This window comes from Lactuca saligna, chromosome 8, assembly GCF_052625555.1.
Source record: "Lactuca saligna cultivar CGN05327 chromosome 8, ASM5262555v1, whole genome shotgun sequence".
In the NCBI taxonomy this organism is placed as follows: domain Eukaryota; kingdom Viridiplantae; phylum Streptophyta; class Magnoliopsida; order Asterales; family Asteraceae; genus Lactuca; species Lactuca saligna.
In genome coordinates this window covers 176,611,509-176,683,597 of record NC_136424.1, presented here as the reverse complement: position 1 = coordinate 176,683,597, position 72,089 = coordinate 176,611,509, and the positions used below count along the sequence as shown (strand labels likewise).

The following is a 72,089-nucleotide window of genomic DNA, read 5'->3' as shown; positions in this document are numbered from 1 at the left end:
TATCAATTTCTGTAGAACAGCATGCTAGAATAGGACTAAGGGTCTAGGAGTGATGCCTTATGTGCCTGCTTTATGTGCTTCAGTATATGAAAGAGTTGCATGCTAGAGCTGAGTAGATAGCAATAGGGTAGCCTATTTAGGTTATTCCTAATAGTACGAGTTTAACATTGTATGCTAGTTTAGTTCTCTCTTCGAGGATAGAGTTGCTTGAGATTGTTTTTCTTACGTCCAAATGTTGTTTGCTTTGTGCTATATGGGCCTTGAAGTGATGGGAGTTAACCGTTAGGTGAATACGTTTAAGTCACATGTGATCAGGGTTGAATAATCTCAGAGTGTTGGATTTGACTCTATTGCGTAGCTCTTGTTTGAGTCTTAACCGTTGTAGAGATGAGTCCCTTACTCGAAGGATTATCCGAGCCTCAGCACATGTGATTGTATTCAGGTAATAGTTAATTGGCATCACCAAGAGGACTTCAGCAGCTGAGGATTGGGTTGGGTGGAGTTAGAGGTTTCCTAGGGTAAGCCTAGGATAATGAGTAGCAGTGATCAGCAGTAGGGGAAAGGAACCTGGTTGAGTCAAGGTAGTCCTTGGGAAAGGTACGGATAGATGTGGAAGGTAGTATGGGCCCGTACTACTGAAATCAGAGGATCCGTACTCGAACCGAGGAAGGCTAAGATAAGACTAGGGAACTAGTAGTGGGTGGGATCCCTCCAGGGGTATCAGTATCGCTAACAGTTGCTATTTCTTTGTATTTCAGAATGGTGGTACTACGCCCGAGACCAGCAGTTGGCAGTTCAGGAGAGGGGTCGGGTTCGAGATCAGGTTCCGAGCCAGTATATGAGAGGCTACGCGAGTTCATCGCGTCAGAGATCACCATAGGTATCCTTGAGTCGACCCCCATCATCTTCGGGTCGATCAAGGAAGGGATCATCGAGCTGATGGAGGATCGCCTCAGGGCGTTCAGGAGCGACATGGCATCTGGCCAGTTGGGACCTCACACGCTGTCCTTTAAGGACTTCAGGGGTAGCGGTGCGTCGGACTTCCACGGGGTGAAAGACCCCATTGTTGTCAGGCGGTGGATTGCAGACATGGAGTCTGCACAGTTGACTAGCTTCTGCCCTGAGGGGTCGAAGGTAAGGTATGCAGCAGGGTGTTTATGAGACCGAGCTCAAGATTGCTCAGAGTCAGTGGGTGATTCTTTGGGAGCCTCAGCTATCGAGGCTATGACCTGGTCGAACTTTGTGACCAGGTTCAGGGCAGAGTTTGCGCCGGCTGTCGAGCTTCAGCAGCTGGCCAGGGAGTTTTTGGATATGAGGCAGATGACTAAGACTGTGGCGGAGATCACCGCCAAGTTCCGGGAGAGGGCACTGTTAGTGCCCCAATATGCGGGTGATGAGGACATGAGGAGGACCCGCTATCATGACATGCTCCGGGCTGATATCCGGGAGCACGTTAGTTTTTCGGCTTGCCCCACCGTGCACTCCATGATTGCCAGGGCAAGGGAGAGGGAGATAGATTTGGAGCACATCCGGAAACGGAAAGCGGAGGAGGGGCAGCCAGGAGGGGCTTCAGGGAAGAAGCCCAAGGGATCAGATGTGGGGCCAAAAGGCCAATAGGGATGGGGCCGCTGCAGGAAATGCGGCAAGACGCACGAGGGGCCGTGCAGGTTGAGATCATCAGGCTGCTACAAGTGCGGCAAGTTTGGGCACTTTAGTAGGGATTGCACTGCTCCGGCAGCAGTTGTTCCGACATCGGAGTTGTTGTGTTTCCACTGCAACCAGAGGGGCCACAAGAAGGCCAATTGCCCCCAGTTGATAGGTTCAGCACCGGTAAAGGCGCCAGATCCAGCAACCCTGCGGATCACAGATGGCCGACAGGGCAAGGCAGAGGCTCTAGTGGTGAGGAGACGAGCATTCCATCTGACCACCAAGGAGGCACGCGTAGCACCCGATGTGGTGACGGGTATGATTCTTTTCCCTCTCGTTTATTTATATGATGTTATGATATTGATATGTGCCCGGTATATATATATATATATATATATATATATATATATATATATATATATATATATATATATATATGTGTGTGTGTGTGTGTGTGTGTGTGTGTGTGTTAGGATCGTTCCATGTGAACGGTATCCCAGTCCAGGTGTTGTTCGACTCGGGTGCATCCTGATCGTTTGTGTCCCTTGCGCTTAGCAAGAAGTTTCCTGAGTCTTCGGGCATGCTGGATTGCCCATTGGAAGTAGAGATTGCTGATGATCGATCGGTGCGAGCATTAACAGTATTTCGTGACTGTGTATTATGTTTGTTCGAGGAGCGCTACTTGGTGGATTTGGTTCCCATTCCGTTGCGTGGGAACAAGGTGATTATAGGCATGGACTGGTTGAGCCCTAATGGGGCGGTGATAGATTGCGCGCAGCAACTAGTGCGAGTCAGGACTCCAGGTGGGGGAGAGTTAGTGATCCATGGCGAGAGGCCACAGCGCGGACCTGCTGTATGTTCAACAGCGAGGGCTAGACGTTACCTTCAGTAGGGATGCGCAGGATATGTTGCGTACGTGATGGATACCCGGGAGGCGGGTAATGCGACCGTGAGCAAGGTTCGCAGATGTTTTCCCAGAGGAGATTCCTGGGATACCTCCGGAGTGACAGGTGGAGTTCAGGATTGACCTCGTTCCTGGTGCGGCACCGATAGCCAAGGCACCATATCGGCTGGCTCCTCCCGAGATACAGGAGTTGTCTGCGCAGCTGCAGGAGCTGCTAGACAAGGGATTCATTAGACCGAGCAGTTCACCCTGGGGAGCCCCGATTCTGTTTATGAAGAAGAAGGACGGGTCGCACTGGATGTGTATAGATTATCAGGAGTTGAATAAGGTAACGGTGAAGAACCGTTACCAACTCCGGAGGATTGATGATCTCTTTGATCAGCTTTAGGGAGCATCTTGGTTCTCCAAGATTGATTTGCGTTCCGGTTATCATCAGATGAGGGTCAGGGAGGAGGATACGCAGAAGACCGTGTTCCGGACGCGCTGTGGAGACTATGAGTTCGTGGTGATGCCGTTTGGGCTCACCAATGCTCCTGCCGCATTCATGGACCTCATGAACCGCGTATGCAGACCGATGTTGGATCGGTCTGTGATAGTCTTTATCGATGACATCTTGGTTTATTCCAAGATGCAGGAGGAGCATGAGGAGCATCTGAGAGAGGTTTTGGAGACCCTGAGGAGGGAGAGATTGTATGCCAAGTTCTCCAAGTGTGAGTTTTGGTTGCGCGAGGTGAAATTTCTCGGACACCTTGTCAACCAGAACGGGATTCTGGTCGATCCGGCCAAGGTCGAGGCCATGATGAGATGGGAGGTTCCGAAGTCTCCATCTGAGATTCGGAATTTCCTAGGATTGGCAGACTATTATCGGAGGTTCATTCAGGATTTCTCCAAGATAGATGTACCCCTAACACGTTTGACGAAGAAAGTCGTGGTCTTTCGGTGGGGACCCGAGCAGCAGGCATCATTTGAGACACTGAGACAGAGATTGTGCGAGGCGCCGATCTTAGCCCTGCCTGAGGGCGTAGAGGATTTTGTGGTTTATTGTGATGCATCTATTTCAGGGTTGGGCGCGGTATTGATGCAGAGGGGGCATGTCATTGCCTATGCTTTGAGGCAGCTCAAGCCTCACGAGGCGAACTACCCGACGCATGATTTGGAGTTGGAGGCGGTGGCTTTCGCCCTCAAGATTTGGCGGCATTACCTCTACGGGGTTCGGTGTACCATTTACACGGACCACAAGAGTTTGAGGTACCTCATGGATCAGCCGAATCTGAACATGAGGCAGCGTCGGTCGTTGGATGTGGTGAAGGATTATGATTGTGAGATCCTTTACCACCCGGGAAAGGCCAACGTGGTAGCCGATGCGCTTAGCCACAAGGCGGCGCCGATCAGGGATATTTGCATGAGGATAACTGTGGTGACTCTCCTGTTGGAGCAGATTCGGGAGGCTCAACAGGAGGCTATCAAGGAGGAACATCGGAAGAGCGAGTGTGTGGTGGGTCAGGTTTCCTCCTTCGATTATGATAGTCGAGGACCATTGACAGTACACCGCAGGGTGTGGGTGCCGTATCACGAAGGCGTGCACCAGATCTTGATGGAGGAGGCGCACAAGTCCCAATTCTCTATTCATCCCGGGGCGACGAAGATGTACAGGGATCTTCGTCTAAATTATCGGTGGTCCTGCATGAAGCAGGATGTGGCATGGTACGTCGAGCGGTACTTGACCTGCAGGAAGGTCAAGGCCGAACATCAGAGACCGCATGGGAAGATGCAGCCGTTGGACATCCCGTTGTGGAAATGGGAAGACATCACGATGGATTTTATCACAAAGCTTCCCAGGACTGCACGCGAAGTAGATTCGATTTGGGTCATCGTGGATCGATTGACCAAGAGCACCCATTTTATTCCGATCCCGGAGAGCATATCGGCCGAAAAGTTGGCAGATATCTACATCAGGGAGATAGTAACGCAGCACGGGGCTCTAGTGTCAGTGATATCAGACCGAGATGTGCGATTCACTTCCAGATTTTGGAAGAAGTTTCATGACGAGTTGGGCACTCGTTTGCATTTTAGCACCGCCTTTCACCCGCAGACGGATGGTCAGAGCGAGCGGACCATCCAGACTTTGGAGGATATGTTGCGGGCATGCATGTTAGATTTTGGTGGTAGCTGGGATACCTACCTTCCCTTGGCTGAGTTCTCATACAACAATAGCTACCACGCGAGTATTGACTGTCCCCCATTCGAGATGTTGTACGGACGGAGGTGCAGGACCCCGATATGCTGGGGTGAAGTTGGCCAGAGGGTCATGGGGAGCACCGAGGTGGTGCTAGAGATGACCGATAGGATCCAGCAGGTTCGGAGCAGGCTTCAGACTGCTCAGAGTCAGCAGAAAAGTTACGCTGACAAGCGTCGATCCGACTTGGACTTCCAAGTCGGGGATATGGTTCTCCTGAAGGTGTCGCCTTGGAAAGGCGTCATTCGATTCAAGAAGCGGGGCAAATTAGGCCCGAGATTTATCGGACTGTTCACGGTTGTAGCCCGGGTTCGCAAGGTGGTGTATAGATTGGATCTGCCAGACGAGCTCAGTAAGATCCACAGCACTTTCCATGTCTCTCAGTTGCGGAAGTGCTTAGTGGATGATTCAGCAGTAGTGCCGTTGGAGGATATTCAGGTTGACGACAGCCTGAATTACATTGAGCGCCCAGTTGCAATCCTCAACAGGAAGTCGAAGGATTTGAGAAACTGAAGGGTGGAGTTAGTGAAGGTGCAATGGCAGCACCACAAGGGTTCGGAGTGGACTTGCGAGCCGGTGGATGAAATGATGGACCATTACCCCGAGCTGTTCCAGGATTGAGCAGCAGACTTCAAGGACGAAGTCTAAAATAAGTCGGGGAGATTTGTAGCACCTGGTTCCTGGTATGAAAATCTTAATTGAGTATTTTTTTTCCTTTTTAAGCCTTGGACTCGGCGAGTCATAGGTCCGACTCGCCGAGTAGGGACGGGACCCAGGACACGTTTAAGTTGGCAACTCGGCGAGTCCATATCCTGGACTCGGCGAGTCACCGCTGTTGGATGAAACCCTAAATTTCAGGGGTTTGCACCCTATTTAATCCCCCTTTCCGCCCCCAAGCCAGTCCCCATTCACCCTCAAAGCCATACACCTCGTTCTAAGCCTTGTTTTGTGGATTTGAAGCCATTTGGTGTGTCCTCTTGAAGATTGGAGTGAGTAGGAAAGGAGATCAAGAAGAAGAAGAGGAGGTCAAGCACTTGTGAGCTATTTCAGAGTGTTGACTAAGGTATGGCTCGTTTTCCCCCTTGTTTTCATGCTTATGGCCCCATTAAAGTCCTTCATGACTCATTTTCCAAGCTTGTATGTGCATCATATTTCGAAATACGTTTATTGGCCTCTAGATCTAAGCATGGTTGAGCTCCAGGAGCTCAGATCTACTACCTTTATGAACCCATATTGCATGAAAACCTTAGATCTACTCTTTTGGTGCATTTTGAACCCTAAAAACCCCATAGATGGATATTTACACGTAAAGTTGGAAACTTTACGTGTTATTCATGCTCTAGGAACCCAGATCTACGAATGACATGTACTGGATTCGAGCAAAATCGCATTTTTAGCTCTTGCATGGAGTGGACTCGGCGAGTCCAATCGCGAGTCTCCGGGTTTGTCCCCTTTTTGTTATGTCGAGTCGTGTGGTGAGTCCAGGGGGGACTCGGTGAGTTGGAAGCCAAAACTCACCCATAGTAGAACTCGGCGAGTCGATGCCCAGACTCGGCGAGTTCAAGGCAATCTCCTTAGATCAAGATCAGACTCGGCGAGTTGTTCATACAACTCGGCGAGTCACAGTATAACTTGTTCATCGGATGAAGATGAACTCGGCGAGTTGTTCATACAACTCGGCGAGTAGGATGAAGGACTTGAACATTAGTTTGGAAGGAGAACTCGTCGAGTCAACGCCTAACTCGGCGAGTAGAACCAGAATTGAGGGCAGTCGTTGGGACATGGACTCGGCGAGTTGGCGGTCCAACTCGGCGAGTCGGGTCAACTAGAAGTTGACTCTGACTTTGACTTAGGGCATGATAAGGGGTAAAATGGTCATTTTACCCAAAGAACGGTTAGCAGTTTTGACTAAGTGTTTGGTGGGAATTACAGCCGGAGGATTTCCGGAGCAACAGCAGCAGTTAGACTATTCCCACACAGATCAACAGCTACGAGGTGAGTTACCTTCCAGTAGCGGTGGGTCTAAGGCCACAATGTCGGCCCACCAGTAGGAGATGTATGATTAGATGATTGTCTCTGTGATATTCATCTAGGGCTGCTACTACCTGTGTTATGTTTATGTGTTCGTATGATATGATGCTATGTGCTAGTGATAGCAAGGGAGATAGTCCCCAGGTTACCGGTCGATAGGGCCGAAGGGGCAGTCATACCCAGCCATGTTAGATAGACTATGTGATATATGTGTTATGTGGTAGTAGTACGGGGTGAAATAGTCCCCGGTACCCGGTCGAGAGGACCAAAGGGGGGGCCAGCACCCAGATATGCTAGGCAGTATCCGGTCGAGAGGACCGAAGGGTAGGCCAGCACCCAGATATGCTAGGCAGTATCCGGTCGAGAGGATCGAAGGGGTAGGTCGGGCACCCAGATATGTCTGACAATTTACGTATGTTATGTGATTGTACGGCTTGTGGTACAATGGGGGAACTCACTAAGCTTTGTGCTTACAATTTATAGTTTTGGTTTCAGGTACCTCTTCATCGAAGGGGAAGGAGCTGGCTCGGTAGCGGCACATCATGCACACACATTGGTTTCCGCATTTACTAGGTTTCCCTGGGGTTTATACTCTGATGTTTCGATTGGTTGTATGACTTGAATTTTGAACATGGTTTATGTTGTGATGTAGTTTGGTCAAACAATGTTTTTATTTATTAACATTTTCTAAAGTAATGTTTTAAAAACGAAATTTTTGGACGTGAAAATTGGGTCGTTACAGGTACTCTGTAGATGTACCACATATATAACCTGGTATTTTGTATATGTACCCGATATACCCTTATACCTTGTATATTATCATATTTGTTTTAAACAATGAGTTAATGATACGTTCCGTTCCTACGTTACTGGTAGTGTAAAGCATAAGTTCTTGAATCATGATTTTTTGCTCTGTTCAAGAATATAGTATGTTCCTTCCTGTTCTTGTTATTGTATGTTTCTTCCTATTCAAGTTATAGTATGAACTGAACCCTAAACTATAACTATTATAGTTTACTAGTATGTTTTTTGAACTATCTCAAATTTGTAGAAAATACTTGATTATCTACTGAGTTATGCATGTACGTTAAAAACGGAATTTTATAAACAACAAAGTAACATAACTTAATAGAGTTTTTGAATTGATTTGATCACTTACAAAAGCATAAGAAATCATTTAATGTGATGGTTATCACAGGTAAATATTAACACAATACCATTGTGTTCAACTTGCATCCCCCCTTTAAAAGCATTTAAAACATTTAAAAGATTGATTATAGGGGTATGAACACACCTTATATGGGTGATTCAATTGATGATTCGAGTAAGGCTAGTAAGTTCCATGAATGAAGTCTTCAATCACAAACGAGTCCTAAATGACTTATATTGATACATATAAGCATGTAATTAGTGAATGTAATTACAAAGGAGATTGGGAAACAACCTAGGATACATGAATAACTCACCAAATGAGTGTTAGAAGCAAGATAAGAGGTTGATAGGCTGTTCACGGCCCAATGGAAGGATGGTTAATGGCCGAATGGAGTTCACGGCCCACTTGATGACTGGTTCACGGCCCAATGATGAACACATGAAGGGTTCACGGCCCAAACTTGAAGGTTCACGACCCAAATGTGAAGAACACTTAAAGATCTAGGTGTTTTGGCAAGTGTTTGAAGATCCTAAGTTGTATTCTACATACATACAAAGGAAAGAGGTTGAAAAGAGTGAAAATAGTGTTCTTGATATATGATACTTGAGAGAGAATGGGTTTTTTTGCGGCGAAGAGAAGAAGTGAAGGAAAATGGCAAAATCCCGTATATATATATATATATGCTAAGGGTTCACGACCTAAGAGGGGTTCACGGTCGTGAACGCTCTTTGATGGGTTTTCCGGTTCGATTGCATTCCTCTAATCCTAAGTTAACACTTCTCAACATCCAATCCTTAAGTGTACTTGGCTTAGAAGTCATTAAAATGACCCTTAACAAGGCTAAAAGGTAATAGAAACAAGTATGACTTTTGATTGATTATTTTGACTTTACGAGATAGAAATTTACGAGTTGTCAGAGATTCAAAGGGAACATGTGGTCCTAGTAAAATCAGGATCAACATACAAAACAAAACAAAGCACATTACAAGTTAAATAAAAAGTGGTCCAATAATTTGCTTGTTTATAATTTGTTCATACAAAACACAACAAAGTATATTATAAGTTAAACATACAAACCAAAACAAAGTACATTACAAGTTAAACCCAAATTACATTCATTACAACTTGTACATGATTAAACACAAAAAATACCCAACTACATATTAGGTAAACCTTCAACTTAAAGACCTCCGTTTGTAGTTTTTTGTTCGACCTAAACAACCCAGTTATGATCACACCTTCATTGTTGCACTGCATTTGATCAACCCAAGCTATAAAACCTAAACAAGCATCCTTATTCCAACTATTTTCTTGAATTAATACATCTTAAAAAAACTAGGGTTAACATCTAAAATTGAACAAAGGGTAAATTACCTTTTTGGGACATGTATAAAAGGGCCTTTCTGGGTTATTAGTAGTACGTGATGTTCTTATTATAGTCTAAGCTCTACATCCACATTCCATGTTCTTCATTATATAGCTTCACAATGGAGAGAATTTGAAGAAGAAAACAATGTGCTAGAATGAAACAAGTTGGTATATAAGAAAGGGTAACATTCCGTTTAAAAGACTATATTACCCCCACTGTGCAAGGCATGTGGGGTCACTAACATCACCACTTTTTCCTTCTTCCCATTACTATTGCAATTTCATGGATTTTTTTTAATGAAAAATAACAAGTAAATAAGATCATAAACAATGAACAAAGAAGATCACACAAGCTTACAAAATGCCTATCATTTAGACTTGTCTTTCATTAATCATCGGATTTCACTTACAAAATGCCTATCATTTAGAGAGGTCTTTTACATATTTCGCCAAAACAACACAAATATATATAAAAAAATAGAAAATCTACATACTAATAAGCTTCTTAACCATGAATCGCCATTGCTTTAAGTCCACCCATCACCGAAGCTTAAGAACAAAATGGAGCACAACCACCAGCAACAAGAGCATCCCCACGATCATGCTACCCATGACAACACCAACAACTTTAAACTTCTAATCATGGTCATCCAGCTTGTGTTAGAGATTAATGTGGTCGATCCTGCATACGATATACTCTTATCCGAGCTACTCCTTCAACCGTTTCATTTCAGTTTGGTTTTTTGTAATCTTATGACCACAATCACAGAAGACTGAGTGGAGCACATTATAGTTGATGTCTTCACCAGAATTTAAAAAGTCGGGTGAAGGTGGTGGAGCCAACATTGTTGTTTGTTAAGGGTTCTTCCAGATGATTGTTTTCCCGAATATGGTAAACAAGTTTGAGAGTTGTTTTACTTCAAACCCCACATGGGTGTGTCCCCTTATAATTCGAGACATGTGCTTGAGACTCAATCGAATCGGCAGTGTAAGGTTGTTGGGGTGTTGGTGAAAACTAAAGATGATAATTACTCTTTGCATGTGTTAGCTTCTATGTCATCGAGTCAACTCGGTATTGACTCAACAAGTTAACTCACATGTATACATGGCAAGTGATGAGGCAGGTTAACCTACTAAAATGGGTAAGATGACTTTCGCAATCGGTAATATACAAGTTTATGCCCTTAAAATGCAAAAAAAGTATCACGAGGGACCATTTAAACAATTATACGTAGCTTTGTTGGGCTATAGTGACAATAACATTAGAAAAAAGATAAATGGTTTGGATGTACAAGTTTATGTGAACGATGTGTATTTATATAGGTAAATAGTTGTTCTTAAATTATTATTTTTTTTAAATTTTTTAGAAAAGTTGTCGTTAAATGGATAGTCAAATGGAGTCAAAGGGAAAAATTAAATCGTCGACGCTTGATTGGTTCATTCTCAATCATCAATGGGAACACGAAACACAACAACCATGAGCTACCACCATGGTTCAGGCTAGTGTGCATGAACCATGCGGGTGGCCACCTAGACTACGAAACCCTTCATGGTATGCATTTCGGACGACCTAAGCTATCATTTAATTGATAAGCTAGCTGACGAATTAATAGTATTTTGTAAAAAAAAATAATTATTAAGTTAGATTACGAATATAAGATGACATAAATAGATATTTAGAAAAAGAAACAAGACTTATAAAACTTAAAAGAACTAGTCCCCAATTGTTATATATATATATATATATATATATATATATATATATATATATATATATATATATATATATATATATATATATATATATATATCAAATTCTATTTATAAACATTTTTATTCGAACTCAGGAAAAAAAATTGTATTCAACATAATATAGAGGGTGTTTTCTTATGTTTTTTTAAGTATTTATGATTTTATCTTGTGTTAAAAAGAATTTAAAAATATATATGGACTAGTTTATTTGATAAGTTAATAAGTTGTATTTTAATATTTATGAAAATTTTATTATATTTGTTAAATAAGCGAAAATGATATGAGTTTCTAATATATTAAAAGATGTGCATGTATCATATCGAATAAACCTTTCTTTTCTTTTCTTCTTTTTTATTTATTATGTATTATTATTATTATTATTTGCAATCTAAACGCTAAAACGTGACTATTACCATTGTCAAAAGTTAATTTAAATAAACTATCCCAAAAGTCCCCTCAATATTTTTAAGCTTTGGAGTCGAGCCTCCTCTATTGACCATTATCGTTTAATTGATTCCCAGCTGATCTCTATCCCATTCGGCCACAAAAACATAATCTAGAACAACTACTCCCCACAAATCCACAAATAAATCATTAACTATCCAAATCCCGCTTTTTCTTTTTAACAGGGAATAATATTCAACAATGGTATCCTGCTTAGTGTCGACAGAAATGTGAATGCTACCCTCCACTTGCTTCCACCAAAGAAAACGAGTTTCTTTCACGGAAACCAGAGTTGACTAGTTGACTTCCCCATTTTCTTTTCAATTTCAATCTTTTCGCTTATAACACGTTTGTTTGCAAGAACAAGGTTAAAGATTCAAATCCTCCTGTTCAAGTTTCCATCGTTTATCTTTCAAAAACGCATTTTCAACTAGAAATCAAGTTCTTAAAATCCAAATTTCTTTGTCCAGAAACAAAGAATCAAGTCCCATTTTGAATCTTTTTGTTTAGGGTTCTTCAGATTTCTGATATAAATGAAGAAAGAGCATTTGATCTTGACGCTATGCACACTTTTCGTCATAGCAATACCATTAGTTCAAAGCATTTCTGAAGGACCAAAAGGAGTGGAAAAATGGTTCAAAGAACTCCCACACAAGAAACAAAGGGTCACAAAGCTACATTTCTACTTTCACGACACCACAACTGGACCGGGTCAAACTGCATATCAAGTATTCGAGTCAAACATCAGCTCGACCACTATCACCCAATTTGGTCGAACCTTCATGTTTGACAACCCACTAACGGTTGAACCAGATGCAAGGTCTATGAGGATTGGTAAGGGTCAAGGGTTCTTTGGTGCAGCATCTTTTGAAGAACCACGGTTTCTTATGAACTTGAACTTTGTGTTTACACAAGGGAAGTTCAATGGTAGCACCCTACAGTTTCTTGGCACAAACCCTATACTGAATCGGGTTCGTGAAATGTCTATAGTTGGTGGGACAGGTGCTTTCAGGTTAGCACGTGGGATCGCCATGGCTCAGACGTATTTTCTTAATGATACGTCGTCTATTGTTGAGTATAATCTTGTAGTGCTTCGTTATTAAGCTTGCCGACTCGTTATTTTTGTCTTTTTTGTTTGGTAATTTGTTGTATCCGACGATGTGTTAGTAAGAATATGTATGCGGGTGTATTCCATGCTTGTGTCCAATTCAAGTCCATGAATATATTATATATAATAATAATAATATATTGAATGGGGTAACAACCGGTTTAAAATATAGTAGACTTTATTTATTTAACTTTTACAAAACAGGTTACTTCATGTTAACCCTAAATTATCGTTTTTTACTATGACAATTCCTCCGAGCTCTTTCCTTAATTTATCGGTATACTTGCAATCACCAAAACATGAACAAACGGTAAGTTTGAAAGCATAGTGATGATCAAAGTTTATCTCAAATCAGCATACATATTTATACTCATGTAGATATATGAGTTATACTCATTTATTCAATCTGTCAAATCATGATACAGTCATAACGCTCATTTCAAGAAAAATCTCTTAAAATTCAATTTCTTTATCTCAAGCTACTTGTTATCTTTCACTCCATTGAAGTCTTCTACATGAATAAACTCAATGACCTGAGAAGTCCTCTACATGAATAAAGCCAATCATCTCTTATGGGTTTAGACATGTAAGTCTCATATCTTTGTTTTCGACATTCTTGTCGAATCAATTGTTTACGTAATATGATCTAATCGGCGCCTCTCATAGATCTATCATGTAGGTCTTTATGATCTCAACTAGAAATCCTCTTTTTATTGATCTTCTACATAAAGAGATCCAACTACCTCTCATGGATTCATCATATGAATCCAATAAACTCAATCAAAAGTTTTCATTCATATATAATTTCTTATATAGGCAATAACCTTCTTATCTAACACATCTTAACAATCTATAATAATAATATCATTAACAATCATATGTATTATAAGAGTAATCAAAAGGTAATCACCTTGTTTATGGTCTATGTGGATGGTACTTCAAGCTTTTGACCTCCTTGTTTACACCTTTTTCTTGATTTCTTAATCACATTCTATTAATGCTCATCATTAATTACGTCATTTGTATGAGTTAACTCTTATGTATAATCACTTCTATGCAATAAGGTCATTTTCTCAAATCACATAAAGCTTACTTTTACAAAGTTTTCAATATTCATAAAAGTTCACTCTATCAAGTGTATAATGTTAATAACATGATAATTTACTACCTAATGACTTAACCCAAAAAGTCATATTTTATAATGCTCATATTTCTCGCTAGACATGATTAACAAAATATGTATTTACGTTGGTCAACAATGGTAAACTTCTATGAATAAATGAAAGAGAATAATTTGAGAATATGTGATTTATGTGTATATAACGTTTATATAATAACTTAATAAATAGGCTAAAAAAACTTTAAGAACAAAAGATTCTTTTGGACAAATAAACTAAACGAAACTTGTAGTAGTCATGTGGTCATACATATAAAGAACGTCCAAATCCGATTTCATATGAGGAAGTTATGATTTGGCAAAGCTTCGGTGCAACGGTGTGGACAGAGAAATCAAAATTAAAATTAGTTGATTTTTAGTAGAGGTGGCAAAAATTAACACGACACGAAACCCGACACGAACCCGACACGAAATAAACGGGTTTGGGTAAGATATTTCAACCCGTTTAAATAAACGGGTTGATACGACACGACACGAAAATTAAATGGGTAAGGTTAGGGTTGAGAATTTCAACTCGAATATTACTCGAAAATGACCCGTTTATTTATATGAAAGTATTTTGAATTATTTAAATAAACGAGAGATACAAAATCAAAACCATAAGTAAAAGAAAGCCTTCGAATTAAATTGTTTTGTAATGTTGAAACGACTTAGCCATCTAGATCAAAACTTCAATTCAATTTTCCATTCTCTCCTAAACTACCCAGTCTCTTTCACCACTCTCCTATCCTCATGACATTTGTCATCCGCCTCCCCAACTCCCACTCTTTTAATTTTGTCATCTGAACTTGCTATGACTTCATCTATTCTGCCTCCAAAGTGTTAGCTTTTCCTTTCTGACGACGGAAGTCCTACTCTTTCAACATGCTCAATCTTTTAACCTCACATGACATGACATATTTCGAGCTATACCCCTAACCCGAAACCCGACAAGAAAATAAACGGGTTGACATGACACGACACGTTAATTAAATGGGTCGGGTTAGGGTCAAGCACTTTCAACCCGTTTAGTATTTCGACACGACACGAACCCGACACGACACGACACGATTGCCACCTCTAATTTTTAGCCAAAACAATGTAAATGATAATTGAAGATCACGTGAATAGGAATCTGTCGATATAAAGACAGTTAAGAACAGAGTTTGTATAAAGAAATTATGAAATTTTACACGGTCTTTTTGTAATGTAATCTTCGTAGAGTCTTAAATTTAAAATCAGATGAGAATTAGCCGACAAAGTCTAAATGAATGTTGTATTACTCGGAAATACCTACACGTAGATATAAAGAACGTTGAAAAACAAATCTTTTATGAGTGAGATACGAATTTTTAAAGTTTGGAACCATACCTACCTCTTTGCGATGTTGCCCTATATAATCACACAACGTGTTACATTCTGGGTGGTGGAACCAGTACCCATGGCGTGGGGCAAATGGTAGGTAGAGTGACATGCCTTCCCTAAATTTTCTTTACCTTTAACTTTCTAAGGTCAAAATTCCTGAATTCTCTAGTATTTAGGGTATTGTAGCATGGCTCTAACCTACTAGGGAGCCCGGAAAATAGAAGCTTTGAGGTCGGAGTTCTGCCCACAACTTTTCCGGTGTTCACTAGAAACTTTGTAAGTTAAGCTACACTTGTTTTGCTCTAAGTATAACTTATGTTTAAGTTCATTATCATTATGATGAAACTATAAAAAAATATTTATCAATGATTCCATGTCATAATAGTAATTGATCTACTTATAGGAATGATGTCTACGATAGATTTAATGACGTGTTTAAAGTGGGATTTCCAAACAATATACTCTATATACCAAACAAACCCTACCTCCGATACAATCTTACCTGGTTGTTCCTTATCAACTATTGAAGATTGGCTTAATCAGATACAAACAAGTATAAACACAAGAAAAGATGATATAGAAGAACAGAAGAAGAAAAGAACAACGATGTTCACAAAGATGGTTTTTCACTAAAAAAAAATGTTCTCACAAAGAGAACAGGTGAACAAAGCAGTCACAAAGACGATCACTCAACATATTAGGGTTTAACCATAATGCAAGACTATATACTAATAGTGTAAATGGAAATCCATTTATTTAAGGGATGCAATCTAATCTACATATAGTCTTATACTAATCACTAAGATGACATACCATATAACTATTCTATAGATACGAAGCTATCTATGATTACAAAGTATCTAACTGACTAATATACAAAAGTATCTAACTATTATACAAAAGTTCATGATGTCATTGATACTATGTAAATGTCAGCGCTTACACTGGTTCTCACGATGACGCTGACACTAATGCATATACTAGCGTTGGTGTTGACATTGGTGGACAACATGTGAATGGTGTTTGACTCATCAGATTGGAAGGTGCAACCTTACAATCTGCCTCTATCTAATGATGACAAAACTAAACATTTAAAATATCATCAGGAGAAAAATTGCTTTTAGCAGCCTTGCTTTCAGCTGCATACTTAAGCTTGCCTTGAGAAAATGAATGCTTTTGAGAAAATGAATGCTTCTGAGAGACACTTCAAAATTTTTTCTCTATAGCTCTCCCTTACAAGTTGTATGGATCTCTCCCTTTTTAGCATCAGCAGAATGTCCAGGAGATGTAGAATCATCTCCCTGATAACATGTGATTTTGCTATAAATCATTGACATACTATTGTAAAGATTCATCAATGTATGGTTTGTTACACTCAATCATAAACTTATTTTATTATAAAAATAGGGACAAGAATAAAGAGATGTGTGTAATACACTTTGGTTTTTTAGTGTACCCATCAGCATAAATTGTCGAAGTTTTATTGGCGTATGGGAAATAGAGTGAATTATTAACCTCTTTGATATAATACTTTTAGGTCAAGAATGGAGAAGTGTGTGTAATACATCATGGTACGTGATATACCCATCGACATAGATTTTCAAGTTCTCATCGGCATCTAGTTTTATACATTGAATCATAAAACTTTATAGAAGAAGATATGGTAAGAGTGTGTTGGTGCATGTCATAAACTACAATACATAGTCTAACCATCAACTTAGTTTTCTAAACTTTCATTCAGGTGCGGTATTTCACAATGAATCATTAAGTTCTATGAAGAATATTTACAAAAGAGAATGAATGTTTCAATAACTCTTAGGTGAAATTAATGTCAATCATAAACAGTGTCAGCTCATCAACTAGAAGTGGTTTAACTTCCGTATCATAGTGTTGAGTTGCAGTCTAGAATCAATGATTCACCATTAATTCCTTTAATGAGGTACAAATAAATATAATAATAGAAGATATAATAGAACAATAATACATCACGATACGTGATATAGCCATCGACACAGATTTTCAAGTTCTCATCATTGTCTAGTTTTATACGTTGAATCATAAAACTTTAAAGAAGAAGATATGGTAAGAGTGTGCTGGTGCGTGTCATAAACTAGAATACATAGTCTAACCATAAATTTAGTTTTCTAAACTTTCATCCAGGTGTGGTATTTCACAGTGAATCATTAAATTCTATGAAGAAGATTTATGGAAGAGAGGAATGTTTCAATAACACTTAGGCGAAATTAACGTTTATCATAAACAGTGTCAGCGCATCAACAAGAAGTGGTTTAACTTCCGTATCATAGCGTTGAGTTGCAGTCTAGAATCAAAGATTCGCTATTAAATCCTTTAATGAGATACAAATAAATATAATAATATAAAATATAATAGAACAATAATACATCACGGTACGTGATATTCCCATTGACACAAATTTTCAAGTTCTCATTGGCGTCTAGTCTTATACGTTGAATCATAAAACTTTAAAGAAGAAGATATGGTAAGAGTGTGTTGCTGCATGCCATAAACTACAATATATAGTCTAACCATCAACTTAGTTTTCTAAATTTTCATCTAGGTGTGGTATTTAATAGTGAATCATTAAGTTTTATGAACAAGATTTCTGGAAGAGAAGGAATGCTTCAATATCACTTAGGTGAAATTAACGTGACAGTGTCAGCTGATCACTAAGAAGTGGTTTAACTTCTATATCATAACATTGAGTTGTAGTACAGAATCAATTATTCACCATTAATTCTTTTAATGAGGTACAAATAAATACTCCCTCCAATAATTTCTACTATGTTAAAAGGGAGTCTTCTACCAAGACCTAACTGTTCTAAATGTAGTCTACTACCAAGACTTAACTGTTTTGTATGTTCTTTTCTTGTAAAAGTGTGTAATTTTCCCCAAGTGTAACTATCATTAACAAAATATAGTTTGTACAATAATGTTTAATTGAAATGATCACTAACTATATGTAAAGGGTAAATTAATGTAGTACTGTAGCGTTGTATTATAGGAACTACTGTTGTATTAACTACCTTAAACCGGATATATATTAAGGTATCATGTGATAAATTGTACCATTCTATCGACAGGGAAACACAACAAGTTAGGTCGTAAACAGGTATGACGCTTGGCACCCGCAGACCTGTAGGTTCGGCTGTAGCTAGCAGCAAGGTGTACGATAGTCAATCCAGTATAGATCTATACGCAAACTCGCGCTCTCCCTCCAAGAGACTCTAGCTACAACTCGGGCCATGACATTGAAGGCATGCTCCAATACACTGGATCACAATCTTGTTAACGTATTCATGTATATGTAATGTATTGTTACTCGTTCTAGTATCGTTATATATGTTCTCTTTCTAGTATACTTGTATATGTTCTCTTCTAGTATAGTTGTATATGTTCTTCTTCTAGTATAGTTGTATATGTTCTCTTTATCTAGCAAGTATTGACTCATGAATGAACTGAATCATTGTATGATAACGCATTCTAGTAATAGTTCTAGTATCTTCCTAAACTACCCATATGGTAGCTTACTAGTAATTTAACTGGTACGTATGAACATGGATGTATACCCTTGCTACCCAAGGGCATTGGATGAACTGGAAGGACCTTTATAACTATATATGTACATATGATATATAACTAATATTTAAACGACCTTCGGACGGATACCCGATATCCCACCAGACCACATCTCAAGCGTGAAAAGGAAATAGGGTGGATAGCCTTCCTAAGTCTTTTAAAACATTTCTTATTTAACTATACATATATAGGCATGCAACTGATAATATAAAAGCATAAAATAAGTTTTATTATCTAAGAAAAGATCGACTTGATGTCATCTATAAAACAGTTTGAAAGCATGGGTTTGATAAAACAGTTTAAGTATAAGGAAACATTTGTTTGAAACACAATTGTAAATGAGTTTGAAATGAAACATACAGGGTAAAATGTACAGTTTAATAAGGAGTTTTAAACATATAAAGTATTTATGAACAACATTTGAAGGAAGCGGTTTGGTAAAACGGCTAATGAGTAGTAAATCATTTTAATGCTACTTATTAATCACATGTGATTGATATAATAAGTAGCATGATTCTACTTGTATCCCCCCAATAAATTATTTAAAAACATTTAAAACATTGATTAAGGGGTATGAACTCACCTGTTGCGAGTGGATCGGAAAGAAGTGTTGAATAAGTGCTTAGTGTCAAGTGAAGACTTAGACACGCACAACGATCCTAATAACATATGAGGACATATGTATATAAACAATTAGTTTTTAAACAATCAATAAACAAGTCAAGACACTCTAGGACATGATAAACACTTTTTATAAGTGTTATAAGTGCTAAGGAGTGCATCTAAGTGTTGTAGGGAAAGGCTAGTGTGATTGGGGTTCAAGGAACACTCCTAAAGTGAGTTTACTCCCTAAAGACCAACACCCCTTGAGTTTAGGTCGTAAACTCCTAACCTTTTGACCATTTGATGATTTGAAGTCTTCTAAGCTTTTCCAAGCATTCCTACTTCATGATTTAGCCTTAGGAAGTGTTGTGTGGCATCAAAACACTCCTAAATGGAGTTTATGGTCTAAGGACCATTTTTCATGAGTTTACTACCTTAAACTCATGAGTTTACTACCTTAAACTCCTAAGTTTATGTTATTTGGGGTTTTCAAGTCCTTAGCTCAATCATGGCACTAGTCTAGGTTAGATTTAGACATAAGGAACAACCATGGGACATTTTTGGGACATTTAAACACCCTTTTGGGGTGTTTATGGTTTTAGGACATCCCCAAACCATAAACACATAAAAATGGAAGGTCTTGGTGTTTTTTCTAGTGAAAAACTCATCAAGGATGAATCTAGACTACTCCCTAAGGCATTGTAAAGCATCTAGGCACCTTAACACACCATTTTGGCCCTATACTTGGTGTTTACGGTTTTGGGACCTCCCAAAACCGTGAACACCTTTATCTTGGTGTTCTTGGGATTTTTCTTTAGTATAAACATGTATAGCAAGCTTAAAATGACTCCAGGATAGAAGTACTTACATTATGGAAGCTTGAAATGAACTTTAACCCCAAGAACACTAGTGTGTGTTCTTGGTGTTTTGGAAAAACTAATCAAAATACAAAAATGGATGGATTAAAGGATGTACAATCACTAGATTAAGTGATATACTAACTTGAAAGGGCTAGAAACACTTACTAGATTGAATAATTTGAATAAAAACTTAGATGATACTTGAGAGGATTTTTGGAGTTTACGCTTTTGGTGTTTGGGCAGTAAACACAAGAATGACTAGTCTTGGGGAGTAAACTCATGCTTATGCATGAGTTTACGATTTTTGGATGATTTTTTGACCCAAACTTGAAAGTTTAGCTACGAACTTCTAAGACACGAGGTGTTTTCGGTTTTTGGAATTCAAAACCCGAGACGACACTTTCTTTAACCCATTCGCTTAAAAATAATATTAAAATAATCAAATGAACTTATTTTTCCCATAAACAAATAAAAGTGAACTTGACTTATAATATGAAGTGATTGACTTGTAGGGTTTGACCGAATGAAAATTCCGGGTTGTCACATCATCCCCCTGTTAAAGGGAATTTCGTCCCAAAATTAGAATTTAGGTCAGGAAGTAGGTATGAATGATCGAGTCGAGAGGTGGGAAGCTTCCTAATCGATTGGTGGGAAGCTTCCTAATCGATTGGTTCTTGCGCTCCTAAGTGAAATCGGGTCCTCGGTTGGTATCCCAATGAACCTTCACTATAGGGAGGCGACGTTGCTTCGTCCGCTTTACCACTCGATCGAGGGTCACTACGGTTCTAATACGAAGGCGAGGATCTTGTTAATCTCGATCTCGTCGAGTGGGATTTAAGAGAGTCCTAACGGAAAGGTACGGTTTCAAGATCGAGACGCGAAGGGTAAAATGTACGTTACTGAGTTCGCGGAGTAGGTCTAGTCTGTGAGATACAGGACCGATTCTGGTAAGAATCTCGGAGGTCCTGACTATCTTGGATTTAGCTTTCCACGCTTTACGAAGTGTAATAAGCCATTCCCAAAGTGAGACTTCCTAAAGAATTTGGTCTCTCACTTGGAATTCCAAAGGTTCTTTCGCTAGCTTAACTTCCGAGTCAAGGGCCACCCCCTGTTGGATCAAAGTTGTAAGGGTGTCTGTAATTTGCAAGGATTTCTCGATGATCTATGACAGTAGGTCTTTAAGACCTAGAATTTTCCGAATTCCTGTCGGCATCTCTGTTGATGATAAATTCTCAACGATTTTGATAAATTGAAAGAGTACTCAGGATTCCCACATCACTAATAGTGTGTCTTAGGAATCTGACTCTTAAATTTCAAAACTCGTGTTTAGAGAACTTCGCGAAAAGTATCTCCGAGGGTAATTTTTCCGCGGGTTCCTTGTTACTACGAGGGTAGATAACTAAGTCGTTACATGGAGAATGACGAACTGATCCAAGTAAGAAAAACAGACTCTATTCATTAAACCCATGAATGCTTCGGGCGTATTGGTCCTATCCGAGGGGTATCACTACGGACTCGAAGTGTCCGCATCAAGTTCGGAAGGTTGTCTTCCAGACATCCTTCGCTAACACTCGAAACAGCTGATAATCGGATCTCAGTCCATTTCTGAAAAGTGACTCGTTCCTTGCGTTTGCTGAACCGATTCATCAATGCGAGGCAGAGACAACGATTTCTAATGTAAAAATCTGGACAGAGTCCTCGATAGCCGAGGAACATAAGATGCAATATGTCGATCACTGGAAGAATAAGACTGGAGTTGTCTAGGGTCAGAAGCCTAATCTTCTAATTCTATTTCTGTGTAGTTCGCTAAGTTGTCCGGGCTGTTCTTGTATCTCCGTAGGTGTTTAGACTGAAGGGCGATCTGTTTACAGAAGTCGTACTGGGTTCTAAGTTTGTTCGCATGACGATGCGATTACTCGTAAGCTTGGGCATATCTACGTCCTGAAGTTCATATTAGAATTCATACATGGTTTCACAATCACAATCTCGTGTATACGAGTCATATAGAATTAAGATTGAAAAGGTAGTCGAATAACTGATTCTTCTTTAAGATCACATCCCATCGAGAAAAAAGAAGTTAAAGTGGAATCATCAATTCTAAACCTGTAGAAGCTTGATTATATATTACCCTTATGTAAACATTCCTCAGTGATAGATCAACCGTATGAATCCTTGGATTGAACTTGACGTATTGCACGAGTGGTACTTCGGGGATTTCTTCGGAAAAGAAAAGAACTATGGGGTACTCCAGGCATGAGTACTTCGGTGTTCTGAAATGACGGTTTCGCTAAAAAGACGTTTACTAGAAAAGAGATGTACGTATGAAGCTATTTTTGTGAGGATCAAACTGAATCAAGTCGTATGATAATGTCGGAATCATACTAAAACTTAAAGACATTAGATTAGAACATAAGACATTTACAGACAAAACACAACCATACAATCATCAACAGGGTTACAATACTTTAGATTTACTACACGACTATTGTTGCAAATAAGTTATACTACAAAACACAAGTATACGCAGCACGAGCATCCTTATACCGATAGGATCCCGCAAAACATAAGACTTTGGTTGCACCGGTTCTGGATAGTTTATAAGTCTGTTACAACAACATGCCTAAGTTACATTAACGTGGTTTCGGAGTAGGTTCTCCTGCAGCTGTGATCCTGAGAATCTTCCCATCTGCGGCAGAGTTCTTTGCTATAGGGCAATCCTTCTTGAAGTGCCCTATTTCACCACATTAGTGGCATGACTGGCTAGTACTTGCATTGGTGGCGAGAGTGATGTGTCGAGCTAGAGTGACGTGGACACGAGTGTTCTTCTTGTTCATCCACTTTGAAATTTTCCTTTCATAGGGTCTAGTTTTAACACCTCCATCATAAGCCTGGTTGACTCTGATGTCAGGGGCTTGGGTGATGGGTCGTGCCGGTGCTCCACAGCTATGAGCATGGTGCCCTATTTTTAGGCAATTGCAACATTGCATCTCATGGCAAGCCCCATGATGATGGAAACTACACTTATCACACTTCGGGATTTTTCCCTCGTATGGTCTGCTCGGTACGGGGATGGCAAGGGTTTCCACTTGCTGCTGTTGCATGACCAGCCTTTGGGATTTCTTGCGTTCTTTCTGGGCTTGATGCCTTCGTTTCTTGTTCTTTGTTTTTCGGCTTTGCGAGCTTGTGACTGTTACTATTTGATGACTTCCTGGATTGGTACTACGATCGGAATCTTCAACCCCAACATCAGCATTTCTTGCGCTGATAGCGCTACGATGCCCAAGGACAGCTGTCCCGGCAACCATCACGGCATTTGTAATTGTGGTTTGAAAGTTAGCGGCGTCCATAGGAAAGGCAGGGGTTTCGTTGCTCGATTGATTGTTTCCGGATGACGACATTATTCTGAAACACGAAAGATAACGATTTTTTGAGTGATTCTGGTTGATCCTAGATGTACTTCGATCGTTCAAATAAAGAGTAAGACTATGTTCTCGAAAGTTTAACCTACATCCCTATGATGTAGTCCTAATACGGAGTGGAAGTATGTTCGCGAAGGTTTGACCTACATCCCTATGATGCAGTCCTAGTACTGAGTGGAAGTAAGTTCAAACACTGGTCTCAAGACGTTTTTCGTTCAAGCCGAGGTATCGCGGGTTGGTGAATAACATGATCCAACCACTAAGAGAGACTTGGAAATGTCTCCGGAGCTAACTTCCTATAGTCCAATGACTTGACTAAGGCATGTTTCAGATAAACTCTAATAAAAGTATGATAAGAGTACTTGAATAAAGAATGACACGGAAGTTAGCCGACTGTCAATATCTTTGATATTCATGATGTAAAAGTTCGGGAAAATGACCTTGTAAAAGGTCTTACATCATATCCAGAGAAGATAGTCCTTGACAGCATAAAGACCTAACCAAAAGTACTTGTAGTACACAATAATTTCATAGAAAATGCCAAATCGGGCATAGACAGAAAAACGATTCCCTTTTTGACAAGGAAAACAAAGTAAGGCATCTACTACTGGCGACGGTCATCCCTCTGGTGAACTCTCAGTTCAGCCAGTTGATGTTCCACATCAAGTAGGTGTCTTTCGTACACCCTCTAGCGTACACGAAGTTCTATGATGTCAGCTCGTGATTCGGTTAGTGCTTGAAGCACGACTTCATGGTTTCTCTCAAATCTCTCACGAGCATCTTCTAGACGAATGGTACGGAGGGTATGCATTCTCGCATTTGTGACAACTTCTATGATCTGATGTAGGGCTGTCTTGCCTTGAATCTCATTTCGGGCCACTCTGTGGACCAGGATTGGTAAGATTCTGTTTGCTGAGCCCCCATTGCTCAGGTCATAAAAGCTTCGGTCGCCATTAAATGGCATGGACTGATCTTGTTCTTGGCTCCATGTTTCCAAGCATTACACCCACGAAGGCGTCGGGCCATGAAAAGCCGGACGAGGGTTAGGAATTGGAACGGGAGCTGCCTGGGGTAGGTTCTCAACCTTGGGTTCGGAGTTAGCATCGTCCGAAAGGTCTTTATCATGGTGATAATTCACAGGGATTGGATGATCATTCTCTGGTTCTTCTTCAAACCATCCAGCAATGACTTCGTTTGGAAAGTACTGGTTGTCGTGGGGATGGAGTCCAACCATGTTACCTACGCGAGAATTGGGGTAAGAAAATAACTATTAGATGAACTATCTAGATAATTATTTAGAAAATCTTCATTAGTTACATCGCTATTTGTGAAGTGCATACCAGTTATATGTAATCGAAACAGGATAGGCCTTCGAATAAGTGACCTTAACTCTGTATTCACACAGAATAGGGGTAAAATAAAATTTTCACAGATTCTAAGTTTATGACATCCTAATTACATATAGCTTTAGTGTATTCACTTAGCAACTATCAACTTAGTAACGAAGATCATGTTTTAGTTCTCATGTATGAAGTAGTTATAGTAATACCAAATACTCCTATAGTATTTTAAGTTTAATGTTATGTTCTACTGTTCTCATTGTGGTATTGTTGGTAAGATTTTAGACTTCTTGCAACCACACAACTACACTTAGGCACATGCTAGTCAACCCTCGGATAATATAGGTGATTAGGCTATATCTTCCCAGTTTTGACTATATGTCTCTAAGTCCACCTGTGTTGCCCAACAATCGTAATTCTTTTGTACTGTCCTAGTGACACTGATTTTAGCATGAATGCAACATGTATACTTAATTAAATATTTTATTATTTAAAGTATAAACTCTTGGTCAAAGCATTTTTAATCCTTATGTATTTATAGTTTGTATATATTTTATGGGTTGATATACTTAATTCACTATAATCAATGCTCTGATACCAATCTGTCACACCCCAAACACAAGAACAGCGGAAACGTTGTGGGGTAGAGGACGTCATGTACAGTATCACAACAATGAAAAGTAGTAAACAAGCAACAACATCATCTATTGCATTAATAATATAATTTTAATACAAGTGTTCTGCCTAATTATAATAGACACTAAAGTATAAACAAAATGTAAGATGGGTCTTAAACGAGCTCTATCTTCTCTAAACCTTGCATCGGTACCTGTCTACTGTTGACCTGATGATACAAGTTATTTTGAAAGAGAGTATCAGCTTTAAAGCTAGTGAGATCATAAATATTAATGTGTCTTAATTTGTATGTAAGTATTTGTTTAACATGTAATGAAAGACTAGAAAATGTGTTGAAAGAAAGTTCGTGTAAGTATGAAAATGTTTGTAAAAACAACTGTAAACGTTTGAAAAACTCTAGAAATTCCTATAATTTCTACTATGTTAAAAGGGAGTGCTCTACCAAGACCTAACTGTTCTAAATGTAGTCTTCTACCAAGACTTAACTGTTTTGTATGTTTTTTTCTTGTAAAAGTGTGTAATTTTCCCCAAGTGTAACTATCAATAACAAAATATAGTTTGTATAATAATGTTTAAGTGAAATGATCACTAACTATATGTAAAGGGTAAATTAATGTAGTACTGTAGTGTTGTATTATAGGAACTACTGTTGTACTAACTACCTTAAACCGGATTTATATTAAGGTATCATGTGATAAATTGTACCATACTATCGACTGGGAAACATCACAAGGTAGGTCGTAAACAGGTATGACGTTTGGCACCCGCAGACCTGCAGGTCCGGCTGTAGCTAGCAACAAGGTGTACGATAGTCAATCCAGTATAGATCTATACGCAAACTCACGCTCTCCCTCCAAGAGACTCTAGCTACAACTTGGGCCATTACATTGAAGGCATGCTCCGATACAGTGGATCACAATCTTGTTAACGTATTCATGTATATGTAATGTATTGTTACTCGTTCTAGTATCGTTATATATGTTCTCTTTCTAGTATACTTGTATATGTTCTCTTCTAGTATAGTTGTATATGTTCTTCTTCTAGTATAGTTGTATATGTTCTCTTTATCTAGCAAGTATTGACTCATGAATGAACTGAATCATTGTATGATAACGCGTTCTAGTAATAGTTCTAGTATCTTCCTAAACTACCCATATGGTAGCTTACTAGTAAATTAACTTGTACGTATGAACATGGATATATACCCTTGCTACCCAAGGGCATTGGATGAACTGGAAGGACCTTTAGGACTATATATGTACATATGATATATAACTAATATTTAAACGACCTTTGGACGGATACCCGATCTCCCACCAGACCACATCTCAAGCGTGAAAAGGAAATAGGGTGGATAGCGTTCCTAAGTCTTTTAAAACATTTCTTATTTAACTATACATATATAAGCATGCAATTGATAATATAAAAACATAAAATAAATTTTATTATCTAAGAAAAGATCGACATGATGTCAATCTATAAAACGGTTTGAAAGCATGGGTTTGATAAAACAGTTTAAGTATAAGGAAACATTTGTTTGAAACACAATTGTAAATGAGTTTGAAATGAAACATACATGGTAAAATGTACAATTTAATAAGGAGTTTTAAACATATAAAGTGTTTATGAACAACATTTGAAGGAAGCAGTTTGGTAAAACGGCTAATGAGTAGTAAATCATTTTAATGCTGCTTATTAATCACATGTGATTGATATAATAAGTAGCATGATTCTACTTGTATCCCCCAAATAAATTATTTAAAAACATTTAAAACATTGATTAAGGGGTATGAACTCACCTGTTGCGAGTGGATCGGAAAGAAGTGTCGGATAAGTGCTTAGTGTCAAGTGAAGACTTAGACACGCACAACGATCCTAATAACATATGAGGACATATGTATATAAACAATTAGTTTTTAAACAACCAATAAACAAGTCAAGACACTCTAGGACATGACAAAAACTTTGTATAAGTGTATAAGTGCTAAGGAGTGCATCTAAGTGTTGTAGGGAATGGCTAGTGTGATTGGGGTTCAAGGAACACTCCTAAAATGAGTTTACTCCCTAAAGACCAACACCCCTTGATTTTACGCTCGTAAACTCTTAAGTTTACGGTCGTAAACGCCTAACCTTTTTACCATTTGATGATTTGAAGTCTTCTAAGTTATTCCAAGCATTCCTACTTCATGATTTAGCCTTAAGAAGTGTTGTGTGGCATCAAAACAATCCTAAATGGAGTTTACGATCTAAGGACCATTTTTCATGAGTTTACTACCTTAAACTCCTAAGTTTATGATCTTAAACTCCTAAGTTTATGTTATTTGGGGTTTTCAAGTCCTTAGCTCAATCATGGCACTAGTCTAGGTTAGATTTAGACATAAGGAACAACCATGGGACATTTTTGGGACATTTAAACACCCTTTTGGGGTGTTTACGGTTTTAGGACATCCCCAAACTGTAAACACTTAAAAATGGAAGGTTTTGGTGCTTTTTGTGTAATATACTAATCATGGATGAATCTAGACTAGTCCCTAAGGCATTGTGAAGCATCTAGGCACCTTAACACACCATTTTGGCCCTATACTTGGTGTTTACGGTTTTGGGACCTCCCAAAACCGTGAACACCTTTATCTTGGTGTTCTTGGGACTTTTATTTGGTATAAACATGTATAGCAAGCTTAAAATGACTCCAGGATAGAAGTACTTACATTGTGGAAGCTTGAAATGAACTTTACCCCAAGAACAGTAGTGGATGTTCTTGGTGTTCTTGGTGTTTTGGAAAAACTAATCAAAATACAAAAATGGATGGATTAAAGGATGTACAATCACTAGATTAAGTGGTATACTAACTTGAAAGGGCTAGAAACACTTACTAGATTGAAGATTTTGATTAAAAACTTGGATGATACTTGAGAGGATTTTTGGAGTTTACTCTTTTGGTGTTTGGGGAGTAAACACAAGAATGACTAATCTTGGGGAGTAAACTCATGCTTATTCATGAGTTTACGATTTTTGGATGATTTTTCGACCCAAACTTAAAAGTTTGGCCTCGAACTTCTAAGACACGAGGTGTTTGCGGTTTTTGGAATTCAAAACCCGAGACGCCACTTTCTTTCACCCGTTCCTTAAAAATAATATTAAAATAATCAAATGAACTTATTTTTCCCAAGAACAAGTAAAAGTGAACTCGACTTATAATATGAAGTGATTGACTTTTAGGGTTTGACCGAATGAAACTTCTGGGTTGTCACACAATATCAGAGTGTAATCCCAAAGATCTCGTGTGCAGAAAACCATAGCGTGATGTGCTGCGATCGAGCCAACTCCTTTCCTTTGAAAACGAAGTACCTTAAACCAAAACTAAAAACCGTAAGTACAAAGCTTAGTGAGTTCCCAGATCCTACCACATACCATACAAATCACATACTATCAAGCATACCGGTGTGCCCGAACTACCCCAAGTCAGGCATATCGGGGTGCCCGACCTACCCTGCTGAGCACACCTGGGTGCTCAACCTACCCCTGTTAGGCATACCAAGGTTCCCAACCTATCCCTGTCACACATATTTGGGTGCCCAACCAACCCCTTCGGTCTTGCTGACAAGTAACCGGGGACTGTTTCACCCCGTACTACTACCATATAATATTGTATCACATATATCATAATCTGTCTAGCATAACTAGGTAGTATACTACCCCTTTCTCCCTATTGACCGATAACCGAGGATTAATCCCCCTACTACCACTATCACATAACATCATATCATGCTAGCACATAAAACATATCAGATAGTAGCTAACCAGACAATTATCAGCAAGAAAATTATCTAACAAACAACTCCTACTAGTAAGCTGTCATTGTGGCCTTAGACCCACTTCTACTGGAAGGTAACTCACCTCACACTGCTGAAGTCCCACAGACACAATCCCATCTGCTGGATGACAGATTCCCGAACTGTCAATATCAAAACATCAACAAGTTAATGACTGTGTCCCAATACATAACCATAAGTTGTTGGAGTAAAAGGCTACATTACCGCATCTTGGCTTGATTCAAGCCCAAGGCCCAATCCAAAGGCCCAAAAGTCAAACTAGGTATCAAAGCGCAACATATGGCCCAATTTTCCAAACTGGGCCCAAACCTTTACAAGGTCTTACCAAAAGGCCCAACCCTTTAGTTTGGTCCAACATTCGATGTTCTAATGGCCCAATATTATATAATCATTTAGGCCCAAACTATGGCCCATCAATGGCCCAATTTTCCAAATTGGTCCCAACCCCCTTACATTGGCCTTACCCAAAACCCCATTTAATTATTCTAGTCCATATGCTTGATATTAGATGGCCCATTAATAGCCCAATCACCAAAGCCCAATAGGAAGGACCACCTTAAGGCACAAATAAAATTAAGGTTTCACATAAATAATTAGGGTTAAGTGTTTCTCACTTAACCCATTAAGGACTTAATCCATTAAGTCCATCACTCTAGTAGATAATTCATATGGTGTGATTGGGTGTAATTTATAACTCCATTCCAATGGCCCAAAATAGGGTCCCAATAAGTCCAAGGCCCATAAATCTAATATTAGGATTTTCTAAACCCAAATTAGGGGTTCTAACCCATCTTAGCTCAATAGGCCCAATGGCTAGGTATTTTGATCAATTAGGGTTCATTAGGCCCATTAGTCACATGTTTGGGTTTTTAGGTCAATTAGGGTTTCATTAGGCCCATTAGGGTTTGTAGTCCTTTTTTTGTCCAAGCATCCAAAAATCAGCTACACGCAAGCAAAAGCACACCGTCACCCAACACGGCGGCAGGAGGCAGCAGCCACCACCCTACGGTGGTGGTTTGAGTTTTCCTTTTCATTATTCCGACATGATTACAATTTATAATGAAAAAAATACAGAAATACACACACACATTAACTAACATAAACACACACATGGTAGCAGCCACCACCTCAAGGTGGTGGTAGCGGCGAATCTTGATTTTCTGAACATATACTGTGCAAACAACTTCACAAACACACCCATTTAAAGATTCACTCACACAGTCACCACCTCATGGTGGCTTGTGGTGGCAGAAAACTGTTTCTAGGCAACAATCACCATGGTTGGCTGCCACGGTGGGTTTGTATCTCGATCTCCGGCTAAGGTATCCCACACACACCAAGAACATAATCACAACCCATGTGGTGGCGTCAACGGTGAAGGCAACAGCAGTACTAGTGACCATAACGATGGTTGTCGGTGATTAATAGCACTAACTATTGTCTAGAGCCCACCCTTGTCTTCGACGGAGATGAGCAGCGGCGATGCCAACGGGGTTGAGACGCAACGCCTGATGAAGAGACGTCGGACAGAAGAAGGATGGCAGCCACAACATATCCGATTTCCAATCGATATCGCTTCATTTAATCATTCTTGGTGATTCTTCATCGGTTATGTGCTTCGTCCAACAGTGGCGGTGGAATTCTAATGGTAGAGAGATAGGTGGCGCGGCGGTGGCGGCTGGTGAACGGGAGTTGTGAAGGTGGCCGCTGATAGTTTGCTCTAGGGTTAGGGTTAGCATGGTGAAGCAAAGTGATGGGTTTAATACCTGATCATATAAAACTTTCGTCCATTATACACCTTTGGTCCCTCCTTCCCAATCTCTTTTCAAACCAAGTCTATATTTTACCATTTCAACCCAGTCCATGGAAATCCCTTACAAATTAAGTCCCATATTTTACTAAGTATCCCCTCCCTTTACAATAATTTTCAAATGAGGTCCATAATTAACTCTTTAGCCCCTAGTTTCATAAATCCTTTCATATTAGGTCTAATACAAACCAAATATTCCTCTGTCTTCTAAAATCTTTACAAAATAAATCTCGAATTGATACTTTGACCCCCGACTATTCCAACTTACGGCATTTGGCTTCCCAAAACCAACACCTTACTATATAATTATTAATTTTAAGGCTACGATTCATTCATTAATTTTGTCTATTGAAAGATCCCAACTTTCGTATTTATGAAAGACCCAAGCTTTCATACTCGGCAATATAGTGACTTCAAAACATGCTACTTGCATATTCATAAAAACAATATTTTACATTGATAAAGAGGTTGCAAACTACTGGATACAAACCGACTATTTTAAAGTGTTATATATTACATAACTTCCCAGGATTCTATAGTTTTATACATATGGGGGGTGCAAAATACAATCGTTTCAAACTATTCATAAGCTTCTATCGATACAATAGTTTCGAATTATTCAAAAATCTTCTAGCAGTATATAACTATACTGGATACTTATCTCCTGCAGTTTGTTAAACGTTGATAGGGTAAGCGGTGACGCTTAGTGAGTTCAATAATAGATACAATATAACGTTATTCCATATATATACTTTAATATGGAAGAAGCAAAGAGGAACAAGGAACAACAAGGGCATATGTGAATCATGTGACAAACATTCCATATCAATCATTGATTTGATTTAAAGATATATAATCCATGAGACATAACAATTTCCATGCTTGATATACATCAATAAATCTTTGACCCAAACGGCATAGAAGATATACAACTTTGGATTAACATTTTTGTAGATTTCAGGCTTATAGCCCTGTCTAACCTTCTGCCAATACCATAGAATAGAATTCATTCTATTACGGAGACATGTTCTACATGGCCAGAGGCTACATACCAGTACCAACGTGAATCTAAGTCCTTTCACTGATCATATGGTCAAATGTATTTCTTTGCTATTAGAAATAGAGAATAAAATTAACCCGGGGAAATGACCCAGAATAATAACACTGCAAAGCCCGTAACACATATAACACATAACATACAATTATTTTTATATATTAAACTCACCGTGAAATAACCGGGGGCTAAAATATTAATTTAGGCAGCACTTCGGCTCTAAATATGACCTTCGTCATTGAAAACCGGGAGTTTTCTTGAAAACGGGGCGTTGTGAAGGTAGAGCTTCAAAACCGAAAAGTTAATTTTTTTCGAGCTTCTCGAGAGTCTCGGGGTGTGTTTCGGGCTTTGGAATCAATACCAGGGCTTTGGGGGAAGTGAAAGTAGAAGAAATATAAGTTTAGGGGTAAAAAGAGGCAAATTTCTAACATTTACCCGAGAGGTCTCGCACCCTTTATATAGGTGCGAGCCTCGGATCCGAAGCAAGGAGAAGAGGGCAGGTGGCTGCAAGGTTCAGACCAGGTGGCAGCAGGGCGAGGCTCGAACGGATAGGTGTTCGCTTCGCATTGGTCGGATGACGCAGCTTTTGGCTTTGGATCAGGTCGGCTGCTTCGGTCGAATCACGAGCCTACACTTAGGTCGTGCACGAGGGCACATGCGAGGCAACGTGATTTCGGACAGATGCCAGCTCCTAAGTGGACCGAGCTTCGGTTAAATGGGGAAAGAGGTGACGACTTCGGACCAATCAGCGGGTGCCACCTGAGGCTGCGGTCCAATCAGAAGACACCACGTGGAGGCTGCATGCGAGGGATGACGTGGCAGTACTATTCATGCGAAATTTCTTGAAAAATGTGCCAAATCTTGTAAAATCCATAACTTTCGCATACGAGCTCCGTTTTTTACGTTCTTTATATGCACGTGTAGCTAAAATTATGTTCTACAACTGCTTCATCCGATGTCCATTTTCATCATACTTTTTACTGTTGTACTACTAATGATGAGACCTTCAATTCTCATTTAGGTGCTATCGGCTAAAAATGACTCGATCTAAAATTCGAGTTTTTAGCTGTCTACTGCTAAGCTGAAACTTCGAAAAATCATAACTTCCTCATACGAAGTCAAATTTTGGCGTTCTTTTTATTGAACTTCTCGGTTTAATGAATACTACGACTTTCATTTAGATTACTAAGGCTAAAAAGTATTTTATCAAAAACTCACTTTTTACATCATTCGGCGCCGTGTTGGTTTTATATCAGATCCTCGATTGATCATAACTTCTTCGTTATAATTTGTATTTCGATGAGGTTTTCGCCTAAAGGTTTCTAACGAGATTATATACAACTTTCAATAATAAAATTTTACTTATTCCAAATTTTATATTTTCGCTATATTTCACTATTTGGCTTTTAATTGGAATCTCATAAGACTTCCAAAATTTTATGAGTGATTCTAAACATAGTTTTACTTTATTTCTAGTAAAAACTATCTGTTAGAACTCAAAATTCAAATTCAGATAATATTTCAAAATATTATTTACTTAAAACATGATTTCAAGACGTTTATGTTACAAATACCTCCTCTTTTTGAGGATTTCGTCCCCGAAATTACATCGATTAAAATAAATGGGGATATTTTGCTCTTATCTCATTCTTATTTTCCCAAGTATAATTTGGGCCTCGATGGTGTTTCCACTTGACGAGCACCAACTCCACTTCTTTATTACGTAGATTAGTTGTTCTTTCATTCACGATCTCTTCCGGCTCTTCTACATATCTTAACTTATTATCCAATTTCACCTCGGATAATGGAACTGTCCCATCATTGATGCTCAAGCATTTGCCTAGATAGCTCACATGAAACACATCATGAATACCTGCCAAATCTTCAGGAAATTTTAAGCGGTATGTTTGCTTTCCAATTCTCTGGATGATTTTGAAAGGACCAACAAATCTAGGACTTAACTTTCCTTTCTTCCCAAATCTCATAAGGCCTTTCCATGGGGATACATTCAGCATCACGAAATCACCCACTTGGAATTCTATGGGTCGTCTTCTCTTTTCTGTATAGGAATTCTGTCGATCCTAGGCCGCTTTCATTGTTTCTCAAATGATTTGAATTTTGTCGGTGGTGTCTTGAGTCATTTTAGGGCCTCCAAGGATCTTCTGTCCTATGAGTTGCCAACATAATGGAGTACGACACTTGCGACCATATAATGCTTCATACGGTGCCATTTTGATTGAAGCGTGGTAAATATTATTATACGAGAATTCAAAAAGAGGTAAGTATTTATCCCATTTACCACTAAACTCCAAGACACATGCACGAAGCATGTCTTCTACTGTTTGGATTGTTCTCTCCGTTTGACCATCTATCTGGGGATGATAAGCGGTGCTGAGAGCAACTCGATATCCTAATTCATGTTGCATACACGCCCAAAAGTGAGAAGTGAAGCGAGTATCACGATTGGAAATGATCTTTAGTGGCATACCATGTCATGCCACAATTTCATCCAAGTATACTTCTGCGTAATTCTCCATTGGAGCCATTTCATGCATGGCAAGAAAATGAGCGCTTTTAGTCAGGAGGTCGACAATTACCCAAATGTTATCATGTTGTCTAGCAGTCTTTGGCAATTTGGTAATGAAATCCATGGACAATTCTTCCCATTTACATATTGGAACACTAAGTCTTTTTGGGGTTCCATAAGGCTTTTGGTGCTCTTCTTTGACTTGTAAGCATACTAAGCATTCCTGTACATATCTTCAAATGTATTTCTTTAATCCAGGCCACCAATAATCAGCTCTTATATCATAGTACATTTTACTTTTACCAGGATGGATTGACAGTTTAGATTTATGGGCTTCATCTGAAATCTTCTGTCTCAATCCACCAATCTTTGGAATCCACAGCCGATTCTTGAATACTTTTAATCCTCGCGGATCTTCAAGTAAAGCATCATTATAATGTATCATCCCTTATTTCTTCACATTTTCTGGCTTTAGGGCCTCTTCTTGCCATTTTTCTAATTCATCTAAAATAGTAAATTTTACTGTAGTATGAGTAATAGCATAACACATAATATTGCGATAAACCTTTCAGCTAATTGCATCAGCAACCACGTTAGCTTTTCCAAGATGATATAGGATTTCACAATCATAATCTTTGATTAGCTCCATGGCTCATTGTTGTCTCATATTCAAAGTTTGCTGACTGAATTTGTACTTGAGAGTTTCGTGGTTGGTAAATAATTGGCACTATGTACCAAAAAGATAATGCCTCCAAAGTTTTAGGGAAAATACCACTGTAGCGAGCTCGAGATCATGAGTGCGATAATTCTTCTCATAATCTTTCAGTTGTCTTGTGGCATAGGCTATCACTTTGCCACGTTGCATCAACATACAACCGAGTCCCAATATTGAAGCATCGCTATAAACGGAGAAATCATCATCACCTTTTGGGAGTGATAAGATTGGAGCATGAGTCAAAAGATCTTTTAGAGAAGAGAAAGCTTTTTCTTGGGCTTCACCCCATTCGAACTTCACTTCCTTCCGTGTAAGACTCGTGAGAGGTATGGCTATACGAGAAAAGTCTTTAATGAATCTCCGGTAATATCCTGCGAGACCCAAGAAACTGTGAATTTCGGAAGCATTACGGGGAACTTCCCAATTTTGAATGGCTTTGATTTTGATAGGATCTACAGATACACCATCACTAGAAATAACATGGCCGAGAAATTGAACTTGGCGAAGTCAAAATTCACATTTTGAGAATATAGCATATAGTTTCTCCTTTCGAAGAAGTTCCAATACCGCACGAATATGAATAGCATGATCAACTTCAAACTTGGAATAGATTAGAATATCATCAATGAATACGATGACTGATTTATCGATCATTGGGCGGCATACCCGATTCATCATATCCATGAATACAGCAGGGGCGTTTGTTAAACCAAACGGTATAACAAGGAATTCATAATGCCCATATCGAGTACGAAAAGCAGTCTTCGGTACATCCTGCTCGTGAACTTTTAACTGATGATAGCCAGATCTTAAATCAATATTTGAGAAATAGCTAACACCCTGAAGTTGATCGAATAAATCGTCGATGCAAGGTAGTGGGTACTTGTTCTTGATAGTCACCTTATTCAACTCACGATAATCAATGCACATCCGCATCGATCCATCTTTCCTCTTGACAAACAGTACTGGAGCACCCCAAGGAGAGGTACTCGGTCGAATGAAACCATTGTCAAGTAGTTCCTGCAGTTGGATCATCATTTCTTTCATCTCAGCTGGCACAAGACGATAAGGAGTCTTTGCAATCGGAGCAGCACCAGGCACAAGGTCAATTCGGAATTCTACTTGCCTATCCGGAGGAAGGCCATGCAAGTCATCAGGGAAAACATCAGGATATTTGTTAACAACTAGAACATCATTTACAATTTTCTTCTCCTTTTTTGAGACATCAACTGTGTAGGCCAGATAGATAGAACACCCTTTCGATATGAATTTACGAGATTTAATGAAAATAATTATTTTTAAGAGTCTTTGTTCACCGTAGACATTGATAGGATTCTCCCCTTCAATAAGAATGTGTACTATCTTTTCATAGCACAAGAGTTCTGTATGGTTCTTTGATAACCAATCCATACCGAGAATAATATCAAAGTTGGGCAAGGAGATAGGGATCAAGTTAGCGAGAAAAGTATAGCCTTCAATTTCAATAACATAATCCCTATAGGCTTTATCAGCAAGTAATGATATACTTCCCGCAGTATCTACGTGAAATGGTTGCGCGAGTACAAAGCAAGCAATTTGAAAGGAATGCGCAAATTCGTAAGACACAAAAGAATCTGATGCACCAGAATCAAGTAAGATGTGAGCAGGTCTAGAGTTGACAAGAAATGTACCTGTCACAACATTCGAGTCCTCACGTGCCTCCTCTGAGGTAATCTGGAATGCACAACCCTTAACTTTTGGCACCTCCTCCTTTTTAGTTGGAGTACCCTTTGATTGTTGAACAGGGACTTGGCTTCTTGCCGGTTGTTGAACAGAAGCTTGACTTCCCGTCATCTGACTAGTAAGAGTAGGGCAAAAACACTTCTTGTGGCTAGTAATACCACATGCATAGCAATTAATTGTTGGATTAGTGTCTAAGTCCATAACTATTTTGGTATGTACTTGACCGGATAGTGCATGGTCCTTTTGGGTTGCCTTCACCAAAGCAACTTGACATGATGAATTATGGAGAGAGAGGATTAATTATGATTTATTAATATATTATGAGAATAATATATTAAAGGATAAATCATATTGTTTAATTAATATTAGTCAAGAATTAATTGATAATTAATTTTGTGGCTAAAAGAGATTAATTAAACTTAAGGGACTAGAAATATAATTATAAGATAATTGCATTTGGGATATGGATTACTTAATAAGATATAAGTTGGAAGAATTCTATGGGGAAGCCCATTAGAAATCGTCCAAGGGATATACCAAAGGAATCCATGGGCTGCTTAGGGCTTAAGCAGTCAGATTAGGGTTTCCTAGTTTAAAACCCTAATAGCCTACATGTACATATAGTACCCTTAAGCCCCAAAAACGTGGATAAGATTTTCCTTAGGGTTTCCACACGTTTTTGGCTGCCTCCTCTCTTATCATTCTTCATCCTCTTGCTCTTGGTGTTTGTGAGCCATTGGAGGAGTGATACTTGTGACCCTAAGCTTTCTAAAGCCATTACAAGGAGGATTTGAGTTGTTATTGCAATATAACAACAAGAGGTATGTAATCTAATCTTCTTGGTGAATTTCGAAAATAGTATGATTCATTAGGTTTCTTTTTTTGTTCATAAAGTTGTATAACTAATAGTGAAAACATAGATCCAACTCTATGGTTGCATGCACACATAAGATTGTTTGTATTAAACCCATCAGTGGTATCAGAGCCATTGGTTTTTGTTTTCTATTAGCTTTTATCCAAATGTATGAACTTGACAAATTAAGGTTTATAGCCAATAAACCCTAGGAGGCTATAGATTATGAGATTAGGGTTTCCTAACCCTAATTTGCGAAAATATCATGAAAAGGTTTTATGAATGCTTTCCAGTAGGAATGGCAATGGGGCGGGTTCGGGGCGGGGCATGGATTCCCAAACCCGCCCCGATAACTTCGGGTATCTTATCGGGGCGCCCCATTGGGTTCCGGGTTTTCCCGTCAGGTTTCGGGTATCTTATCGGGTTTACAACAACTGATAACGAAATCTTTATTCTCTTTTAGGGTACCCTAATGTCTTATAAAATATACATGTTCTAGCAACTCTTTTAAATTAAAAACATGATGCATCACTTTAATAAAATAAACTGGACGTTATATAAAAAATTATTTGATTTAAGTTTTGTTTAATACGTCAAAACACATAAAAATGATCATTAACACCAGATTGTTAATAACTAAAAAAATTGTCCACGATAAGTATTTTATATTTGAACGTGTACAATTAACAGCAAAATTTTTTGAACATATTATATATATATATATATATATATATATATATATATATATATATATATACATACATATATATAATCGGGGCGGGGCGGGGCGGGGCGAGGATAACCCACTCCCTGCCCCGAACCCGATAAAAAACCCGATAACGACCCGTTACCCAACCCGAAATGATCAGGTTTCGGGTTTCCCCATCGGGTTCGGGTTTTTTTGCCATCCCTACTTTGCAGTAGTCCAAAATTTCAAAATCTAGGGTTTGAAAACCCTTAGATTTCGAGATTAGCCTCCTTCCCTAAGATAAGATCCTAAATTTTAGGGATTTGGATTATCCCATATCTTGTAATTATCCTTTAATAGTTAAATATGGTAATTAAAGATTTTGGGATATCTCATCCTTTATTTTCAAAATCTATGTAGAAGTCTAAGGGATTAGGATATCTTAAATATATAAATGGTAATTATCCTCATGAATTAGATAATCCCTTATGATTTCATAATTAAAATTAATAGTCTAATTCAAGATAATTATTAAATCAAGAGTTTTAATATTTAAAATTTTAATTTAATTGTCTTAAATTCGAAAATTTTAAGTGAGATTAAAACCTAATTGTTTTGAAAAATTTCAAAACTTTCCCTCAAGTTTTGGAATTTAAATTGTTGATTAAAAGTTAATTTTGAAAGTCTAAATTCCAAAACCCTAATTTTGAAAAAGTTCAAATTACACCCTTATGGTTTTATTAAATTAATTAAGTGTATAATTAAAAGAGAGTTAATAAATCCATAATGATATGGTTTATATTTAATTAAATTAAAAGTGTAATTTATAAAATTAAACCGCCTAGTATTTTAAAAGTGTAAAATACACCCTTATACTATGTATAACATTAAAAGTCTAATATTATATGTGTATAACTTAAATGCTAGTCTTACCGTTAGTAGGCCTCATTCACGAAGCCGATCTATAAGGGGGGTATAAAGTTATGGCATATAAAATGGCCATTTAATGGGTATCCACTCTTACCCACCGCTTCCTTGATTGGTGGAGGGTCGTTAGTCGAACGGGTAGGATACGGCAAACCCTTTCCATTAAAAGTATAATGAAGTATAAAGTAACTAAAAGTTTTACAAAATTCTCAATCTTAGTTACTTTAGGGAAAAGTGAATTGATGCAATTCCATGAAATTACACTTTGTTCCCTTGTGAAGACGTTAGTGGAGCGTGTGTGATTAACCGGCACAGTAAATGGTTCTAAGCAAAGGTAGGAAAGGGTGACTCGATGTTTGTCATAGTTTGGTGGAGCGTGTGTGGTTGACCGGCATATCGAATAGGTGAGTGTAACATGTGTGAGCACCATGTAAGTTTGCATGGTTATTCACACCCGCTTTGTGATCCTCAGTGTCCTAGTCACAAACTAGAGGGGCATATCGAGATTTAAACATGCCATTGAAAAGTTCAATGAATCTCAAAGGATCTAGGAGTTTTCATAGATTTAAAACTTAAATTTCTTTTTCTTTTTCATGGTGGAAATTGGTAAATCATCATTTACCTACCTTCAAATATTCTGCAACTAGATTACGACATCCCTTTTCTAGGTTGTAGCGTATTGTGTTGGGTCCTAGCTTTAATATCTAATTTGGGTGATTTATTAAGGACTCAATCAATCAACTAACTTGAATTTAGTTTCTCCCGTTTTGTAGATGTCAAAGTACGACAACTATGGTATTCCTAAATCCCGTGGAACAAGCTTTCCACATGAAGATGATATTCCATGATTCGATCGAGGAACAAGAGATCATGCTTCACTTCCTTCGCCTCCTCCAATTATTCTCCCTAACCCACAAGTTCGAAGGTTTGAAAAATTCAAGCTCACTCAAGCCCTTTTGGCAAGTAAACACGGAAAACCTGTGTGTGTACATGTCTTAGAGATGAAGTCACACATTGAAAGGTTAAGGATGTTGCGTGTCGAGATTTCAAATAAGTTGGTTGTTGACTGGGTTCTTTAGTTGCTTACTGAATCATATAGTAAGTTCGCGAGAGAGTACTATATGATGGATCATGACGTGACCCTCATTGATTTGACATATTTGCTTATAGCTGCTAAATCAGAAATGATTTGGCGAGCTGGTCGAGCAAATTTGTCTGGTAAATCAAACTCCCAAACTTAAATGGATATTGAAAATGGTGACATTGGAGATCCAGAAAAGGTAGATTCTGAGATAATTCCATGTGTCATTCCAATGGAATCCATTTACTTTTATTGTCAAGAGAAGGGGCATTGGAGACGAAGCTGTCCTATTTACCTAAGAGATCTAAGAGATGGGAGAGTCAAAACGTATGGCTCTAATTTAGGTAAAATCCATTAACTAACTCTTTTAAGTTCCTATTCTAGATTCTTAATACATGATGTGATAAGATTACATTTGATGTTTTGTAGAATCGAAGAAAAGAGAGGAAACTTAAGGGAGGAAGTGAGCGGAATCTAATCGTGAAGAAATGGATTTCGATCGCATTACTTGAAGATTAGATTTTTGAGCTACTACTTAGAGTTAGAATAAGAGTGCTAAGAAATATGTATTAGCATAGTTTTTCAATGAATTGCATTGTAAGGACAAATTTTTCCGCAATAAAATAAAATTTTGATTTTATATTATTTATTTATCCTTGCGATGGCGTGTATGAAAAATTGATGTTTTGAATGTTTCTATTATTAGCAATAATGGATTTGATTCTTAATTATGTGGAAATGTCGAGAATTTACCAAATAGGGAGAGTTTCTCATCACCCAAGTTTCAATTGGACAGAAACTTGGAATCATGCAACTTGGTTGCATGATGAATGAGAAATTTCATATTTGGAAATTAGACTAATTCGTTGACAAAGTGTCAAGTGAAGGACTAGGAGATCGAGTACAAAACGTTGTGTGTTGATCAAGTCCACCACAAGAGTAACAAAGATATTTGTCATGATTTACTAAAGGTTTAGTAAATATGGTTATACTTATAAGATTAAGTGTAATTCTGAATTGATTGAAAGAGTTTAAATCAATAGCAGAACGAATAAAAAGAATCAAGTAGGCAGAAAGATAAAAGTTTCTCTATTCTAAGAAGGGAGAGTACCTTTTATTATGTTTTATGATAGGTCTTAATGATTAAGAACCATATCTCAATTGATCCTCTAAGTGAGTCTTAGTACAACTATATGTCTGATAAGAGGAATCAAGAATTGAAGAAATGGTTAAATCAAGAAGTCAATCATACTTCGTTCCAAAACAAGTCTTAGAGCTAATATTGTTACATTAAGTGACAAGTCTTAAGAAGGTTTATAACATTCACCAAATGTGGAAAGTTGTGATGTCTTGGATAAGACAAAGACCAACTAGGACCAATTTTGTGAAGTGTTTTGTCTTGATAAAAGCTACACTAAGTCTTGAATATTTGTTTGTCGAGAAATGTTTATTGACAAGTGAATCGTATATGTCAAGGAGTCAATGGGAGTCTTACTGGTCTTGAAAGGTTTCAAGAACAAATCAAGAATAAACCTTATCGATCATCACTAGCACACGACTTGAGGTTTATCATCTATCGTGTTGATGTTATTTTGTTTCTGTGCCATTCCAATTGAGTTAATTATGCATGTGAGTTCTATGAGTTCTCATTTGAACGCATAAAAGGCAAGGACCTTGGTCAATGAAAAGTACATTGATAGGAAAGGGTGAGCTACTTAACTACTTCCAAGACATGGTGGGCACTCGTGTTACCATAAGGCAAGAAATCAAGATTAAGAGTTCGGTCCATATGAGTTTGGATTTGTCGCAAACTTTGGTTTTGACAAATTCACATGGATAGGAACACATACACCATTAAAATCTAAGTGTCATAAGATTCCCTCCTTCATGAAAATGACTGTGAGGAAATGCTTTCACTAAGACAGATTTTAAGAAGATAGTGATTGTGAAAATTGCATTCTTAAATTTGATTATGGTTACGGTATCCCTTTCCATGATTCGAATTGTGAGATTTGGAAATTAGTCTAAATTTTTAGAGACACATATGAGCTATCTAAGTCAAATGTGTATAAGCTTAGATAAATGATTATCAAAGCATTAGGTATTAGAAATATGAACTTAAGAAATTCAATAGGTATTGTTTTTCTAGAAGTTAAGCTGTTTTCTGAATACATGTCAAAGCTAGTGGGAGCATAAGTGTTATGCTTATATGAGAATAATCATCATGATAGTGGGAGCATAAATGTTATGCTTGTATGATTATTAAGGCAAGTATTGCAAGTTAGCAATATTAATTATAGAAAACAAGAGTTATACTTTGCAAAGTCGTAAGGGTTGAAAAGTTGTTTTGCTATAATTAAGGGAGAGAATATTATGCTTCATTTCAAATCTAAAGGCTTAGGTTGTGGAATGTTAATAAATTTAGTCAAGGATACATAGTGCGTTCTGAAAATTTCGATTATGATTATGGCATCCCTCTTCATTGTTCGAATTGTGAGAACGTGACACATTAAATATTATGGTAGAAGATTGATAAAGTATCGTATTTTTATGTAAGACATTATGCATCGTGTCCGATACGCTTCGGGTATAGGATCGATTGCAAGTGTTATAATATTTGACCATTCTAAAATTTTCCAAATGTCTAGCGCATTTAGAGGGAAAAGGACAAGAATCGCTTTTGACTAAGATAATTAAACAATTATCAAAGGACGATCCAAAGCTCGATGAGGATTGGTTGCTTGTGAGTAGTTGGAAGTATGGTACTGGATGGACCATATTGACATTATTATGAATAGATAAGATTCTATTAAGAATGAGTTGTCATATGGAAAATATGGAAATGTTTCCATATTGGGAGTTGGATATTGAGAATCTATATCTAGATTAGAAGCTTTTATGCAAGAAAGGATGTTCAAAGGAATGTACTTTGAGACACCATATCTATAGAATTGTTTCTTATTGAGATTGGCCAAGTTTTGATGATTTTGAGCTATGACTTTATGAAAGAAACATTGCATAAAATGTTAGAATCTAGCATAAGTAACAAGAATTTGATATTCTTACACTTGTGATAGGGATTGAGAGTTGTGAAATGAGCATGATTGGAAATGTGTTCATTTGATCTATTTCTTTAAGAAAGAACCACAGGTAAACATTGTGTGCATGCTAAGAGCGTGGTACAAGTGTAGTAAAAATTCAAGTAAGAAGTTGATTACCCGAAACAACAAATAATGAGTAATCGATATGGTGATAAATAAAAGGTGTTTTATTTATACTTAAGGGTTTCAGACCATATAGGATTAGTATTATTCTTGTGTTTCACTTTGCATGTTTTGACTTCCTGAATAATTAATTATTTCAGAATAATCGAATTATTCGAACGGACCATAGTCGTTCATATGTTGGAAGTAAGTATGAATGAAGACTGTCGTGAATTGGTGTGTGGATTGTCTAAAGTGTATTAGACATAAGCAAATGTTCGCTGCAACGTTCATGAGTGCTTATGAATATGATTTGAGCATTGGATTAAACCCACGCTCACTTGGATCACTTCATGGATTTTATCACGAGTGATTGGTGAGATGATAATATCTTATATTCTTGAAACAGAGATGTGTGAGTTATATCTTGCGAGTCGGTTACTCATTGATAATATGTAAACGCACTAGTAACTTGGTGTCATAAAACATATTGTTGTGTGTGATTCAGTAAGTGAGTGCAAGAAAGCATTGAATCAAAGTTTATCCGTTCCTTTTATCCAAAGTAGGATGAAAGCGATATCTGTGGGCCCCTCGATGATTTAGTGATGACACCTAAGTGCTTGGCCAAGCTTGGACTAATTTGCTATGTTCAATTGTAGTCTGTTGTCAATCGTCATAAATCGGAAATCGGGAAACAACACATAGATAGAGAGAATGATTTAAATCCATGTCTCAGTCTATACGATATCTAGAATGGAGGAATATATGATCCCTTATCTAAAGGACGCGTATCTGATAAGATCAGAGTTGACAGCGGCTTTTGAAAGCTACGATTGCAGATCAGGATCTGAAGTCATACGCAGAATAGTTATTAGACTTATCCAAGTGGGAGACTGTTGGATTAGTGTCTAAGTCCATAACTATTTTGGTATGTACTTGACCCGATGGTGCATGGTCCTTTTGGGTTGCCTTCACCAAAGCAACTTGACATGATGAATTATGGAGAGAGAGGATTAATTATGATTTATTAATATATTATGAGAATAATATATTAAAGGAGAAATCATATTGTTTAACTAATATTAGTCAAGAATTAATTGATAATTAATTTTTTGGTTAAAAGAGATTAATTAAACTTAACGGACTAGAACTGTAATTATAAGATAATTGCATTTGGGATATGGATTACTTAATAAGATATAAGTTGGACGAATTCTATGGGGAAGCCCATTAGAAATCGTCCAAGGGATATACCAAAGGAATCTATGGGCTGCTTAGGGCTTAAGTAGTCAGATTAGGGTCTCCTAGTTTAAAATTCTAATAGCCTACATGTATATATAGTACCCTTAAGCCCCAAAAACGTGGATAAGAGTTTCCTTAGGGTTTCCACACGTTTTTGGTTGCCTCCTCTCTTATCATTCTTCATCCTGTTGCTCTTGGTGTTTGTGAGCCATTAGAGGAATGACACTTGTGACCCTAAGCTTTCTAAAGCCATTACAAGGAGGATTTGAGTTGTTATTGCAATATAACAACAAGAGGTATGTAATCTAATCTTCTTGGTTAATTTCGAAAATAGTATGATTCATTAGGTTTCTTTTTTTGTTCATAAAGTTGTATAACTAATAGTGAAAACATAGATCCAACTCTAGGGTTGCATGCACACATAGGATTGTTTGTATTAAACCCATCAGTAACATCCTTTCTTGGGCAAGCTAGCTTTATATGACCCTTTTCTCCACATCCATAACAGACAATGGATTCCTTGTCTATTTTGCAGTGGCCCGGATGATTCCTTCCACAAATATGACATGAAGGCGATTGCATACAAAAAGATTGTGATCTACCGCGTCCACGAGAGGCATTTTGAGTTTGAACTTGATTACCAGGTTCAGTCCGAACCGATTGAGCTGGTAGAAAAGAAGGAACAGTAATAGTTCTTTCAGTACGTGGATGCTTCGGAGCAGTAACAGTGACACCACGTATTTCTAAGTCATGCTCACGTCTTTGAGCATATTCAACGACTTTATTGAATGACAGAACTTCTCGATTGGCAACGAAATCGTGGATTTCGTGTCTTAGTCCCTCCATGAATAACTGAATTTTCTCGTCTTTAGTTGGAATATACTTCGTAGCAAACCTTGCCCGTTGATTAAACTGAGTTTCATAATCATTCAACGTCATTCCTCCTTGTTTAAGCTCGAGGAATTCCTTATCCAATCTCCTCCTCATGTCTAGAGGACAATACTTCTCTAGCAAACGAGTTTTAAACATTTCCCAGGCTAAATTCTCCTTGTCAAACCCGTTGAGAGCTTCATATGTTGCTTCGCACCAGACCAAGGCTTCTCCGATGAGCATTGAGGAAGCATAATTAGCCTTGTCTTCATTATCCACATGAGAAATACGACACACTTTCTTTGTATTCTGGATACAAGTAAGAACAATAATGGGATTGAGAACACCGGAAAACTCTATAGCACCACTACTCTTGAAATCTTTGAATGAGGGATGCTTCACCTCTCCTTTTGAAGATTCTCCAGTGGCTTTCTCTTTTCCCTTCTCACCATTCTTTTTGTGTTCTTTGAGAGTTTGTCGAATAACACCGATAAGTTTACCCAAGAGTCGCTCCTCACGAGGAGATACTGGAGTATTCACTTCCTCTGGTTGAGGACCTCCACCAACCTCAGGGGTATGCCTACTAACCTGTTTAGCCATTGCTCTGCAATACGGAGTAACATTGTATTTTAGAATATTAGGGTTTATTATTACCTAATACTTTTACTTATATATTTCCTATGGTTTGTCTACGTATACTTACAATGATTAAGTTTATATATTGAACTTCCAATAGTTTAAGTCTAAATACCAACCCGTGGAATTTAATTCACTCAAACTACTGCTCTGATACCATGGTTGAAAGACCCTAACTTTCGTATTTATGAAAGACCCAAACTTTCATACTTGACAATATAGTTACTCCAAAACATGCTACTTGCATATTAATAAAAATAATATTTTACATTGATAAAGAGGTTGCAAACTACTGGATACAAACCGACTATTTTAAAGTGTTATATATTACATAACTTCCCAGGATTCTATAGTTTTATACACATGGGAGTGCAAAATACAATAGTTTCAAACTATTCATAAGCTTCTATCGATACAATAGTTTCAAACTATTCAAAAATCTTCTACCAGTATATAACTATACTGGATGCTTATCTCCTGCAATTTGTTAAACATTGAGAGGCTAAGCGGTGACGCTTAGTGAGTTCAATAATAGATACAATATAACGTTATTCCATATATATATATATATATATATATATATATATATATATATATATATATATATATATATATATATATATACTTTAATATGGTAGAAGCAAAGAGGAACAAGGAACAACAAGGGCATATGTGAATCATGTGACAAACATTCCATATCAATCATTGATTTGATTTAAAGATATACAATCAATAAGACATAACAATTTCCATGCTTGATATACATCAATAAAGCTTTGACCCAAACAGCACAGAAGATATACAACTTCGAATTAACATTTTGGTAGATTTCAGGCTTATAGCCCTATCTAACCTTCTGTCAATACCATAGAATAGAATTCATTCTCTTATGGAGACATGTTCTACATGGCCAGAGGCTACATACCAGTACCAAGGTGAAGCTAAGTCCTTTCACTGATCACATGGTCAAAGGTATTTCTTTGTTATTAAATATAGAGAATAAAAATAACCCGGGGAAATGACCCGGAATAATAACATTGAAAAGCCCATAGCACATATAACATATAACACATAACATACAATTATTTCTATATATTAAACTCATCGTGAAATAACCGGGGGTTAAAATATTAATTTAGATAGCACTTCGGCTCTAAATAACCGGGCTCTGCGAAGGTAGAGCTTCAAAACCGAAAAGATAATTTTTTCGGGCTTCTCGTGAGTCTCGGGGCGTGTTTCGGGCTTTGGAATCAGTACCGGGGCTTCGGGGAAGTGGAAGTAGAAGACCTATAAGTTTAGGGGTAAAAGGGGGCAAATTTCTAATATTTACCCGGGAGGTCTCGCACCCCTTATATAGGTGCGAGCCTCGGATCCGAAGCGAGGGGAAGAGGGCAGGTGGCTGCGAGGTTCGGACCAGGTGGCAGCAGAGCGAGGCTCGGACGGACCGGTGTTCGCTTCGCATTGGTTGGATGATGCGACTTTTGGCTTCGGATCGGGTCGGCAACTTCGGTCGAATCAGGAGCCTACACTTGGGTCGCGCACGAGGGCGCATGCGAGGCCACGTGATTTCAAACAGATGCCAGCTCCTAAGTGGACCGAGCTTTGGTCAAATAGGGAAAGAGGTGACGACTTCGGACCAATCAGCGGGTGCTACCCGAGGCTACGGTTCAATCAGAAGACGCCACGCGGAGGCTGCATGCGAGGGATGATGTGACAGTACTATTCATGCGAAATTTCTCGAAAAATGTGCCAAATCTTGTAAAATCCATAACTTTCTCATACGAGCTCCATTTTTTACGTTCTTTATATGCACGTGTAGCTAAAGTTATGTTCTAAAACTTTCGTTTAGACTTCGTTGGCTAATTTTGATTTTAACTTTAATATTGTTATTTTTAACAGACCGTGATAGGAAAATCCGTTAAAATTTCATAACTTCTTCATCCGATGTCCGTTTTCGTCAGACTTTTTACCGTTATACTACTAATAATGAGACCTTCAATTCTCGTTTAGGCTGTGTCGGCTAAAAATCACTCGATCAAAAATTCAAGTTTTTAACTGTCTAATGTTAAACTGAAACTTCGAAAAATCATAACTTCCTCATACGAAGTCAGATTTTGACGTTCTTTTTATCGAACTTCTCGGTTTAATGAATAATACAACTTTCATTTAAATTACTAAGGCTAAAAAGTAGTTTATCAAAAACTCACTTTTTACGTCATTCATCATCGTGCCTGTTTTATCACGGATCTTCGATTGGTCATAACTTCTTCGTTATAACTCGGATTTCGATGAGGTTTTCGCCTAAATGTTTCTAACGAGATTATCTACAACTTTCAATAATAAAATTTTACTTATTCCAAATTTTATATTTTCGCTATATTTCACTATTTGGCTTTTAATTGGAATCTTATAAGACTTCCAATATTTTATGAGTGATTCTACACATAGTTTTACTTTATTTCTAGTAAAAACTATCTGTTAGAACACAACATTCAAATTCACATAATATTACAAAATATTATTTACTTAAAACACGATTTCAAACGTATATGTTACATCTATTTATTTATTACATTAACGGGGTGTTACAGCGACATTAGTGTCTAGGTAAACAAGTTCGAACACACATCTTCCATTTCTGGTGTCGACCATACTACAATATGTGCTTCATAGTCCAACCATAAACTTCATATAATAAGAATCTAGTGTTAATAAACTGATGTCGAGCTAACTTCAACAATAAGAACTTGCAACAAAGGGAGACAATTTTTAACAAGCTGATATTTTCTTTAAAGAGCAAGAAGTGATAGTCAACGCACGATGAAGACAGAAGATCTTGATAAGAGAAATGGGAGACAAGATAACCCATAGTTTTTATTAAATGTGAGCATACAACGTATAATCCTTTGGGAACATAGGCTAAAATTCTATATTTGTAGTTTTTTTAAGTGTTGTAAATAAATAATATGGCAAACAACACATTTTTGTGCTTTTTGTAAATTTTATAAGTTTCTGAGTCAGTATAGATGTATAGACTTTTAAGACTATATATATATATATATATATATATATATATATATATATATACACTAGGGACATCTAAAGGTCGTGCTTATACCTACGAGTGGTATAAGGTTTTAGTTAAAGATAATATCGGGAAAAAAATCTAGTGAAAGTAGATTTCTATTATGGAAAAGAAAATTGAAATACATTGCCATCAGGTAAAAACTAAAATACATTGTCTATAATTTTCTTTTTTGAAAATACAGTGATGTAATATTAATAAATGACATGTCAAAGGGTTGTTTCCAAATTGAATAGTCTAAATGACATGTCAAAGTGTAGCATAATCATCACTACAAATCTTAATCAACCAGGCCATATTTACCTTTAATCCAACATCATTAAGTAGTAGTTTCTCTAGTGCTTCTCGTGATTACAACAAATTTTATTCAAAGCCCCTAACATGGTATTCAAAAACCAATTGATTTCTATTTCACTTTTATGGTTAACATAAAATCGCATGTAATTACAATAAATATATTCACAAATAAATCCTATTTAAATTATTTCTTACTCACAAAAAAAAAATAATGCAATCTTAAATAGCAGGTAAAACTAAACAAATTTATTCCACATATTAAAAAATCACAAACCTTTTTTTATTAAAGCATTTATCTATATTATAATTTAAAATTGTCCAACCTAAGAAAAATGCACCAAAAAACTTGGCATATATTCGATTTGGAATGCCACAAAACAGAGCAAAATTCTTTTTTATCGGCTGTATAATAACAATCTTTGTAAGAAATTGCATAATGCAGATCATTACCTGTATAGCCGCAAAAAGGTGGCCCCACCTTATAGTTTGTCACCTTGTAACTTCGTCTATAATAACTCAAAAAGTATATGAACTAAAGGTGTTAACAAATGATCTTGTCAGTTTTGTAGATAAAGTCATCAAGTATTCTACTCTTAAGACTTAAATTTACTCGAATAAATTTACTTTTGTACAGTATTATTTTTTAAACAAAGTATGTGATTGCAATTTATTTTCTTTAAAATAATTTATATGTACTAAGTCGACAGAGAAAATTGAACAATTTCTACAATCTGGATATACTCTTCATTTTTGTTTGTATAGTATATTACTGCAGATGTTGAAAAAGAACATAAACCATCAGAAAATGTATTTTCAATTTTGGCAGGACAATAAAGATAAGTCTTCTTAAGTCTCCTCACATCAAATTTCATATTCTCATATCTTATTGGGTCATAAAGTTGTAGCTATGCGATTATACTAAATATAAAAACATGCATATATCAAACTGTACATATCAGAAAACACTTTGCAGGGCATAAGAGCTGACCTTGCAACTAAAAAACTAAAATCGTCACTCTTCCAAAGTATATAACACAAAAAGCAACTTGAAATCTCGTAACCTAAGTAGGTTATGAGATTTAGTCGACTATCAGAAACCAATCCGTGTTTGTTGGATATCATAATGAAGTAAAAAAAAAATCATATTTTCAATTATCACAATTATAAGCAGATTGGGCAACCATAGCTTTTGTAACTTCATCAAAACAGTGAGCATCAAAATATTTAGGCTTACGGATACAATTGAACCGACTATTCTCAACATTAAACCAATCAATTGGTATAAAAAATACTCCCCAGATAATAGTTCAACAAAAGCCCCGACTTAACAAAATTGCATATTGTTTGTTGGTGAAAATATCCAAGAATCAACACAGACTCAAATTTAATATCGATATTGGCTTAGCTTGGGTGAAATCTTCAACCCATAACATAAGCTTTTGATTTCTTACTAACAACCATTATATTAATAATATTCCAAAACTAAATAGAGATTAGAGAGGGAATTACGATCTGTATTTTTAGAGATTAAAGACCTTTTTTTTTTGAAAGAGCCAAAGCTCAGCAAACAGAGATTAAAGACCTTACATGTGCATGAGCATGTATTTCTGGTTGACTGGTATCCGTTCCTATATAGGAAATAGCATAATTTTGAGGATAATGATCCAAGTAAATAGCTAATTAAAGAAAAACATATTCAATTTTGAGGATAATCATGTGAAATCAAACACATGCAGGTTGTAACAATAACATAAATATACAAAAAAAAAAAAAAAAAAAAAAAAAAAAAGGGTCAAAATACAACTTACAGAATATTGCATGGATAAACAGTGAACAAAAATTGAACTTACAGTTTACATCCATTAACACAATTTGTAGTTATCACAATTCCAAAACCTACTACTGAAACAATTTCTTACCAGTGGTAGACTCGTCTCTCTCTAATTTGCTTTTAATATGAAACCATAGATTGTCAAAAGAGATTCCAAAACTAAAATCAATATAAAAATGAGAACCAGTAAATCTAGGCAATCAAAATCAGAACGCGTAAATCTAGGAAATAAAAATTGACCTTCAATATATCAAAGGGAGAGTTGTAAATTGGAAAAAAAGTTGATGCATTTACCTTATAATTGTGTGGTGTTCCAATCCTCAACAAAACCTAGATGGTTGGACGAAGATGTAGGTATAGATTTAAATTTGGATTAATGGCTTAACTAAGAGACAAGGTTTGCAGAGAGCGAAATGAAGAACTGAAAATAAGGAGCAGTCATACCATCCAAAGAAAGCCAGGGAAGATAAGAGCGCCAGAGTGAAGGTCCGAGATGAATTATCAGTTATCAAAACCTAAATTAGAATATGGGGAGCAAACAGTTCATAGAAAACCGGTGGTATGGAGTTAGGGCATCAATATGAAACAACGATTATGCTTCTTATCTGCAAAGAAACCCATCAATTGATCGATTATAGAGGAGCGGTGGCGAAACGGGCAAATGTCGATATATTGGGTTGATGGGTAGAGAGAGGTGATGGAGGTAGTGTATTGAGAAAGTAAGGAAGCATTAGAGGAAAGGAATCATTGGAGGAGGTGAATGGAAGCGTGGAGGTGAAGAGATTACTTTTCAAACGGTGGCACATTGTCCCATTTAGTGGAATTTAGTGGAATCATGAGTGATGAACCATATTGTCTATCCATTAGGACCCGACCCATCAAAAGGCTGCTTAAAATCAAGAAAAAACAGCCGAAAATCCAAGAAAAATCCAAAAAAATCCCATACTTATTCTACATTGATCAACCTTTCCTATTTTGCTCAATTTTTAAAGCATAAGGGTTTCTTTATATATATATATATATATATATATATATATATATATATATATATATATATATATATATATATATATATATATATATATATATATATATATATACACTAGTGGGGTACCCGCGCGATGCGTCGACGACTATTGTTCCTTTCGACAAAAAGTTTCTAGGTGCCGATTAGTTGTTATCTCGATGAGGTGGTTCAACTGTAATCGTATTAAATGAAAACCATCACGTTTCCAATCTTCCTCCAATATGAAAGGTTTTTTTTTTTTTTTTTTGTTTATAAATTTTAAAAGGAATCAAAATATGTTTTCTTTTTTACCAATTCATACAACAAATGCTTATAATCATTTAATGTAAAAGAATTGTTATTTTATATTTTTTTTTTCACAAGAATTATGTAAAAACATTTCATCACATTCATAATTAAATGAATAGTTATATTGAGGAATGGTTTTATTTCATTGAATTTTTTCAATTATATATATATATATATATATATATATATATATATATATATATATATATATATATATATAAAATAAATATTTTTAAGAACACAAATAATTTGAAAAATATCATTACCATTTTATTATATATCGATAAGGTTTATACAAAATTTGATCTTATATATCGCACAGAACTTCTTGATACACCACATTTTATGTGTAAATTCCTCTCCCCTTAAATTCTTTTGTGGGTTTCTCTAAGACCTTTGTATTCTCACGGGATATCCCTCTGAAAAGCGCCACATAAAGTTGCCCATGCGAGAATACTGACTGGTAGATAAACACCAACATTTGGAATTGTTTGGCCTTGAGCTTTATTGATTGTTATAGCAAAGCGAAGCCGAATTGCAAACTATTTTCTTTTCAGTTTGAATGGAAACATGTCATTATCAGATGGACAAATATAAGGCTTCAGGACCATCATTCAAAATAAGCTGAATTACATAGCTATTATAATAATTTGAAATATTAATTTTAATAGTACTTATAATTAAATTCTTAATAATAATAATGATAATAATAATATAAAAACTTACAATTGATCTTGAAGAAGTAAATCAACCGCACAGTCCTGTTGTAAAAGATGTCCGTCAATAACTTTGCCAACAACATCTAAACCACCGTTTAAGTAAAACAAATTTTAGTTATTTTTAAAAAATGAGTTAAATATTATATTGTAACAACTATTTAAGAATTACAATTATGACATATTGATCATCAACAAAGTTGTATCCTTCATACTTGGGGAAGTCATCGGGAGTGGAATTGAGTTTAAAATGATTTATAGAATATAAGCGGCCTTCCATACCTCTTTCTAGGTATCTTCCTATTAAAGAGCTAGGAACAACCACCACCATTTTTTCTCTCTAGTTAATAAAAAATTTGTTAAAAAAAGTAATAGAAAAACTCATTATATGGTGAAATTAAGCATTATATATATATATATATATATATATATATATATATATATATATATATATATATATATATATGGAACTTACATTTTGGTCAACTACAAGAATAATTAGTCTGTTTTCCCTTGTATGCACCCAAACAAAATCAATCCGAACGCAAGCGAAATTAAACCGTGCATATGGACTATCGAGTGACCGAAAAGAGTTAACATTGAAATACATATCCATTTTCTACAAAATTTAAAATAAAATGTAAAAGTTAAATAATTGGTAACAATATTATTTATTTAAATATTAAAAAGATTCATAATGTTCATAACAATAAATATCGTATTTATAATTATTAAAATAAAAAATAGAAAATACAAATATAAAATATTTCAGACTTTCATTTACCATATTAATTTAAATATTAAAATGATTCGTAATGTTCATAACAATAAATATTGTATTTATAATTATTAAAATAAACAATAGAAATACAGATATATAATATTTTAGACTTTCATTTACAATGTTAAAAGTTTTGACAAACCTAATTTGATATCATAACTGTTACAAAATTTTATTCTTCGTTATATTTTAATAACAACATATTAAACTAAACCAATAAAAAAATAACTATTCATATAATATACTTCTATAAATATTATACTATTAATATTTGTATTTCTTACATTTGGTCTTGTATAAATTTTCATCCACTATTAAATCAATAGCTTTAAACGGTTTATACTTATATTCTAAATGATTTACATTTGTTATATAATGAATAAATCTAAAAGAAATTATATAGAATATAACATGTAGCAAAAAAAGATAATGATACGTAAACACATAGTATTATCAAGTTTTACATGTAGGAAAAACCCATAGTTAAAATATAATAAAGTAAAATATGTAGCAAAAAAGCATAATGATATTTAAACAAGATGAATAATGTAAATTGAAAGACTTCCAATTTACCTCTATTTTGGTCACAAGTGAAAAGTAAGCACCGACCTCCATCATATATAGATATGATTAAAACAAAAAATAAGTTGTTAAAAACCAAATCAAATCTAAACAAAATTGTAAGTGTTACTCTAAAGCAGTGTTGTAAATATCGGCCTAGGCGGCCGCCTAGGCGCTTGGCGGTCTGCAACTGATTACGATTAGGGGTGTTTGGCGGAAATTGGTTATACTCGGTCTCGGCGGTCCTTGGCGCTCCTAGGAGGGAAAATTTTCAATATTTCAAAATTTCAAATTTTCAAATATTACACAAAAATTAACAAAATTTTAAATTTTTAAATTTTTAAATATTCAAAATTTCAAATATTTAAAAGTTTCAAATTTTCAAAATTTTAAATATTCAAATACTAATTTTCTTAGGATGTATTAAATTTTAAAATATTTTTATTAGTAATTTAGGGTCTTCGATTAATCCCCGATTAATCCCCGCCAAATCGATTAATCGTTTGACCCCAGTGAACCGCCGAGCAACCGTCGAGCAATTTTTACAACCATGCTCTAAAGTATAGACTAAAAACTTGTTGCTAGGTAAATGAAAAAAAAAATCAATACACATCACTTTATGTATCACTTTATATGAAAAATAGAAATTAATCAAATTTAAACAAAATTGTAAATGTTACTCTAAAGCATACACTAAAAATCACTAAAACTTTATTATAGGTAAATGAAAAAAAAAAATCAAAACACATCACTCATTATTAAAAATAGAAATTACAATTTAATTTTTGTATATCAAAATACAAGAGAAAGAATAAGGAAGCATACCTGTTTTTTTAAAACTTAGCTTTTACAATTTGTTTATCAACTAATGAACATATTTATATTGGTTTTACTTTTGGAATCTTTTGCTAGTACTGATTCTGATGGTCTAGAAAATAGTGTTTCAATTAGGCTTTAGGCTATCAAAAGTAAACTTTAGAAAATAGTGTTTCAATTAGGCTTTAGGCTATCAAAATCAAAAGTAAACTTTACGACAGTTTATACAAACTATTGTTATTGTCTATTAAACAATTTATTTTACAATCTATAAGACTTTTTATGAGTCTATAAATTATTGTTTTCTTTTTTACATGCTTTTACCTAATATTCTACTGTTTTTTGACTATCAAATAAACTATTTTAGACAGTCTGAAAAATACTATTTATGACCACCTATTTACCTACTACTTTATTGTTTTTGACATGGATTTTACCTACTACATTGCTGTTTTCAGAGTCAACAATACTATTACTGGCAATATTTGTATCTAATAAAATACTTTCCAATCAGAAAAATATTTTTTTGACATGCAATCAATTTGTGTTTAAAAAAACGAAATACCTTTATTTGTTTTATTTTATTCGTTATAATAAATTCCTACTTTCACATAAACACAGAATATAAAAAATGTACCTTAACATTTAAGAATGCATTAATTTTTATATTCTATTCTTTAATAAAACATCCTACTTTCACATTAACAAATTCAAAAACATATAGATAAATTTAGAATGTTATGACACTCAAAAGTGAGAAAATATGATATTATACAAAACTTGTATGATCAATGCTTACAATGCAAAAAATAGCATGATAATTTCAATTTTTGGTTATATTATAATTGAATGAATTAAAATAAGATGATATTTCTTATTCCTTACAAGGAAGGGCAAGAAATATCATTGTACTTCAATACCGACATAATCATGAAAGTACGATGTTATTTCCTACTTTGTATTTTAAAAACTAGGAAATAACAAGGTACTTTCACGAATTCTTTATCATTTAACCTTACTTTGACATACATACATGCAATTAAACACTTATTAACTGATTATATAATAGAAAAAATATCATATTTCTACCCCTACTAATTTTGAAGGTTGCCCAAACACATCAAAAACTTGAACCTAGCAAAAAAAAAGTTCAAATATAAGCCATCATAAAACAATCGTGAATTGTATACATATTTGCATCGTACTTTAATTGTAGACTTAAGAGTATCTTACTTTCATTTCAATGGGAAAAAATGCATTATAAAAATTGGATCAAAGAAATTATGATGTTATTTCATGCCTTGTATTTAAAATATATTAGAAAACAACACTAAAAAAAGGAATCAATGAAAGTTTGTATTTACAAAGCACAATATAGCATCAAATAGTGCATTATATAAATATAAGCTAACTTTAATTGCTTCCTTAAAGCTTCATAATTTCATTTCAGTTAAATAAAAAATAGTGCATTATAAAACATGAATAAAAGAAAGTTTGATCCTATTTCATGCTGTGTATTTAAATAAGCAAGAAAAATAAGATGTTATAAAGAGATTTAATGCAAGTATGATGCTTTTTCTAACTTTTTAAATAAGAAATATTGATGCTTGTAATAAAATCTTTATAATTGCATTATACTTTTACATACACACATGATCACATACATATACCATACAATAGGATGCCATTATTTACCTTTCTTAAAAAGGTTTCATTTTTGTCCTTCAAATCAAATAAAGGTGCCATTAAAGTATGATGATATTTCTTACTTTGTATTTTACAAAGGAATAAATACAATCATATATATTTAAATAAAAGCATAATGCAATTTCTAAGAGTAAAAAAGTTTCATAAACATTTGATTTAATTAAAATTTTAAATTTTATAATGATATCATATAGAAAAAAAAAACATCAGCAAAAATATATGAATAAAACAAAAAACATAAACAATTAATCACACCCTTTCATCAGATATGAAAACGTCAGTAAAAAAGTTTCATAAAAACGTCAGTAAAAAGTTTCATAAACAATTAATCACACCCTTTCATCAGATATGAAAAAAACAAAAAAACATAAACTATGAGTTAATCATGAATATATAAATAAACACCAACAATTATACCTAAACAACGTAAAAGTTTGTTGGTGCAAATCTGATATCATTCTTTCTTGATCTGCTTGCATTTCATATATACAATAGAAGAAAAAATCACAAAATCAGAATTTTTATGTGTAAATAGATAGAAAAAGAAAACGATGAAATGGTTCGTTCAACTAAAAAAACGCAACAGAAATATAACCTACTAATATTCTAAAACACCAAATAAAATCGGGGTTTCATCTAACATCCATGGGATGCACCGTTCCAGCTTTTTGAACCTGAAAAAAACGATTTTTGTGGCTAATGGCATTTGTTCATTATTATCGAGAAGAAAACTAAAAAATCTAACCTTGTTAGAAAAAAAAACGAACCTTTCTCTCGTTTGTACTGCACGATTGAAAACCTCAAGATTGTATGAGACCTAGCACATGGAATAGAAAGCAACATCAAAATCGGTTAAATCAGGACAAAAGGTATGTGATTTTGGCGATATTTTTGAATTCTAGAGAACAAAACTCAAAAACCGAACCAAAGTTATAAAAAAAAAACGAACCTTTCTATTGTTTGTTCCGCACAATCTTCGAAAACTTCAGGATTGTATGAACCCTACCACATGAAATCGAAACAAACAAGAAAAATCGGTTAACACAGGACAAAAGGTAGGGGATTTTGGCAATTTTTTTGTCTAATGGCGTTCATTCAAAAATCTGGAGAACAAAACTCAAAAACCAAACCAAGTTATCAAAAAACGAACCTTTCTATCGTTTGTTCCATACAATCTTCGAAAACTTCGAGATTGTATGAACCCTAGCACGTGAAATCGAAACAAAAAACCAAAATCGGTTAACACTAGACAAAATGTAGGGGATTTTGGCGAGTTTTCTTGAGGCTGATTGGTTCCGAGTAGGTAACTCGGTGGTTGTAACGATGTTGGTGATGATGGGTAAGGGTATTGAGCGAGATTTAGATGACGAACGGTTTAACAGAAGATGAGGAGAGATCTTTGGCTAATTCACGATTACAAGATGAGGGGATTTTGGGACGTCGGTATTTTGCTGATGGGGAGTGTAACGGAGGAATGAGAAAGAAAGAAAGATTAGGCTGTAAATTAGGGCTTGATGGATAGAGGATCCGTGTAATTGGTTTTCTCGATCCTGATTGGTTCAAACAATTTCACATGGATAGGCAATGACAACATCATATCCATTCAATTTAAATCCAAAGGTCCAAAATTGGTTTCCTTGATTTTTAAGACAAATGTCTTAAATTTTGATGGGCCCACAATTATAAACTCTTTATAAGATGGTGTGTGTGTGTGTGTGTATATATATATATATATATATATATATATATATATATATATATATAGATATATAAATATATATAGAAAAAAAATTTCATAGGACATAGAAGGCATGCCCAATTTATCAATGAGAGAGGTAACTTTTTGATCAATCAGTGGCTTGATGAAGACATCAACATCAAGTATACTGGAGTCACAACCATATTCCTTAGTATGGGATTAATTGATATGAATTATTAGACTTTTCCTTTTAGCTCCTTATCAGCAGAAGACATTTCTCTATGTAATGTACCAGTTGGCTTTTCATACATTTCTTGCACAAATTCACAATTCTGAATCAAATGAAAACTATGATGAAGAAGGTTTCTTATGATATATTTTATTTCATCAAATGGAGATAACTTGATTGCAATATAAGAAGACATTATAACTTGAATATATCAGAAACCCCGATCTGATAATAGTTGAAGGTCTGCTTGATCAGATACAAACAAGTACAAACCCATGAAAAAGATGATATAGAAGAATATACAAACAAAAGAACAATGATGATCACAAAGATGTTTTTTCACTAAGAAAAATGTTCTCACAAAGAAAACAGGTGCACAAAGTACTCACAAAGATGGTCACGCCACACATTAGGGTTTAACCCGAATGCATGACTATAAACTAACACAATAAAATATACCCCTTTGTTTAAGGGATGTAATCTAATCTACATATAGTCAGATCGAAATCACTAAGATTTCAAATCAGATATCTATTCTATAAATACAAAGCTATCTATAATTACAAAGTGAATATTGGACAAATATACAAAAGTATCATAGTATCATAAAAAGGTCATACTGTCACTAATATTATTTAAACCCTGGCATTGGCATTTATGCTGGTGAATGCGCTTACGTTGGCACTTACGCTGGCAATTGTACTGACGTTGTTGGACAATGTGTGAATGATGTTTGGCTCATTAGATCATAAGGTGAGACCTTACATCTATAGATCAATATTTATTGGCATTATTAAGGAATCTAGACTATTGTCATTTGTATCTAGGTCTTTTGAAGGAAAAGCTAAGTGTTAGGCGAAGCTCTGCCCAAATTGCTAGTTATCCACTTATAACAAGTGAGTGCATAATTACTTTCATCTTAGACATATATATGAAGTATTTTGATGATTATATGCTATATGTGCCTATTATTTGTGTTCTTGATATATGTTTTAGATGAAATTATATAACATTATTTAACCATATATATATATATATATATATATATATATATATATATAATATATGCCATATATACATTAATTATAGTAGAGTATATGAAATAATGATTGGAGGCCATGATTATATGCCATATATACATTAATTATAATATATTGGGTAGAAAAGGGTTGAGGAAGATGAAATAATGATTGGAGGCCATGAATTTATAGTATTTTTGTACTGATGAACTAGTCATCTAGTAGAGTATATGAAACATCCCAAAATATGGTCCTAAAAATTTATTTTTTAATAATAGATAAAATATTATTTTCCAACGTCATCCAAACATTTCAAATAAAACAAATGTAACAATTGCCATAAATTTAGAGTAAAACATTATGTGAAGAACCCCAATGTGCGATGCAGCCAACACAAGCTCTTCCCTTTGCAACCAGAAGTACCTGAAACATAAACTAAAAACAGTAAGCACGAAGCTTAGTGAGCTCCCAAAATACCACAAACCATACATGTCATGCAATAATGAGTTACGGGCCCTACCCACACTCAGATAACAGTGAGATATGGGCCCCGCCCACACTCGAATAATGGGCCCCTCCCAATGAGATACAGGCACTACCTACACTCAGATAGTAATGAGATACGGGCCCCACCCACACTCAGATAATAATGAGATACAGGCTCCGCTGACACTCACATAACGGGCCCGGCCCAAGAGACATACATATACAAGTACATACAAGTATCACACAAACAAAAAAATATAATAACATACTAAACGTGGGTCAACCTTGGTGCCTTAGACCTGCTAAACCTAGTGAGGAAAATCACCTCGAAAGTTGAATCTCACAGAACGAAATCTCTAACTGTTGCCCTGACGACTCCTGAGCTATTAGCGCAAAATACATCCAATCATAATCCAATAATCCATCTTAGGGTAAAATGATCATTTTACCCCTGACCTAAATTGGTTCATGACTAAGGTCCAAAACCATATCATAAAAGGTCCCTCACTGGATAATCTTCCAATGCCCACCAGTGGCCTACTTATGACCTAATTTTCCAAATTGGGCCCAACTTCTCTAATGAGCTTTACCCTAAAGCCCAAGCATATACATAATCCAAAAACCTAATTCCTGATGGTCCACTAAAACCAAAAGCAACAAGGTCCGAGAAAATGGCCTAAGGGAAGCCCACTGTTAGATCAAATATTAGGTGTTCCCTTGGGGAACGTTGGGTATTTGTCACCAGTCAATAGATTGCGAGACTCAGCCAGAACGCTGGTCGTTCGCACACTGAGGACTCACTCAATTTCTTTGTATCCCAGGTAGCGGTATGAAGGTACTTGGATGGCGATGTTTGGATCTGACGAGATATTCGAGGAGATTTAGGCTATTAGTATAATAAGATGTTCCAAGGCCTGTTAAGACAAGTTTATGTTTATGTTTTGTATTAGTTATGACAACCCTAGTTTTTATATATTAATGAAAATCATTTATTTAAAAAAATTATTTATTATCTCACATTTAAATAATGTTTTGGGAACAAATTATGCAATAAAAGAATACTCTGAATTAAATAAGTAGAAAGAAATAGTTTTTTCTCCGGTTTTGAAAATAGGGATGTCACAGTTGATATTTGAGCATTAGTTTAAGTGAAGTAGCAATTATGAGGATTTCTAGGCTTAAACTTATAATGTTAAGAAGTGATCGTGAGATGTGTGTTTATTATATTTTAGGTAGTATGCATGATTTAATAGAAGTACTAGCTTACTTTAGGATAAGATGCCTAATTTGTTATTGTGTTTTAAAATATGTATATTACGGAATGCATTAGGTTACCTACCTAAATTAATGTTACTTGAGTAGATCTAAAGTCTATTTTCTACCTTTTTGGAAATTTTATGTGTTCGTGATTCTGAATGTATAAATAATGTGTTAGAATTGGCATATAACTGTTTGGAGTGATAAGGATAATTTATGCGTCAAATATATATAAAAACTTCCCTAATAAACTCACTTCGGGGGTACACTGAACACCTTCATTGGTGTACAGGACTTCATGTTAAGAATACATAGCGGATTAGGAAATAGAAACAAAAATCAACAGCTTGAACCTTGACGTGCTATCGAGCGTGCACCAGAAATTGTGCCCAAAACTAAACCTATTACAATGATAGTATTTCAAGCCATAATTCAAGTAGTGATAGAAGGGACAATGGAGGAGACCATAAAACTACTCCAAGGGAATAGGAGAGAATTCACTACACCAGTTGATGAACCAATGTTAAATGAGGGACAGTATGAAGAAGGAAGCTACATTAGAACTATTGATCAAACTAAACCACAAAGGGTTAAGAGGAATAACCATGGCGAAGGGATTGAAAGAAAAAGATACAATTACAAGCTCTTCATGTCTTAAAAACCACCAAGTATTTTTGTAATCCCAACATCAATGGAATTTATGGACTTGATATCGGATATGAAGATGGTATTTGAGAGCTACGACTATAGTAACAAACAAAAGACCATCCTTGCAGTCTGACAGTTAAAGATTGGAGTATTAAGGTGGTGGAAGTTTTTGGATGGTATTATGCTAAAAGGAGAAGCCATTAAGATGTTATGTGAAGAATTCCTGGAGCAATTGAAAATGGAATATTGCTCTGAACAAACGCTTCTATAAACAAAAAATGAATTCCAAAATCTGAAGAAGCGAAGATGAGTGTCAGTAAGTATGCAATAACTTTTATAGAGAAGATGGAGCTAGTTCCTTATTTGGTTCCTACTGAACTCTCCAAGATAAAAAAAAAGATTGGTAATGAACTATCGGCGGATTTTGGTCCGACGATGAAGCTAGTAACCACTCTAAAAGCAACCATTTGGGTAGCTAAGAATGTTGAGACCCAGATAAGAAAAAAATGTTTCGAGAAAACCGAATTAGGAGAAAATAGGAAGTTTGAATGATCTTCAAGGTCCAATACCAAGAGAAGATTTTCGAAGACTAGCTCCAACAGCAAGAAGTTTGAGGGTAATAAGGAAGCAAAGCGGTGTGAGAAGCACAAAAGGAAGAACTCTCGGAAATGTGATGAAACTGATATTACAAATGTGGAAGGATTGGTCAGTATCCCAATAAATGTACATTCAACAAAACGATGTGTTATGGTTGCGGAGAAGATGAGCACATTTTGAAGGACTATCAAGAGAAGAAGGAGGTTGGAAAGCTAAATATACTGCCAAGCCAAAGGAGGGAGCATTCTAGATGACCCTAGAAGTATCAAAGGAAGAAGGAGATGTTACTTCAAGTACATTTGTAGTAAATGAATTTCATGCCAATATTTTGTTTGATTCATGAACAAACTACTCTTTTATTCCTCCTAAATTAGGTAGAAGATTAGCACTTCCTGTAGATAGAAAACTACACTTTTATTCAACGTAAGTTTGTACCTAGCAGTATCAAATGAAGAAAGAGATGTTGCTTCAAGTACATTTATAGTAAATGATTTTCCTTCAAATATTTTGTTTGATTCATGAGCAAACTACTCCTTTATTCCTCGTAAATTTAGTAGAAGACTAGCACTTCCTGTAGATAGAGTAGATAATGCATTAATAGTTGATGTTTATAGTGGAAAGTTTGTACCTCTTAGCAATCGCATGAAGAACATTGTCATTGACTTGAATCAGAATAAGTTCCATGAGGAATTATTGTCCACTGAGTTAAATAGTTTTGACATAGTATTAGGATTGGATTGGCTTTGTACAAATGATGCAAAGACACTATGTAGAAAAAAGATGGTTAGAGTAAACCCTCCTAGAAGAGAACCATTTATGGTGTATGCGGAAAAACATCGAGTGAACGATGGAGTCATGTCAATGATGAAAGCCACAAAGTGTTTGGAAAAGGATGATCATACATGGCTTTTATGACCGATGTGAAGATGGATAAAAAGGAGATGCATAGAATACTGGTGGTGGGTAACTTTCCAAAAGTATTTCTTGAATATCTTCTTAGATTGCCCCTTGATAGACAAGTAAAGTTTCAAATAGACTTGTTGCCAGGAATGACAACGATAGCAAAATCACCATACCAATTAGCACCGGGTGAGATGAAGGAACTTATGATGCAACTTCAAGCGTTTTTGGACAAAGTTTTCATTAGACCTAGTTCATCACCCTAGGGAGCTCCAGTGTTACACGTGAAGAAAAAGGATGGAAGCTTGAGAATATGCTTCAGCTATAGAGAGTTGAATAAAGCAACAATGAATAATAAACACCTATTATCTAGGATTGACGACATCTTTGATCAACTACAAGGCACAAGCTATTTTTAAGAGGTCGATCTTAGGTCATAGTATCATTAACTGAAGGTAAGAGAGAAAGACATTGAGAAGACAACATTCAGAACGAGCTATGGACATTATGTGTTATTGGTTATGTTATTTGGACTAACCAATTCTCCAATAACATTTATGGATCTAATGAATGGGGTTTGTGAACCATTCCTTGATAGATCTGTAATAGTCTTTTTTGATGACATTCTGATATACTCAAAGAGCCAGAAGGAGCATCACAAGCATTTGCGAGACGTACTGGAAGTTCTAAAGAAGAAAAAAAGAAGCTATATGCAAAGTTCTCTAAATCAGAATTTTGGATCTGAGAGGTGAAATTTTGTAGTCTTGTGGTTAACCAAAATGGTGAAATGGTTAATTCATCAAATATTAAAGCAGTAATGAAGTTGGAACAACCAGAAAAGTCCTTCTGAGATTTGTAGTTTTTTAGGATTAGATGGATATTACCACAGGTTTATCCAAGGCTTTTCTTTGATATTTGTTTCATTAACATCCTTGAACTACAAAGGGGCTACCTATACATGGAGTGACAAGCATGAATAAGCTTTTGAGGAGGTGAAGATGCAATTGTGTGAAGCATAAATTCTTGCTTTTCCCGATGGAGTTGAAGACTTCAAAGTTTATAGTGATGCATCCGGAGCTGGGTAAGATTGTGTTCTGACATGGAGAGATAAAGTGATAACGTATGCATCCAGAAAACTAAAAGTCCACAAATAAAACTACCCCACTCATGATTTGGAGTTGGCAACCATGGTTTTTGCACTAAAGATATGGAGACATTATCTTTATGGCACAAAATGCAAGCTTTACACCGATTATATGAGTCTTCATTATCTATTTGATCAGAAAGAGTTGGGCACGAGACAAAGATGCTGGCTAGAGTTACTCAAGGATTATGACTGCAAGATACTTTACCACCCTAGTTAGGTTAATTTCATAGCAGATGCATTTAGTAGAAAGATAAACTTGGAAAGAAACCTGCAAAGAGAATTAATAATTGAGATTATCCCGATGATTGTGGAAAGTTTCAAGAAAGCTCAAAATGATGCTTTGGAAGAAGATAAACGAACATAAGACCGCTTGGGGAAGATATTAGTGTTTAGAATGCACAAACAAGGTTGAATGCATTCCAAAATAGAATTTGGGTGCCTAATATATAAGGTATAAGGAACTATCTCTTGGAAGAATCTCAGAAAATGATGTAATTTATTCATCCAGGTAGCACCATGATGTATATGCGTTTGAAACCATATTATTGGTGGCCAACTCCTGTTCAGAAGTGATAGTCAAAGTGGCAATATGGAAATATTTCCATAAGTGGAAGTTATTCTTTAAATCTGTGTAAGATTAGAAAACTTTATGCAAGAAGGGTGTTCAAAGGAGTGTACTTTGAAATTGAGACTTCGTTTCCATGGAATTGATCTCCATTGGAATACTTTGTAATGTCTGTTGCCAAGTCTTTGTGACTTTTGGGCATAGTCATTACAAGAGGATCAATGCATATAAGTTTAGAATCTAAAAGATATAGTAAATGGCAAGAGTTTGGTATTCTTACATTTACAATAAGGATTGGGTTGTGAAATGAGCATCATTGAAATATTGTCAGTCGATCTATTTCAAAAAGTAAAGATCAAAGACAAACATAATTTGCATACTTGGAGTATGGCATAACTATTGTTTGGAAAAAGATAATATGCATGCTTGGAGCATGGCATGACTGCTGTTCTTAATTCAAGTATTAAGTTGATAAATCGAAACATTACATGAATAATGAGTAATCAATATGGTGCTTAGATAAAAATGGTTTTTTTATTTAGACTCAAAGTCTTGGGGCCATATAAGATTAGTATTATTCTTATTTTTCACTTTGCATGTTTTGACTTCTAGAATAACTAGGTCATTCTTCCCGAATGACTAAGTTATTCAAACTCTCCACAGTCAGTTATACGTTAGAAGTAGGTATTGATTTAAGACTATCATGAATTTGTCTTGTATGATTTGTCTAATGTGCATCAGACATAGCAATGGTTGCTACAACATTCATGAATGCTCATAAGTTCTGAGTATTAGATTCAACCCACGCTCATTTGAATCACTTCATGGATTTTATCACGAGTGATCATGAGACGATAATATCTTATATTCTTCAAACCTAGAGATATGAGTTGTTGACTATGAGTTGGTTATACATTGATTTCACGAAAACGCATTGGTAACTTGATGTTATAAAATGTGGGCCCCTCGATGATTTAGTAATGACAAAATTTAAGTGATCGGCCGGGCCTAGACTGATTTGATTTGTTCAATTAGTCAGTCATCATAAATCGAAAATCGGGAAACAACAAATGGACAGAGAGAATGATTATAATCCATGTCTCAGTCCATATGATATCTAGAATGGAGGAATATATGATCACTTATCTAATGGATGTGTTATTGATTTGTTTCGAGATCGGCAACATCTTTTAAGAGCTACGATTGCTGGTCAGGTTGTGAAGGCGTACTTGCAATAATAGTTATTAGACTTATCTGTAACGCCCGCAGATCCGAGCTAGTCAAATTACAGGCAATAAGTGTCGAAAATGACTTTTCAAGAACAGATTATTTATAATGAATAATCTTAACCAAGTTTTAGAATATGTCACAAGGTTTCCGTACATATAAAGAACGCCGAAATCCGAGTTATAACGAAGAAGTTATGACCCTTCGAAGTTTCGCGATGGAACCGGCACGGCACCGGGAAGCGTAAATATTGAATTTACGATAGAGTGAGTTTTAGCCTTAGTGATATAAACCAAAGTTTTATAGTATGTTAAACTGAGAAAATCCATAAAAGGGACGCCTAAATCTGACTTCGTATGAGGAAGTTATGATTTTTTGATCTTTCGGCTTAGCAGTCTACAGCCTGAAACTCGAATTTTAGTTCGAGTGGTTTTTCGCTAACACGACCTAAACGATAGTTGAAGATCTCATTAATAGGAACTCACCAGTAAAAATATAAACGAAAACAGAGTCCGTATGAAGGAGTTACGAATTCTTCGCGGTCATTAGCAGTCTAATCTTCTCCTACTGTTACATTTAAGATCGGTCAAGAATTAACCGATGGAGTCTAAATGAAAGTTGTAGATCTTCTTTTTACCTACGCGTGAAAAAATAGAACTTCAAAAACAGACCTCGTATGCGAGAGTTATGATATTTCTAAGTCGGGAGGTTGCTGTGCGAAATCGGGTGACGTGGCGCAATTCTGGTCGTTGCTTCCTCCCCAAGGCTAGCCACCAGATGGTGACACCTGGCCTGGAACTCGACGACTTTGAGGCCAACTCGATGAGTTTTTGGCTTTTCCAGCCTATAAAAAGGGAGCCGGGGCACCCTATTTTCTCACACCTTTCCCTACTTCTTTCTCTCTCTCTCTCTAACCCCCCAAACCTCCCTAAAAGCCTAGGTATACACCCTAGCACCCGAAGAAGCCCCAAGGCTCCCGGAGTCCCGCAAAAAAGGGTCTTTCAGTTTCGGAAACGCTGCTCCGAGCAAAGCCCGATTTTCTTTAAAATCCGCTGTAAGTGAGCTACGCTTACGCAATTTTTAATATAGCTTTCAAATAATTATAGGAATGTTATTAGGTCCTTAAAATAATTATTTGGTTTATTATTATGAGTTATATTGAGTACTGTTTAACACTTATATAATAATAATAATAGTCAGACTATTAATTTTTCACGGTTATCGTTAGACTAAACCCTAGTGGTATTGGTACTAGGTTTTATCGAAGGAAAGTTGTTTTGAGAGTATCGAATAGCTGTCCAAGTGCTGAGTCACCACCTTTCAAGTGAGTGCATAGTTACTTTCAGCTTACACATAGATATGAAGTATTTTATATAAATTATGTGCTATGTGTGCATATTATCTGAATACTTGCTATCTATGTTGGGTGAACGATTTTATACACGTTTTAAATGATTTAAACTGTATATGTATTTTATATCTACTAAAATGCTGGGGTAAGACATGGGTAGATGCAATAGATGAAATATGAGTTGGATGATGAGTTGAGAGGTGAAATAGATCGTGAGGTGAGGGTGATAGGTGGACGATGTGAGAATCCTTTTTCCCAAGTGATGGCCCCGTCATTCAGCAGAGTATGGATGACAACCATAGACTATTCTAGACAGTCCAGTGGAACACTAGCAGACTCGCAACCTGTAGGTGTTGTGAACGACGTGTTCACCGGTGTACTCTAAAAACCTATTGATATGTATTGCGAGTGGACTCTCGAAAACGATACTGTCAATAAAACTCGGCAGATGCGCCTAAAGGATTCTACCAGCAAAAGCGCCTAATAGAGAACCTCATAACCCCGGCAGATGCACCTAAAGGACTATTTTGGCAGATGCGCCGCATAGAGAATGTCACAATTTTGGCTGCTACGCTCTAGTAACAGAACTAGCAATTGTGCTTGACATATGCGTCATTTACAACGATGGAATTTGTACCTATTCCTTAGGATACTCCCTAGGAATAAATGAATGAGGAATAGCTGATTCTTAGGACAGATGCTTAAGAATAAAGAAGATAATGGGGATGGGTAATTGGGTTGATTGTTTAACTGTTTAAACATAATAATTATATTATTGTGGGTTGAAAACCCTATGTACTCACCAGGTTTCCCAACCTGACCCACTCTGTTTATTTATATCACATGTGTCGATATGAAGTGACATTACACTGAGAGACTAAAGAGATGTAGATCACTAGTGTAAATAAATGTAAGTTCCGTTTATGCTTATGTTCCTGTATTGACAATGACATCCCAAACGTTTTAAAATGAATAAAGTACGTTTCTTTGAAAATGTTTTGATAACGTATTTATCGTATTTTTCTGGGAACAAATTCCGCAACATTTTTATGAAAAGAAGTACTCTGATTTTTATAAAGCATAAACAAAATCGGTCTTTTCTGGCCATGAAAATGGGGATGTCACAGTTGGTATCAGAGCATTAGTTTAATCAAACTAGGAATATGGATTTATTTCTAGACTTAAACTTAGAATGATAAGCAGTTATTGTGAGGAGTGTGTCTAATAAAATTTAGGTAATACACCTGAATAAACACAAGAACTAGCTTATTTAGGGAATATTCCTAACATGCTTTTATGTGATAAATGATTTATGATATGCATTTTATGATCGGATCTATGGTCTGTTGCCGACCGGATCTGGAAATTTTATGTACTCAAGTTTCTAAACGTTTAATTACGATATTACAACTGGCATGTAACTTTTCTGAGTAATAAGGAGGAATACGCGTCTAATTCTTACTCTATCTATATTCTCATCTCGATACACCAAATGCCTGCTTTGGAGAATAGAATGTCATGATAAGGACTCATAGATAATTGAGTAAATAGAGGAAATGAAAAGGCTTATGATAGTAACTGACACATATCGGAAGATATCATAAGAGTGGTATCTTGCCTTAAGAATATGTCATGCAGTACGTTTAGAGGAGTAAAATACGTCCGAAGTACACCTTCGATTGGCAGGATGATGGAATGATTGGCGTAATTCATGAAGTTTACCCATCGTATGGCATTTTCACCGAGCTGAAGCAGAATTGATGATTGAATATACGCATAGAAGAAGTCCTAGTAGATTCTAGGGAAAATTTTGTGATTGTTTGGACACATTTTTATGTGTTAAAAATTGTTTTTGTGATAATAAATTGGAAAACTACGAGACAATACTTGGGATGTGTATGAGTAGGTGTGAAATGTAGTAGAGGCCTATACTACCGGAAGCACAGGACTCACACTTGGATCAGGGAAAGTCACAAGGTTACCAAGAAGCTAGTAATTGATTTCGTTTTATTCAAGTATGTCGTTACCATTGTTTTGGTAATGACTAAGAAAATTGTTGTTATCACGAATCTAGTGGTCATATCACATTGAGTCCGACTACGATGAGTAGGTTACGTGGTTCAGAGAACCAAGTTTGATGTAACGTTCGACTTAAACAAAACGATTGAAATCAAAACGATCAATAGAAGTATCGCGTTCGTTGTTAAAGAAGTTGGTAGCTAGAAACACTACATGTTAAAATGTGATTATATCACATTAGACCATGAAGGAAGGCATATTCCATTCCGTAATTTGACTCTAAGAGACCCGAGTCTAAGCGTTGCTACATAGAATGATAGGTCATTAGAATATGACGCATCGGTCAATTGTAGTAATCAAATTAACTTATCCTAAGTTTGTTAGGAAGAAGAAGGAGTCTCTGATAAAGAATGAGGTTGTGACATGAAGGTCATGATTGAAAGTCTAACGAGCAGGTGCAAGACTGAGCACCGCCTACAGTCAAGGAGTCCAAGAGTTAGATACTCGTTCAAAGCAACGTAGAAGTCACTATTATTACCTAGGATGAATAGATAACGTATGGATTCATTATACAACCCTGCTTTGTTGATGATTCCGACACGTAATCATCCTAAGGGGGAGATAATTGTAATGCCCGTAGATCCGGGCTAGTCAAATTAGAGGCAATAAGTGTCGAAAATGACTTTTTGACAACAGATTATTTAGAATGAATAATCTTAACCAAGTTGTCAAATATTTCACAAGGTTTCCGTACATATAAAGAACGCCGAAATCCGAGTTATAACGAAGAAATTATGACCCTTCGAAGTTTCGCGATGGAACCAGCACGACACCAGGAAGCGTAAATAGTGAATTTACGATAGAACGAGTTTTAGCCATAGTGATATAAACCAAAGTTGTAGAGTATGTTAAACTGAGAAAATCCATAAAAAGGACGCCTAAATCTGACTTCGTATGAGGAAGTTATGATTTTTCGATGTTTCGGCTTAGCAATGTACAGCCCGAAACTCGAATTTTAGTTCGAGTGGTTTTTTGCTTACACGACCTAAATCATAG

The 72,089-nt window shown here is 36.2% G+C and overlaps 2 long non-coding RNA genes and 1 pseudogene across 8 annotated transcripts; 1 reads left to right on the top strand and 2 right to left on the bottom strand.

Annotated features, from left to right (window-relative positions):
• Positions 1-11,681: 11,681 nt before the first annotated feature.
• Positions 11,682-12,742, top strand: LOC145007954 (dirigent protein 22 pseudogene; annotated as a pseudogene).
• Positions 12,743-47,002: 34,260 nt separating this feature from the next.
• On the bottom strand, positions 47,003-52,842 carry LOC145011402 (uncharacterized). Of its 7 annotated transcripts, XR_013664100.1 has the most exons (6): positions 52,288-52,837; positions 52,082-52,152; positions 51,750-51,790; positions 50,613-50,668; positions 50,169-50,241; positions 49,259-49,465 (listed from the first exon to the last, which is right to left on the bottom strand). It is a non-coding gene; the product is annotated as an uncharacterized LOC145011402 (long non-coding RNA). The 7 variants fall into 7 exon arrangements; XR_013664101.1 differs by lacking the exons at positions 49,259-49,465; positions 50,169-50,241 and adding an exon at positions 47,003-47,257 and having other exon boundaries at positions 52,288-52,836; XR_013664098.1 differs by having other exon boundaries at positions 50,169-50,668; positions 52,288-52,842.
• A 5,172-nt stretch (positions 52,843-58,014) lies between these two features.
• Positions 58,015-59,344, bottom strand: LOC145012586 (uncharacterized). Its single transcript, XR_013664581.1, has 4 exons — positions 59,040-59,344; positions 58,839-58,891; positions 58,657-58,706; positions 58,015-58,563 (listed from the first exon to the last, which is right to left on the bottom strand). It is a non-coding gene; the product is annotated as an uncharacterized LOC145012586 (long non-coding RNA).
• Positions 59,345-72,089: the final 12,745 nt, after the last annotated feature.